This window comes from Centrocercus urophasianus, unplaced genomic scaffold (genome assembly GCF_019232065.1).
Source record: "Centrocercus urophasianus isolate 14NV4802_14NV808 unplaced genomic scaffold, USGS_Curo_1.0 seq_14, whole genome shotgun sequence".
In the NCBI taxonomy this organism is placed as follows: Eukaryota; Metazoa; Chordata; class Aves; order Galliformes; family Phasianidae; genus Centrocercus; species Centrocercus urophasianus.
This window is the reverse complement of record NW_024884586.1, coordinates 22610192-22678604: the sequence shown is the minus strand read 5'-3', so window position 1 is coordinate 22678604 and position 68413 is coordinate 22610192. Positions and strand designations below refer to the sequence as shown.

The window sequence follows — 68413 nt, the reverse complement described above, 5'->3', positions numbered from 1 at the left end:
TATAAATGTTACAGAGAACATAATTCTTTTAAGAGAAATCAAGATTTCAGGGACTTATGCGGGAGAATATGAATATTGACGTCAATGCACCCTGCCTGTCAATTTGTCGTCTGACTCCATACAGCTGCTAGAGCGCTGTGCATCATGTCAGGTGGAAGATAACTCAGTGCCAGAAATTACCATCCGCTATTTGTTCAGTTTCTGGTGGAAGCAGGTTTCTTTCCATTCAGACTCAGGACTTTCACCAGCAATCACCAATATGCACAATGAAGGAATTGCATCTCACGTATTTCAACACCGGTCCATCCTCACAGATGGCCAAAATTCACTTGTTGAGGACAATTTTTCTTTCCCAAACATTCTCTCTCCATAAATAGCAACGAGGGAGGAGGGCAAGGGGAAGCAGTAGACTGGATTGTTTCGAAATTACTCAGGTAAGAAAGTACCATCGGAAAGCTGGTTAGTAGAGCAGCTTCCAAGTTTGCATATACATTACAAAAAGTAAGGAGTGGCACATTTATTGCACCATAAAACAACAGTATGAGTACTTGAAAAATAGTCCCCAAACCAAGTGCTACAGTGGCTTCTAAACTTCAGCTGACAGAGTCATGAAAATGATGTGCTTTGTGCAGTAGCTTGCGCAACCAAAGGACTTTCTTGTCCTCAGAGTGCTTTATTATTTTTAACGAGGCAGGCTGAGCACTTCTTGATAAACATTTTTTCCTTGATGCAGTAATCCTACTTAAACTTTTTACCTTGTCCCTACAGCATACCATTAGGAAGTTCATAACAGAACTCCTTTTCTCTTAAAGTGCTAGTCATGCTAATGTGTAAAGCAATGGACACTGCGGTTACCATGGCTGGAAATAAATTGAAAAGGCTGTGTTAGTTTGAGGGCTTAAGGTTTTGAGAAGAAAACTTTTCTGAAGTACATTTCCTGTGATATCTTCTTTCTTTCAGGCTAGAATAATTGTATGTACTAACATTCATTGTGACAGGAATGTGACAGCCTGTAGTTTTTGGTCCTGATGCCTATCCCAAAGAAGTTTCCACGCAGTGATTCTGCTACACCATGGCTGGATGATGGGCAGCAGGTTTTGATTGATCTAAACTAAGCAGCCAAGACTGATCCAGATCCCTGAAGAGGGAAAGCAGTCCATACAACTGTGCACTTGCTTTTGTTTTGAGCAAGGTGCATTGCATCCCACTGCTTTGGCAAATCCCTCCGGGGTAGCATTACAGTAGTTCATTTGTAAAAGCTATTATTTTCTTTGATACAAGACTTAATAAATATTTTAAGAGTGAGACTTTAATTAATGGCAAGAATTTAATGAGAATCAGGAAAGTCAGAGCCAACACTCTCATCTAAGTCAATCTCATTTCTGTCCCCACGTATCAGTGTGTTACAACAGGCTCTTTCATAGTCACATGATACTGGCCAGGGGACACACTTTCAGCAGATCTAATATAATGAAAAGAAAAACTGTCTTTTTCCCCCTGTGGTCTTAGATGCACATGTGGCTTTTCATACCACACACATCATGTGTTCTCAGAATGAAAGACCCTTTTGTGGCAGGCACATACCAACAGAGGCAACTTAACATCGAGTAGGATTGTTAATACAGTTTCCTAAAGCCTCCCAATGAACACTATACAAACAACATCACATTGGTGGAGGCATGTGGTTGAAAGAATATGATCAGCGATATTATAAACAATTTGCAAGATATGCCTCTCCATTTCTGCTCTACCAAGATTAACCGCCGTTACTTAATGGACATAAGTTTCTCTTTCCATGGAGGAATGTAGTAAAACTTTAGGAGAGGCCTGATGATTACTAAAACATATCTTGCTGTCACTTGTAATGGTCGAGTCATGCTCATTTTTGTGTTTGAAGAGCGTCACTACAAGTCCCCTGAAAGTTGCAGCAACCTTTGTCCACTGCCTTCATGCCAGAAGACCAGCAAGAATGGTACCTCTCTCAATTAGTGCCCTTGGCCTGACTCTGAATGTACTTGCCTAGGCAAAAAGGAAGCAGCCATCAGTCAAAGGGTACATTTTACAGATTTGGCATGCTATGTATGTCTTAAGAGAAACATATTCTCAGGTTTCTGATTTGAAGCAGCAAGTTAATAGTGCAGCTCCAATTTAACTGCACAGCTCCACCAGCAGCAGCTCTCTGCCCATTCATGGGAATGTTTGTCCTTGAAAGAACATTTCATAACTTGAATTGTGCTTGAGGATTGAAGTCCAGCCTGGAAGTGAAATCTTGCCTTTGCTGTAGGGCTTGGTTCTAGGTTATACATAAAGGGATCTACCAGGTATTTTCAAAGTTGAACAACCGAAGCTGTACCACCAATTTAAGTAACTCCAGAACTGGCCAGCTGTAGAAACACCCTCCATCCCTTAAAAAATAAAACAACGAACATAGATAAAGAATTTAACAATTTTATTAAAAATTGTACCAGTTATTAGAAAAAAACAATCCAAGTATTAAAGTATTAAAAAGCACCAAAGAAAGAAAGCACAAAGCAAATATACTGCACAGATTGGGAAAAAAAAAAAAAAACAACAACAAAAGGAGCACTGCCCAGTCACCTTTGGTACAGGCAGGAGTCCTGGAGGCACACAACCAGGATAAACAAAATGCTACATTCTCACTGGGTCTCAGTCCATGGCAAAGAAGGTGTGTGCACTTCAGGACTAATCCAGACAGAAATCTCACAGGAGAGCATCAGAATTACTTCTGCAGCAGGACAGTATAATATTCTGGTGAACATTAGAAATCGTGGGGAAACCCTCCACTGTGGTCATGGGAAGTTTATCAAGTACATTGTAAATTCTAGCTCACTTTACCGTTTTGGTTTTCCAGATGAAGGACTCTGAAGTTTTAATTGTATCCCACAAAAATAGAAAAGTCATGCAAGAGGGGAATGGAGAAAACGTGAAGCCACATTTCACAGTATTCTCATCAGAGAATTTTACCAAGAAACGTGAGAGAGTGTACTCCATACCACCGAAAAGAACAGAAGAAAAGATGCACGATTGATTTCACAAAAAAAGGAATCCCAACAGTCTAGACACCCAAACTCAAATTTAGTGGCAGGATTTCCAAATGCATCCAGTGGAAACAGACATTCAAATCCCTTGAGTGTTTTGAAATTTCCTTATTTGAAGCCTACTTTCTGACTTTTATTTAAAAAGATACTGACAACGTTATCTTTACATCACACCAAGTCTCTCCCCTTTTGTCATCAATTTTTCCTTTCATAATATTCTGATAAAAACTGGAGCTGAGGAATCTGTGATGATGCTCTCCTGGAGCTATGTCCACAAATCAGGGAGACTCCTTTAGATTTAAGAATGACTTTATACATGCAACATTTTCATAATAGATTTTAAAAACAGTTTAAGAATCTACTCTTCCCACCCCTCCATTCCCCAAAGGCAGCTAGGAGTCTGAAGACAGAACTGAAAACATGGCTTTAAAAAACAGCCCACAGAACATTAGGTTCCGCTTCCCAGAAACCAACTTCCAGCATAGGATTCACAGGAAGAGACCCTCCTTTCTGTGGCTAAGGAGGAAGGTGAGGCACATGGAAGAAAGAAGGGGTAGGGGATGTCAGACTGCATTCAGTTTAAGAACACACACACGCACCCACGCACACCCACACACACAATTACATTCCAGTGCATTTGATGTGTTTGGTCTTTTCTGCTTTTCCTGGTGGAGAAGAACTGAGCTGTGTAACACCTGTGTGAACACATGCAGACCAAAGAAACAGAGACCACTGAAGTCTTTAGGAACTGTAAAAGATTGTTCTGTGATCTTTTATCAATTCCTTGAGGTATTTCTTCTTGCTAAAACAATCAAAGGCAATAGGTAGGCATTTTTGCAAATGAGCACAAATGCCAGTTTGAAAAACAGACTCTTGAATGATATAAATCTTTGTTGTCAAATTATGCTAATACTCCATAGTGCTTGGTCCATGTGCAGAGCTCCCATTAACACGAATGAACAACCCATGGTCCTTTTACTTATATTCCTGCAGTAAATATAGCTGGTAAAATAAGGCAAGGCCTCCACATTTCCGCATTCTCATTTGGCTTATAGCACGTAAATTATGTGCTGCCTGTATTTTTCCCTTTAAAAATACCCAATAACACACCATCCAGCGTGTCACAGTCTCACCATTCCTACAACTTCGGCAAAGATATTGGTCGGGACCAGTAGCAGAAGGATGAAACTAATTTTGCAGAGTTGAGGGGATCACACTGCAACAACTGCCTCAAGTAATATTCCTTTTTCTTAAAAAAGGAAAATCTTCTCCCGAGTCTACTAATGGGCAGAATACGTAGTTTCCCAGATGAGTGCCAAGGCCCATATAGAATGAATTTCAACCTTGGCTATAGCTCCAGTGACTGCTACAGGACAAGTTGGGCTGTATTAACTTCACATGCACACATCTCATATACCTTTAATTCCGGTTTGAAGGGACAAAGCAAACAGCCAATAGAAAGAAAGAGAGAAGTCTTCACAATCACCCTTTCTATATTAAGGACTGGGTTCCTCTACTCTAGTCCCTTGCTGATACACATCTCCAAAGCAAAGGCTGATAGGGAAGTTTCTTTCAGGATTCTTCTGCAGAGAGTTTAGCCAACAAACATCTAACCCACTAGGCTATTTAAACTGAGATATGTGATCAGTTATGCAGGAATTCAGTGCTACCAGAGATTATCAGCACCTTGGGAGAAGTCTGCAGCCTTGCACACAAATCCAAAGGCAATCCTTTCTATGCAAATTCATTTATCTTCTGCCTTTTTTGTATCCTATTAATGGCAGTTTGCAGCTATCCCTGGGCAGTCACTTTGCAATTACTGGCTCAGCTTTCAAGAACTGCAGGAAACAAAAGTGAAATTAACTATTCCCTACTAGCACCAGGTTTACTGGATCCAGGGATGGCCAAGGTTACAAGATGCCCAAAAGGGTGAGAAGTTGAGAAGGGACACCAGGCTATCTCTCAAGGAGAGAGAGCTGAGGTCTGAACCCATTTTGGAGATCTGGGAAAAGCAAGGAGGATACTTTAACACTGCTGTTGTCAGCAGCTCAAGTTGTTGGATTTTTTTTTTTTTTTCTGTTTGTTTTTTAAAAACTGACTGTTAAAATTAGGTATTTGTAGGTATTTGTAGGTAGAAGGAAGATCCCATTGTTTTCTCCAATTGCTAGGTTGTAGATTTACGACACAGAAAAACAATATCCATTCTTTCATGAAGACAACTTAGTATGAAAAAAAAATTGATCATATTCCCTCACCAACAGAACTTAATCCATGCTCCTTGGACGTGTTTCCCCGAACAATTGGCCTGTGTCTGTGGTCACATTGTAAGAGGTTTTCTGAGATCTCAATGCATGCTGAACGGTCCTTACAAACACAGGATGGGTGTCAAACAAAAGGATGATCACATGAGTGATGCACATTTGTGCATTTGTTAGTAAACATGTGAAATCTTTTCACCCTCCAGAGAAGACAGAATCATCTGACCAGGCCAGAAGGAAAAAATAAATAACAAGTACCCATTATTTCTTCAAGTAGGTGAGACTGTAAGCATGAAACAGCCCCTTTTCCTCAAGTGAAAAACCAGACTGCCCCATAATGTCTACAAGGAGCAAAATAAGAATTTCGGGTTGACAGAGCGTATTTCCTTGCTCCAAGATATGCAGATACGGAATATAATTCAAATATATTATCAGTGGTTGCAAATCTCTGGCAACATTAACCACCATGCGTATTGCAGGAAGTCAGCCTTTGTCTAGGAGTAGCTCTATGTCTCCAATGAAGTATTGTTGTTTGAGGAGATTTTAACTAAAGACCTTGGCATGACCAATTTTGATAAGTTTGTTGTTACAATGGGAAATACGGACTGGCAAAGTTGTGTCTTTCCCTGAGCCAAGTGATTCTATTCAGGCAGTCAGCCTGACTGCTGAACAATTTCAGGTATTTGTTTCTCCACGTTAAGAACAGTTATGTCCTAGAATAACCGGTAGGGTTGCAATATCAGAAAGTGCCAATACCAGACCTACTTTCCAGCTTATGTATTCAGAGCAGGTACTGGTATTATTGGCCTGTTTCGCAGTCAAGACAAAGCAGCGGGGAAGCAGGAACCTCACGACGTTTTTTAGGCGTCAGATGCACTTGTTGAGTCCTTCATAGTTTGTGGGGTTGTTATGACGAAGCTTTGACCTACTGGTCTGTGACTGTGCCCGATAAAGGAGCCATGGCACCCAGTGGGAAAATGCAAGCATCAAGTCCTGGAGCATGCTGGCAGGCAACACAGCTGCATTGCTCCCTGAGCCTCAGCACACTCACTCCAGCCTCTTTAAGATTTCCTATTTTAAGAGTCTTGCCCTTAGCATCCAGTTTCTTAGGGGCCCCCACCTCAGTCTGTTCTCACACTACCCCTCAGGCTTTCACCCCCACTAAAGTCCTTGTTCTCCAATAAACAGCATTTACTCCAAGCAGACTGCACAAAGCAAGGTATGGAAAACCTCATCTCTGTAAAACATGGGTAGAGATTGGCTTCTCATACTGCTGCAACATAGTTGGCAACAGATAGCACTTGTATCCCTCTGGGTAACTCTGTAGTGCACATGCTTAAAGAAACAATTTAAAAACCAAAACAACGCCCTCCCCCCAAAAACCTCCCCCCATCCTAAAACCCACCCCCTAAAATATTACTTGAGATTCATTTGCATGAATTATTAATCATCCTGGACAAACATATTACTCTAGCCCTAGCTAGAAAAAAATAACGTAAAAGGAGAAAAAAAGCTTTTCTCACAAACTCTCATTATGTTGCAAGAGAGCAATTGTGAATATATGAAAGTGAAAAAGGCTTTGAGACCTCTTTCGGGGAGCTGAAGCACATTTTGCCACAGTAAAGCAGGATGCAGATAAAGAAAATGCGGCTGGAAAAGAGGGAGAAAGTCCACATTTAAATGTGTTCAGCAAATTGTTACCATACACTATAGTGCATTGATGACATCATACAAAATACCAGAGAAAGCATGAATTATAAAAGGATATGCAGAGAGGAATGGAGGAGAAAGTGTATGTGCAAGTAAACTACTCTTCTCTTACAGCAATGCCTATTTTTCAGGGTCAACCAATAGCAGGAAAATTTCTCAACAGCTGAAGTTAACATTTGTAATGGGGTTAAAGAGCAAATCTCTGGAAAGATCTTCCTTAAGCTAGTTTTGTAATTTGAGATCTGCAACAAGGTGCAGTGGAGATATGGAAGTGGTCTGAAAAATGAAGTCTGTATTGTTTTTTCTGTTAATATTTTACCTTAGTTACCACTGGGTTTGTGAACTAATGATATTTAAGGCTGCACAGAGGAAGCCTTAGATCTTTAAGGCTGCATCGTTTTGGTAGGGTTATTTTCCTCTGCTGGTCCAATAGTGTCAATCACGTGGACAAATTTCTGAGTGCATATGAAATAGGAACCACTAGAAGGTCTCTCATGAAGTAATATTATTGCTGCTGGTCAGTGTTTCCCTCCAAACACTACTTAGTGGAGTAGTGGACAAATTGCTTGTACAGTGTATGTGTCAAACCAGCTGCTAGTTAACGTTCACGTCAAATCCTAAAGCAATTCTAATCAGACGCCTGGGACCTAAGCCTTCCCAACCAACCACATTATGGTGACAAGAGGGAGAAACAAACAAACAAAACCACTCATCATAAAACTAATAAAAGCATTTACAATAGCATTGTAGAAAAAATGACATGTGTCATATTCCATGATTTTAGTTTCACGCTGGCTTATGGGTACTGTGAGTACTCCATTGGAAGTGAAGAGGGACGGAAGTTAATAGTCACCAATAACTCCAGGAATGTTTTCAAGAACATTCTACTGAAACAGTTTGGTGTATTGGCAGCAATGACAAAGAATAACTTCACATGAGAGAGCTGCAACTGGTGGCTAATGGAAAGATTGAGGAGATTGTATTTCTTTGTGATTTTCTCTCACTTAAGATGCAAAGAAATAAATCCATTCAGAAAACAAGTAACCTGCTGAATATAAGCTACTGAAATGTTTTCGTTGTTAAAAAGAACTTTCATCATGGAAGAATCATCTCTGCTTGTGAAGATTCCCAAAGTACATTTGATGTTCAAAGTCATCAGTCCTCAGACATCCTTTTTAACTAGCAGTCAAAATGACTCTCCTGCACTCTATCACTGAGTGACACACAGGGCAGAGGAAACTGTTAGCCTAATACCTGCCTCTCCTGCACAGAGGTTATCGGTGCGGGGAACCAGCAGCAAGCTTTACCAAACACATCCACATTCTGGCTTTCCTTCAACAGTGTTGGACAAGAGCTCCCCACCTCACAAGGCAGGGAGCAGCAAAGAAGAGTCCATAAAACCCCAAACTTGAAGACGAGTATAAGAATTTCAGAGTCCTCACATCCGGCCGGCGGTGTGCATGTCTCTCCCCCGAACCAGTGTTTGTTCAGTGCTCCCTGCAGACTGGATGTGGCCTGAAACAGGTGGGTGAAGCTCACCTCTGCCCAGTGCGGTTCCTGTTCGCCTCCACATTTAAGGCCAAGTTGTGTAGAAAGAGAAAAAGCTGCCACCACACTTGATTTCTGTTCTGCTGATGCTGTAGAGAACAGTTGAAACAAAGTTATTTATATTTCTAGAATTGCAACATACCACTTCTCTTTTCCAATAACAACTCAGTTACACTTTTCAAGAGCAGACACTTTAATCCCATCAGCATAACAAGGGGGTGCAGCAAGGGATGAGAGGAGAGAGGGAAATGATAAGTTCTCCAGAAATAATTGTAGCTCTAACATTACAAAAAGAAAAGAGCAGATCCTTTATGCATTGTGCACAAGAGGATTAAACTTTTTTTTTGCTTGTAGGATTTTGCAGAGTTTAGCCAAGTGCTGTTTTTAATCAGATTGGCTTCTGAGCCTTTCAAAAGCCCCAGCTGCATGAACAAACAACCTTTTTTTTTTTTTTTTTTTTTTTAAAAAAAAGCCCCCCTTCACCCCAAAAGTAAAAAAAAGTAAAAATATAACTGGTGATCCATCTGTAAGTGATTTGACACCGTGAAGGTCAAAGGGTTAATCTTCAATTTAAACCACACTGCTGAGACAGCAAAACTCTGATTTCATCTAGTACAAGAAAACACATTCGTGCACACACACACTCCCCCACCCTCCCCCCACCACATTTTCCTTCCCAGCATCTCCAAGATAATACTGCCCTTTTTATAGCCACTTTTGACAGTAAGCCATAAATAATCAGCCTTGGAGCCCTTTCCTACTGACTGGAGCCAATTAAACCTTAAGCAAGAACATACTTGAAAACACACAAAAAACCAAAACCAAGAGGTTATTTCAGGTCCCATTGTCAGGGAAGAAACATGGGAGTTGAGTTTCAGGGGGACACAGCACTCTATAATGCAGCTCTGGGGCAGGGACACTGTCCCTTCTTTTGTTATGTGTAATCACCTTGCAAAAGTGGCTCACATTATACCCCCACCTTCCCTCACTTTAATGACATCTCACACAAACAGGTGGGTTTCTCTTTACATCGCTCAGCCTGGGATACTATTTCACCTCAATAACCAGCTCTCCATTAGAAGTCAGGCTTTGTTTTCTCATCCAGAATTCCATATTTGTTAAGCAGGACTGATCATTTCTGGAAAACAAAACAAAGCAGTCCCGATTCCCCCCTCCCCCAATCCCCAGCAGACAAGGAATCAGAAGACTGACTTCCAACAACTTTGCTTCAGTACACAGGAGTTCATAAAAGAGCACTGAAGCACATTATATGAACAAGATGTTTCAACTTAGATTAGCTCAACAGGGCAGAACAACGTGGTTGTAAGGCATTCTTTATGTAATCACAAATAGGGGAGAGCTGCAACTGGAGTTAGTGTATTAGAGATGAGCTCTCCAAAGCCATCCCAAATATTAAGTTATATTCATATTTAGGCACAAATAGGTCTGTGCCATTTGTATCACAGCTATGTACTGAAACGGCTTCAGAAAACCTGTGCTCATCTTGCATCTTAGCAGTGGTTCGTTCTCCGCCTCAAGACTTACCTATTTGTCTCCTGGTTTTAGAAGAGTTCACACAGATCTAATCACACATTTTATCACTATCATGCTTGGTGCATGCGCCACAGATGGCAACTCAAGAGCTTGGTATCATCCAATTCTAAGGAACCACTCCAAAGGGTTCAGTCCATACAGACTGCCAAAACATGGCTAAGTTTACATAAAAAGGTCTTTATACACTATCCTCTAGGGCTGGGTTACAAACATCTAAATTGTCCTCAGAAAGTAAGATGCTCTCTGTTTTGCTGCTTGCTTCTCAGTTTGACCAGGCTTGTCCTTCCTTGTCAAACTCCAGAGACCTTTTTCACCCTCCTCCACACTTTCAAACCTGCTCAAGCATACACTTGGACCAAAATGTTCTGACGGCATCTAGATATCATGCATTTATCAAGTCATTATGGCTTATGCTGAATGCTCCTTTAGATCTTCATGGTAACATGTCAATGAAGCAGCATGCAAACACAAGACCTTCGTCTGCAGTTACTGCAAACACTGAACTATACTTGGAGAGCAGAGTGGACAAACATACTACGGGTGCTCCAAAAGGAATCTGGTTACTTTGGCAAATTATCTCATTTCACTGGCAGACAAAAAAGAAGATAAGTGTATTACAGTGAACTGGTAATAGAGATTCAAAATCATGATTAAAGATGCTAAACTTGAAATACATCTCAGCTGATTTGGTATCTGCAATTTCTACTACACCACCCTGTCAGGAGGACAACTATGTGGAAAAATCCTGGTATTTAATGTCCCAGTTCATGTAGGAGACTGCTTTTCACAAACCACAGCAGATTTCTGAATATTCTGTCTCCTGCAGTTTTAAATGGCATCTCAGAAAAAACAGCTGTTATTTGCTATGATAGGTAAAGAAGGGGAAAACAGAGGAAGGACAGAGCTTCTCCTCCTGTTTTTTGTTAGATCTCTATTTTCAGAATACTTACAGATCTGCAGGACAGCAAATGGGATGTGGCATCACAAGCACTAATTCTAACATTAAAAAGTAATTCTGAAGTTAAAAAGCACTAATGCTAAAATGCTAAACTTTTCAAAACTTCACATTCTACTGTGTTAATTTCACTGCCTACTTGAGCTACTTTTTTGGTAAAGCATTTTCTTCTTTCTCCAGTTTAAAGTGTTTCTCATTATTTGCAGGAGACACTCATTGAGATTTTCATACAAAGAAGAACTCAGTAAGAACCATTTCGACCTGCTTCCCCCTGCTTATGAAAACTAAGATCTCAAACAACTTTATGAAGGATATTGACATCATTCATTCTGTTTTGAAGTGAAAAAAACTGAGCATGAGATAACTCACTGCCTACAACCTTCCAGCAGGCCAAGGACAACTTTCTAGGTTTTATGCTTTGACCACAGGCCTTCTGGGTCCATATTTAGCCAGCATTTCCTTCCATGGAGTCGTAGCTCACACACACTTTCACTGGCTTGCAGACTGAAGTGGTCTGCTTGCATTGTCCTCACTCGCGTTGCTACTGGAAAGGAAAACAGAGCAGGAAAATGATCAAGGCCAGAACTGATCTGTCAAAAAAAGCTACTTTTACTATTGATCAAGCCATCCTAACTCATCTGATCCACGCCATCACATAGTCAAATTGCTGCTTGTGCCAGCACAATGGCAAGGTGGCCTCAGGAGAAGAGCAAGATGGACTGCTTCCATCAGGGGCAAGCCTAGCTAACAGGGCTTTCATAATTATGGTTTCATTTCAGGGCTGATCTGCTCTCTGTGGCACCAATTCAGTGTGGGATAAGAGCCACAGAATGGAAATGGTAGATATAATTTGCAACAGAGATAGATAAACCAATTTATGGAAAGAACTTCTGAGCCTAAAAAAAGTACTTTTCACAAGTTTCAGGAGCTTTTCCCTAGAAATGCCTTTGCCAAAACCAAAATACATCTCAGAACTGGTGGTTTTCCCTTTGGTGGGGTTTTTGGGGAGACAAGTTTATAGATTTGTTTTTGGTGTTTGTGGTATAACTCAGCTGCCAGGAAGGGCAGAAAAACCAGGAGAATTACTCCATGAATTCTGCATCTAATTTTTTTCAGATGTGGTATGTTTCAAGTAAATAAGTAAATCCTTACAGTCTCCTCAGACTCAGGACCATTGCAGTGCAAGACAATATTTTTCCTAAACCTAGCTATAGTGATTTAACCCTCATCAGATCATTTCAACACTCAGACTCACTGCTACAGCACAGTATCAGAGATGAACACTTTGCTACTTGCATACAGCAGAAGCACAACAAACATTTTGAACTTTCTTCCCTCAGACCAAAAGAAGCTCTTTCTGCCCTCTACATTAACCAAGACTAGAGTTGTGAAAACAGTAAGTCAACACAAAGCTGGAAACACATAAAAACACTTCCTACTGCAGCTGCTTTTTAAAGGGATATCCTTAAGAGACTGTCTGTCTGAGATGTTAGCATGAATGCTTCAATGAGTCACAAGGAAAGAGCATTTTACAGGAAAAGCGTCCCGTGCAGCACCAACAGCACACTAGCAAAGCCTACACCATGAGCTGCACTGACAAAAGCCAGAAAACTGGTAAACAAAAAAGTGACAACAATTTTCCTGGAAGCAAATTAAAGGGAGCACAACTGACCTGACATTTATTCCCTCTTCAGAGTTAATACTCCTAATGTTTTATGCCATCAGTATACAGACATCCATCTGTCGAACAGCACTCCAGATATCAAAAGTTTTTTACTCCTTCCAAGCCCTTGAACATGGTGCTCAAAGGAAAATCAGTACAGGTAATACAACTTAAAGAAAACTTTGTCCCTCTGCCAGCTCCTTGAGTCCTTGGGCATAAACGTTTAAAAGATTAACTCTATATCATCTGACAAAAGAGCCATTACTATCCTTGAAAAATAAAGAATATGTTCATCATATATGCACATACTATACGTGGATATAGCACACTCCTATCATATATAAAGAACTGTGCACCTGCCTGCCCTCTTCAGCTTATGGGCAACTTTTGACTTTACTTCACAGTTTAGAGATCGTTAAGGGTCAAATTTTGATCCTATCTTAACTAGAAGGATTAAAATACTAACATAAATAGCAACATTTTACCAAAAGAATACTGGCATATATGCACATAAAAACATCATTCTTTCTTTAATGACTAATACAAGTACCAGCAGTAAGTTGTTGAGTTTTTATTTGTTCACTGAAAACAAGAATACTTGCACACTGGGAACAGCTGCTGACTCATCTCTGAGGGCTGTTTTGGCTGCCAGGTGGCTGGAGGCACATTGTGCTACCACAAAATGTGCTTCAGCTCACCGAGACTAGAAAGTCACAGTCCCCACAGCAACAGAGGTTACAGAAGGTGTCCCCGCAGTTGGAGAGAGAAATGGAAATCAAGTTCAGGTCTTTCCAGCTGTGATTGCTAATGACCAAAGAATAATGCATGTACTTCAAAAAAAAAAAAAAAAAAAAGACAGTAACAGAGAACAGAAAGAAGAGCATGGCAGCACAGAGGGAGAACAGGGAATGTCCTGACTCGCATAGCCCGTGGTTCTGCTGAACGGGGCAATATTTGAAGCTGAGGGAGGCATTCTCCTGAGCAAGGCTCCCTCAGCCAGAGTTCCAGCAGACTTTGCAAAGCAAGACAAGCAATGTGCGTGCTTCTGTAGAGAAAGGGTTCTCCTCCTTGCACAAGAGCAGGAAAACGTGGCAGGGAGGGACATGGTGTGGGGCAGGAGGATCACCGAAGATGAGCGCTGGCCTGCTCAGCAGGCCTCAGGCACAGACCTGCTTTGGGTGCAGGTGAGCCCTTCCGGGACTGTCTTGTAGCTCACAAACAAGCAGGCAGCTGCTGGCCTGTGCCTTCCTCTTGGGCTGAGCCTGCAGGAAGTGGAAGCAGACAGGCGCCATGGCAACAGCCAGCTGACTGTGAGTTGGGAAGGGCAGCCACCGGCCAGCGCGTTCCCAGGCCCACAGCACCAGCCCAGGGCACGGAGAGTTATTTTCCACCACAGAGGCGGGAAGGAGAAGGTAAATAAGGGTCCTATATTTCCACAGGCTGCACCTGGTGCTGCCTTGCCCTCAGAGCTGTGCCTGGGCAGGGCTAGCTCCCCACCATTCTGGGATCCAAGGTGTGGCACGGATATCCAGGCCACCCCTCCACTGGTGTGCAGGCTGAGCCCAGGAGCAGAGCACCTGGCAGCCAGGCAGTGGAGACGGATCTGTTTTCTTAGCATTTAAACTCACTTTGAGACACTGTGCAGTGCACGGGAAACACCCCCTAGTGATTACAGCACACCTCAGGCTTCCAGCAAAGTAAAGCTCTGCAAGTTTTGCAGGACAACAGTCCAGCGGGATGAGCGCAGCGGCGCTGCCCCGCGCCAGGGGGAGCAGGGGGCAGGCAGGTGCAGAGCCGCAGCCTGCGGGCACAGCCGCCTCTCGTCAGCAGCTCGGATGACTCACAGGCTAAATTTAGAGAGCGATATAAACACGGCAGCCGCAGCACAAATACTGCCCGGCAGATCCATTCTCACGCACTGCGCCCTCGCCTCCTCTCTCACTGGGGTCAGCACAGCCATCAGGGGGTCGCTGCTGCTCCGGGGCCTCTCGGAGATAGCTGCAGCTCTCCATCGCCAGCCTCGGGTAACAGGTTACATCATAAAGACTAATGTGGGGTAACAGAAGTTGCCTCACGGCTTTATTTTTAGATTGCTATTCTTTTGGCTGTGGCGTGGTCCTCAGAAAGATTACTCTGCCACTGGCAATGGTAGCTACCAAGAAAAAAAAAAAAGACAGCAAAACAAAACAGACTATAAAAGGCTAGTGGGACATTCCCCTTCAGTGGCTTGAAACAAAGGACACCTCTGCAGTTGGACCCTCACTTCCCCATCTTTCTACCATAAAATTTAATTGTGTAATATGCAAACGTGCACACTCCTACCATAAATAATCACTGCAAGCATCTCATCATCCCCCTAAGAAACAACAGTATCTTAATAAGATCAACCAATCTACACAATTCGACTGCAGGCCCAATCGCCGGGCTCCCATCTGTGATCACTGCATGATCTCAGACAAGTTTTAACCTGTGTTTTCTACTCTCTCACACTAACAAATAAGTGCAATACTAAGTGCAACTGTTCCTAAATTGAAAAATGATTTCTCAGCTGTTGCACTGTTATGAGTAGAAAGAACATTATCACTGCCACAGGTCACATGGCACTGTGAGAGTTGAAGAAATGCAGCACATCCTGCAAAAAAACACTGCAATTTCACAGAACAAGAAGCACCGTACACTACTTAAACCACACAAAAATGCATCAGGTGATGCTAGAAATACTGTAGAATAGCTCACTGTATATCACTTGTACTGTCCCCAAAAATACTTTGCATTTTTTTAATGGAGGGCAATTTTGATATTTTGAGACTGTAGCTCTAGTGCCAGAAAGTACCTCAGGTGAAGGAGGGATTCCCAGCAGCCTGTTATGCAGTCCTCACTTCTTTCCTGTCACCAGGCTCCCTTATCCTCTGCCCAGTTCCTCTACTAGAAGCAGGCAAGAAGTTTTGCTTTTTTAACATTAACCACTTTTTCAAGCAGGAGAAAAACAAACATAATATACTTAAATCTTTTGTCAGATGAAAGTGTAGAGAAAAAAAGAATAGATTATGCTGACACCGAAGTTTTGTTTCTTTATAAAATTAATGTGTAACAGTTGCATGCAACTGCTGCATTGAGTTCATACAGCTTAGTCTCCAAGAGCAGCCTTGTGTGGCTGCCTGAGGAAAAGCAGAAGGCAAGTACATGCAATAGCTCCCCCTAATACTCTTTCAGCATCTAACTATTTTGAGCTTACGACTTCCTGAGTCAGATCTGGTTTCTGTTTACCTAGTGACCCTTTCAGTAGCCATAAACTTGTTCCAGTTACTCCTGAGCCCAGGTAAAGCACCGGGATGCACAGTCTTTTTTTGACAAGGAGTCCAAGAGCTATCTATTGCACAAAAAACCCTACCTAATTTACTTTGAGCTGTCTCTTTGACTTGATTTTACCTTGTTCTTGTACTGGGAGTATCAAGTTTATCTGCAACTTCATGTCACTTCTGATTTCAAATTAATATTGCTGCTTTGTCTTGTATATTTCTTAGGCTTATCAGTCCTAGCCCATTTTCTTTTCTCATAGAGAGATTCTAATATCTTTCTTTGCCTTTGAACCCTTTGCAGTTCTGTTGTTTCATTTTTAGAAGAAAGTAAATCAGAACTATATGCAAAATTCAAAATATAGGAGAAACATGGATCTATACAGCGGCATAATTGTGTTCTTGCTCTTCGTTTTCACTTTCAGTGCAACAAAGTATTTTATTTCAAGACAGAACTAAAAGGGTCAAGCAAGTTTCTGTTAACCTAAGGTCAAATAATCAGCTTCACAGGCAGCAGGATTTAGGAAGCATCAGAACAGGTGCTAGGCAACAGGTTGCCATGCCATGCCATTTGCATGCGTAAGGGAAGGTGCATTTCCACGCTCACCTCTTTTTTACCGTTTTGGCAAATGATATTGAAGAAATCTAATAAAATCAGGCCAAAAAAATATCTGCCTCCACTTCCCCATATCAAGATCCTGATTCCATCAATTGCATGAACTCCTCTCCCAGCATTCTCCTTTCCTCAGACTTACTATTCCAGTTGCATAGCTTTGCCTCTCAATTTTATCCATTTCATATTCTGCCTCTCTCCTGTCCTCTACACTGGGCTCACCCACTTCCAGAATTCTTAGCCTGGTAATCTCCCATGCTGTGCTCCTGCACACTTGACCAGACACTCAAGCCCTGCACCAATGTGAATCCCACAGTCAGCAAAGCTGAACTGAAGATCAGTGCTTTGGACAGCAGCAGCAGAGATCAGCCCACAGTAGCCAGAAGCAGAGATCTTGAGATGTACAAACCTATTCAGGAAATAAATGAAAGCACTTACCCCGAGTCTCAGAGAGACTGCAGGTACAAGTAAAGAGTTGTTGATGCTACAGGCTCAGCTGCAGGCCAGTTTTGGAATTTCTACATTATTTAAAGTCTTTAAAGTCTTTTCTGACTTTTTTTAAAATGTAAAGTCATGTAAAGATGAACTTACCAAAAAAAAAAAAAAAAAAAAAAAGTTAAAAAATTAAGTTACAAATTCCCTGAATGTCCCCAGTAAACTATGAGAGAAAAATGGAGAAAGCCTGCTGAAGTTCTGGATAACAATTGCACAGGTAGTGCTGTGTACCCATTATGCTGAACTAAGAAGCTTCTGACAAGATACCCAGGCTCCCTTTTGCGTAAGCAAAGGTGTCTCAGGAGGCCTCAACAATTCTCGTGAGACACAGAGGGGAAAAAATATGCAAAAATGTAACAAGTTTCACTTTCAAAGGAAAACAACATTTCCTCCCATACATTTTCAGTATCATTAAATTGAGACAACTGGTACAAGTCTGGTAGCATGTCCACAATTGAGGGATACAGGCATCCAGACTCCACATATTGCTTGGGCCCACTGCACAGCGACAGCAAGAGTTATCTGCTGAATCAAGTTGGGAACTGTCAGAAGCAAAATTTTCTATAGCTAAATTCATGGGAGGTTTTTTGAGCGTGGTCAGCATATCTTAATCAACTGCAGGACTCCTAATGTGTTGGAAAGGGGCTTTGTTGTTGTTTGTAATGCACTTATTTACTCAAGAAAGCTCAGCTCTGATTCAGCATCTGGTTCTCATTGAGGGTCAGCTTTTTTTAAACCAAGCTTTCCAGATGGGTTGACTGAAGCACAACGAGGTCAAGAGACTTGTCTGAGGTCATACAGCAAGTCAGTGGCTCTGCTTGGACTGGAGCCCAGAACGGTTCAAGGCTACTACTCCTTGACTCCTAAAGACACAACTTCATTCCCCCATGAAGTGATCACTACGAAGAAGACACAGTCCTCTCAAAAAAAAAAAAAAAACCAGTCCCCTCAAAGCTGCAGCTTGATGTGATAGTTATTTGTTAAAACCTGTAGTGTTCAATGTCTGAATGGATACAGGTCAAACTAGAGGGATGTAATACTGATATACAGTGTCATCCACCTCAGTCTTACATAATATACATTCTCCTATAGGGCAGCTCTGCACTGCTGCTGCAGTCCGTAGTTTTCTATTCACATTCCACCCAGCAGCACAGCAGATCATTAAATTTACTGTCGGGCAAAGCTGAAACCTCTCCTCAAAGCAAGAGAGGTCAATTGAACTCAAGACCTGTGGAAGAGCCTGAGCACTTGTTGCTATGGGCAAGGAAGCCTGGCACAGGCAACACATCCCTGCTGACTGACCGACAGGGACTCTAAGCCCAGTTCTACTCCTCATAACCACCAAATGCACCCTTCAATCTATGCCACAGGCTGGACAACAGTCAGCAACTCAGACAGAAGGCACACAGATCCCACAGCAAATGCATGCTTGCTCCAAATGAAGAGGAATGCAACTGCTGTTTGATTCTCCCATAAAAAGCATGACTCAGCTCTGCACTGTTTTCAAAGGGGCAGAGCAAGAAATGTGGAATGGAGGAAACACTGCCAGAGGCTACACAGCCTCAGACAGGTAAGGGCTACCTCTAAAGAGCTTTAGAAAACATAGATGGTCTTGCATGTCATTCTAAAGAGCCCTTCTGAAACTGGATTAACCTCTAGCAGGGCTCTGATGCTCACAAACATTGAGCTTTGCTCAAGTCTTTCCTATAATAAATTCACCACCCTAACAAGATTAAAGCCACAGAGTGCTAGGGAATGTTGTGTTACTGCTCTAGCACTGTTCTAAGGATTAAAAAGTCAGGTTTTAAACCACTGTATTCTGTTTAATACATTATTAGCAAATAAAACCCTGAAAATGGTGTACATGCCAAAAGCAAGCATAGGTGCAGCCAACTTTCTTATTCTTACAAGATGCATACCCAAAAATCTTTTGCATAGCCAAGAACCACAAAACAAACACCACATAGCCAGTGAGCACAGGGAAGAGATAACAGTGATTCTCTAGGGTTCCCAGTGTGGGATGGGGTTAGATTGTGCATGCAGATGAGTCCAATGACAACTCAGTGACGTCAACCTCAGCAGCAATTGCCTGTTCAGCTTCCTCTCACAGCCAGAGAACAACCAGCAGTCCTTGTGTCAACACAGCCCTGCTGCTGCAGGAGCAAAATGAGAGCCATACCTGAACTGCTGGATTGTCTCACAGAACTGAAGAGCCAAGTGAGGGCAAATCTTGAGCTGGCCACGTGACTTACTCCAACACTGAAAGTCTTTCCTAACTCCTGCTGAATGAGAGCATACCTTTTCTTTTCACAAGTTCACAGATAAGATGCTTTGTAGTCTCCAAGAAGAGGCACAGCTTGTTGAAAACCAGACTTGCTCTCTCTCAGGACTTCACAAGACCGTACTGGTGTGACTAACCTTGTGGTTTTCTAAATCTGATTCTTTAGATCTGATCTGATTCTTTGGGATCTGATCACTTTGGAAAGTTGGTTTTGACCAGCTGTTCGAGACAGGTTGGAATGGGGCATCCAAATCTGTGTTCAGTTTTACAGCAAGCTAGATGACAGCCTGGTTTTCTGTGTCTCAGACTGCCCCACAGCACACTGTAAGCCACTCCATGCCTCTCCAGAGGCAGACTGCTCGCTTCTTCAGTGCCAGGCTGGAAAAAGTCACTGCACACAGGACATAGGGGCTGCATGCAAACCAAAACCAAAAGCCATAGGAAATCCTCCATGCAGGACTTGGAGGGGACTGGACATTTCAACAAAAAACTCCATGGGGAACAGCGCCTCAGACACTAGTATGTGGTTCAGTACTTAGTTTCCCTGACAAACAAGAAAGAATCCCCCAAGCAGTTGCAAATGCCAAGGCCTATCCCAGGGTCGGGCTGTGGAGAACCACTGGCTGAACTATTCCATCCTCGGCTACGTTTCTGGATTTCTTCGGTTTTGTTTTCAAATGTAAATGGCTGAACAGCTCCCCCCCTTTACAACTTGCTGCTCTTCCAGTCCAAACAAAGGCAGCAGAGCTCCTCCTCCGCTGGCTGCAGGATTGGGTAGTGCAGGCGGACGCCTTTGTTTACTAACTCTCCCACATGCTTGGCCGGCACGCACTGGGCTGGCCGGGCAGCCCTCGCCGCAGCCCTGCGTGCAGCGCAGGAGGCTGGCAGCTACCCGCAGCCCAAGAGCAGCAAAAGCCAGACCAGGGGCAGCTTCACAGGGCCGCTTTGGATGGGCATTCTTGGATGCGTTTCCAAGGCATAGATATGAGGTAGGTTCGCTCCCCGAGATGCAAGGGGTCAAGTTACAACCAGTTCCACCACTTCACTCCAGGGCTCCTCCGCTCTGGAGACATTAGCCTTCCCTTCACGGAGACAATCTGGCTGTAGATAGCTATTGTGATGAAAAGGTGGCGCTGGGGAAAACCCCGTTTCAACCAACACCACATGCTAAAAAGCTTGTGGTTGCTCATCGTTTTCTGTAATTTGCAAAATGACATTCATAGCCCAATCCACCTTTCTACAGGTTAATCTTCCTGTTACAGCTTTAACCTTCCTTTAAGAACAGTCCTGTTTCTCCTTTCTCTTTCTTATCACAGAGACAACTAAAACTTTGCCCTGCCACAATCCACGTCCTCTGATCAGGGCAGAGCTCCTCACTTACCTTTGAGAAGAATTAAACGGACTCCAAGTTAACAACACCAACACATTTGGAATGAGATAAGCTTCTTGTCACTCTATGAAGTCAGCAAGTGTCAACTTCTTCATATGCACATTTGGATACACACTGCAACACCTTGCTGGACTTGCATACAAGTAGGGAAGTGCTGCCAAACTCTTGTCACCAAACTCTGCACAGCTGGAACTTCTATTTGTTTACCATTCAGTAGAGAAGGGAGGGAGAACGGAGAAAGAATCTAGATTTTTAAGGGATTTGCTTTTATTTCCTTTCTTTAAAAAACAGCAGAGCTCTTTTTTTTTTTTTTTTTTTTTTTTTCTTTTTTTCTTTTTAAAGCAAAGTAAAACAAGATTCTGTTTTTCAGACCTGATGGCATTTTACAGCTGTCTTTTGTTGTGAGGAAGTTGGTCACAAGTCTGAGATACTAGCTAGGACTGTCTCACAGAGGAGTTGCTATCAGGTCTAGCATGATCATAATACACTCTAATATTTGAGACAGCTATCCCTAGACAACAAAAGTGCCAAAACAGACTCTAGGCTTGCTGTCATCTCCAAGATGAGGAACTTACACAAGTCACAGCCAACCAACTGTATCACAGAAAACATGATGCTGGTGGTAAGGATAGCAGAGAAGAAAAGCAAAATGCTAGGAAAAGCATCCGTGGCCCTTTTGCTGATGAACCAGGAGAGCTGGAATAGCAGACAACAGCAGCTACCTTCCCAGTCAATAACTGCAGTTCTATACATGCTCTTCCTTCTACCTATCAATCTTTCAAAGAGAGCCATCAATCTAGCATGAGCAAAATACATAAGTATACCATGCTGTTTTGTCACTGCTGGCAGCCTATGGCTGCCTTAGGCCACAGCTTGCTTAGCCAAAGCCTGGAGCCAGTCTTCTGGAGCACCACTCTCAGATAAGAAATACCCCACCTTCCCCTGAGGAAACACCCTACCCGCTGTATGTGGAGCCGGTGGAACTGGTCCGCAATGCACTGCAACTTCCGTGCAATCTGCACCTCAGTACGCGCCTCCCGCTGACCTTCCTGAGGCTCTTCTTGGAGATTTGGATCCAATGCAAAGCCAACTGGGGGGACATGTAAGCGGTAACCAGCATTCCCTACAAAACAGAGACCAGAAGAGTCATTCTTCTAGCATAAAGAATAGTTATTTTATTCAGTATTACACTTCAGGCATACAGAAAGAGTTGCACATAATCCTATTTTTTTTTTTAACTCATTTTAAAGTCCAGTTTCTGAAGCCAAACAATGTCTGCATATACCATAAGCATGCAGTACGAATTTAATTTGCTCGGCTTTTAATTAGTTTTATAACAATTAAGCATAACACTGTGTTATCAGTGTTATCAAATGACTGGTAGGATCTTCCACTTGGCTCTTTTTGCTTGTTTGTGGTTCAGACAAGTGCAGAGGTATTCTTTTTTCTTTAATGACAATTTTACATTTCTTCCAACATCTTTGCCTTAAGTTGTCCCCCTTTAAGGGTTACTGTATGTTTTCCTTCAGATTTTTCTCAGTCATTTTCTCTAGTGTTCAGTGGGACTGATTTGAATTAAAGCTGGATTGGATACACAGTACTGAGTGGTGCCCCATCAGTTATCAGTAAAGTGCTACTTATTCAACAAGTTTAATTCCAGTAAAGAGCTTGAAGTCTGCACCATTAAGTGGGAATTTTTGCATTTTCTTCTCTTCATTGCAAACCTTCAGGAGTCTTTCTTATGTGGATGAGTAGCACAAGAGGTTTAAAAAAAAAAAAAAAGTAGGTAATTGGTAGGATATGACAGATGGTGAACATTTTAATGCCTGGCAGCAAAATAAACTGACAGAATAAAGTGCAAAAGAAAAAAAGTGGAAGTATCAAGTACAGCAGAAGCAATCAGCAAGTGCCTAGTTCTTGCAGTGACAAGCAAGGGTAAGAAAATACAAGTTGCCACTCTTTAGGGAATAGGACAAAAGCAAAATAATTTAAGTCTTTTAATTTAAAGCTCTAATGAAAGAAATTGCCTGGCTGGGGAAGTGCTGAAGGGACAGTTTCCTTGCTGAAAAGCTGGTGACATTGGAGTGCTCTTACCATAGAAGAGTCTCCGGGGCTCTTCAGTGACTCCACAAGGCAACATAACATCCTGACTGGAAGAGGACGGGCTGAGTGTTTGAGTTGCCTTGTCCTGCTGCTCAGGATGCCTGACACCGGGACCACAGCAGTGTGTGAGGGGAAATAGTTGAAACCTCCCCAGAAGGCAGCTGTAGGACTGGTTCTGTGTGAAAATGCCAGTTGCAGTCATCTCACCAGGCTGACCTGCAAGTCCAAAGTCATCAGAGTGAAACACGTCATCGTCCAGCCCATCCAGGCTAGAATAGTCCTCTTCCAGGTAGCTGGGGCGATCCATTGCTCCTGCAATAAAGAGACATTCGAGGAAACAGCTAAGACACAAGAATCACATCCAGGAGACAATGCCTTCTGCTCCGACAGTAAAACACAGCTCTTGCTTCCACATCTGCTTCCCCCTCCCTCCCAGTGCAGTCCATCTGGGTGGGCATGAGAGGTGAGAGACTCAGTGGTAAAGACTGGGGCTTTGCAGAAAGTCTCTGTGTGGTTGGCCAGAGAGAGCCAAATTTCACATGTCTGAGATTCCACCCAGGGCTCCAATCCCACAGCTGGTCACAGGGCAGGAGCCAACCCCCAACTTCAGCACATAGAAGCTGAAGACACTTGATTGTAAAAACAACCCCAATCCCTCAAACAGTCTTGTGCCAGTCAGCTTCTTTGGGGTTTGCTCTGCTTTGGCATGCTCTACTTGAACTGTATGTTTGGCCCCATTCACTTTTTCCCCCCATCTGCTGAAGTAGAGTTCATAATCACAAGGATGCCAAGTTTTTAAGAAAACCCGGTGGCTGCAAAGCTCACAAGATCTGGCAAAGCTGTTCCTGTGAAGTTCTCCACAGCTTCTCCCAGTATAAATCAACCTTCCCTTCAGCTTCCCACTTCTTCCCTTGGCTTAACTCAAGACATGTCCCAGACTTGGCAACACAGCCACTTCACTACCCCTCTTACCCTCAAGCCTACATGCACTGTCAGTGTGTCATTTTGCCCTACTACTAAAGAAAAGAAAGAAAACAAACAAACAAACAACAACAACAAAAAAAAACACATTTGCCAGTGTCAGGCTTTAAAGCAGGACTTCTGTAACCACCATAGCAAATGCTCCTGAGCTCTGCTGCAGCACAAAATGGGACAAAGATGGTGGAAGAAAGAACTCAAACCCTAAATCACTGTTTCAGAGCTCTTTGCAAACATACAGTAATTAGAAGCAGATTTTCCAGAAAGCCACAAGTCCCTTTACTGTTACCTGTGCATCTAACCCCATTGGAAGACAGTCTCCTAAGAGATCCATCTCCAGGATTTCCACCCAGTTCCAAACAAGGCAGTGAAATTCAACTCTTCACGTCTCTTCCTTTGCTCTGGTTTGCGAAGCATTTAACAGAATGGAAGACTAGCAAGAGGAATTTCAAGCCTGAAGGAGACATTAATAATAATTTTATAAGAATGCGTTCAGTGCTCCCCTTGGATCTCCCATCTCCCCCCAGGTGAGCTGCACTGACACACCAGCGTGTGAGAAGAGACAAAGGGCCTGACCAGGGCATGAGCTGTGTACACAGGGCCTCAGCTGATGGGCATATATTTGGGTTACTGCACCCCAGCAGCTCACATGGCCCTCCACCAGTGCCAAAGGAAGCTTGCAGAATGGACAGCAGCACCATGGATGGATGACAGCCACGCTGCCTTCGTGTAACATTCACAACAACTTCATCAACAGCTTAAGGGCAGAGCACCAAAGGGAGTCACAGGTCCTGAGACGGCGGCACAGATCTTCTGCCAGCTCTGCCATGGGAGCACATCTCCTGACAGAGAGGCAAAAATGACCGCATATTTCATCTTCACAGCAAGGTTTGCCAAGTGTAATCCGTCATGGCCCCACTGGGACACACGCGATCATCACAATAAAGTGCAACAAAGGCACAAAAGGAGGTTACAAAGAGCAAGGTTTACTGGTCCTCCCACAGCTGAGGAAGACTTCAGATCACTTCGGAAATGCTGCAGACAGAGCGCCAAAGCAGCGTAGAGGACAACTTACCCTAGAGCTCACTTCAGTTCTTCCCAAGAGCCCAGAGCACAGCTCAGCGAGCAGCGGCCGCCGAAGCCGAGAACCACCCGGGGCAGCGGCGGACGCACCGCCCGGCCGCGCTCCCCCAGCGGCGCGTCAATGGGATTCCTCCGTGCGGCGGTCACATGCCGGCGCTGACACCGCGCGGCAGAGCCGGGGGAGGGCTCAGCACACGTGCGTGCCAGCGTCCAAAACAAAGCCGGCGGCTCTCGCTCGGGCAGCGACAGCGCCTTAACTCCTCCCTCCCCATGACACTGGAGCTCTCCCCCCCGAGCGACGATCCCGGCTCCGGCGGCCGGGGCTCCCCACGGCACCCCGCAGCCCGAGGGGCTCCGAGCCGCCCCAGTCTCCCTCGGTCCCGCGCCCCTCCCCAGTCCCACTCACGCCGCTATCCTACAAGGAAGCGAGCCCCGGGCGGCCGAGAATCGCGCGCGGTGCCCACGCAGGGGCAGCGGGGCGCGATCGGCAGCCCCGGGTGCACACGCACGTAACCCGCCGCACCCGCTTTGCCTTGCACCGCCCGTGCCGCCCAGAGGCGTACCCACACCCCGGCGGCACTGTCACGCCGGCTCCAGCGCGTTACCGCCCGCGGGCCCGGCGGCGAGGAGGCTCCCCAGGCACTCACCGCCAAGCGGGCCGGGCCGGGCGTCCCGCGGGGACGGGGGCGCCCCAGCAGCTGAACCGTCACCGCGCCTCCCCGCCGCCAAACTGCCACCGCCGCCGCCGGGCGAACCGCGAACAGCTGACGGCGGCTCCGCCCATGCCGCGCGCGCCCCGCCCAGCGGCCAATGGGCAGCGGGGGGGCCGAGCGGCACCCGCCGCCGCGCGCGAGGGGGCGGCCCAGGAACGGCTGAGGAGAGGGGCGGGAGAGAGGGGAGAGCCGGGCCGATGCAGGGTCGGCCTCCGGGGGCGCGGCCGGGCCCCGCGCTGCTGGAAGTGGTGCCGTTCATCTTCTGCCCTTCGGCCTCTCTAAGCGTGGGGTTGGCGTGTTCTTAGGTGAACGGCGTCACTGGACGCGCGCCACCCGTCGTCGGGGGAGAAAACGATAATTTCAGTGGCCCCGGAACACGGGGATAGCCTGCACGGGAGCGGGAGCACCCGCCTCGGGGAGCAGCTGGGGCCCGAGCGGGAATGACGTTGGATCCGTGGCTGGGCGAGGAGCGCCTCGCGGGGCCTGGCTGTCCTGGAGCGGTGCTGCGGAGCCGCTCGGCTGTACGGGCTCCGGGAACACCGCAGCGCTTGGGCGGGGGCCCCAGGTCGTAGCAGTGCCGCACAGCCCGGCCGGGGGAGCGCTGCGGGGAAACCCTGCGCGTTCGTCTACCTTTCCTATCATCGGTTTCTCATCGATTCGTTCAAAGCGTGGAAAGGAGGCAGGAGGCTGCAGAGGCAGAACAGGGGGCTCAGCCAGCCCAGCTGCACTTGCAGTGAGGCTGTGGCATGCAGATCAGAGACGGGACAGGTTAAAAAGGAGAACACTCCACATGTAAAACTGCTTTTTCTCATGCTCTATCTGAGGTGGGAATGAGGAGGGAATAAAAGCTTACATCTGTTATCGTTCAGTGGGACTCGCTGTGCAAGCGACTGTTGTGTTTAGAACCCTGTGAAGCTGCTCTCAGCCTGAGCCTAGTGCCACAAAAGTGATCCCAAGCCATCCAAGAGCAGAGCCGTTGGCACGGATGGGCTGGGAAGCCATTGGCTAGGTTTGAAATTGATGAGAGTTTGACTCCAGCAACAGCTAGTTATTTTCAAACAAAACTTGTATTTCTTGGCTCTATATGACTTAGAAAATTCTCCTTCACTTTTAAAGAATGAATGTTGAGGGTTTTAGGCTCAGGGAATACTCTAGCACATTTGGTGGTTATTCCTGCATATGTGCAGTACACAGAGCTAAACACCTAAGCTAATAAGGATAAATTCTTAACAGTGCCTCCTCACTGAGGCACTTAACAGGAGCCCCCTCAATAAGAACATTAAGAAAAAGATGAAAGCAGAGACTTGGTGTGCCAAACAACAGCTTGCTGTTGTTCTGCTTACTCCGCCATTGTCTGTAGCCATAGTTTCCCCTGAGTGCAATAGCAAAATCTCCCCGAAATCAGAGGTGCATCATGAAGCTCCTCAATTCAAAACAGGGCCTTGTCAGGTTGCCTTTAAAACCTACATAAGGAGATCACTTGGAAGGGAGATTCTAAAACCCAGCTGGCAGCTGAGAAATGTTAATTGCTGTCAAGTCTGCCACACAGTTATTGAGATAACTTAAATTCAGGGGACGGCTTTGATTGGAAACTGATTGGTAGCAAGGTGAGGTGAATTACCCTGTGTTCCTCATATAACACCCTCCTGAAAGGGTTCTGTGAGCCTCTCTGGTTGAACACTTCAGTCACTGTGATTTTGGGTGAGGTAGTTAAAATTGCCATTAATAGGTCAGCAAGCTAATAACATGCTCCCTCTCCAAGATACCTGCTTATTTATAGTTCTTGTTCATTAGTTCATTTTTACTCTTACCTTTGCCAGAAGGACCGAGCTTCTTCTTCATTATCAGAGGGTCACTGCATATCTGACTTGTATATCACCGTCAAGAGAGAAAGAAAAATGGCTAATTTCTTTCATTTTCATAAGTCTGAATCGTAAGTTAACAAAGCTTAGCTGCCCACTTTTGGCAGTCTAGGGAATTAGGAGTGGTAGAGGAAGGGGAATGCTATCAATAAAAGCGACAAAAAGCACTCTATATCTTCAAGATGTTCAAATTTTGTCACAGTGATGGTCAGGCACTGGCAAAATGCCAGGCGCTGGAGGGCAACTTCTACTTGTAATTTGAATGTGCATTGCTATAAATAAAAAATGAATGCACTGCAATTCCAACAGCTTATGTCTTGCAGACTGAGTTATAACTGCCTGCTGGTTAGGCTCATTAACAGTAAAAACAGTACCTGATCGGCTTTGTTTTCATCTTGGTAAGCTGTAGTTGGGGCCACAATTTCAATCCCCAGAGGCTGCATTTTGGGAACTCCTACTGTGTTGAAAATGTATGGAGACTGAAATCTATGTATATAATCAGGCTGGATGGTAAGAGAGCTCAGGAAGGATATTTGTGCCTTTCAATGATTAAAAAAAAGATATGGCAGCATTTCTAAGAGAGGGGACTCAGAGGGATTCCTTGAGGAAATTAGACATTGTTAAGAAATGGCTCCGAGTAAATAGACCGAAACCAAGACAGAGACAGTGAGTCTGAAATGGAAAATTGTGAACTGAGGGCAAGTTATACCACCAAGTTGGCTGCATTCTGTAAAGAGAATTTCTACAATAGCATGGAGACGAGTGTCTTACCTTGGAACTGGAGCCGCAGGGACAGATACTCTGCCAGATTTTTGTGCTCATTAATGTACGTGGCGGTAAGTTCATTCAAGAAATTAATCTAAAATCATGTGGAGTAGTGCTCCATTAACATCTGTGGAGGGAAATATCATGCCAGCCTATAACCTTTTGATTAGCCCACTGTTGTGCTCAGAAGACTACTGAACAGCATTGCTTCTTTTATTTAGTTACTCCATTACATATCCCCTATGTGTCTTCAGAACTGTTTCTCCTTATTTTAGTGACAAAATGCTATTGTCAGCATTGTTCTGTAATTGCAGAATGCATTGTAATTTTAGGCACGGGTCTTGCAAGCTGCTCTGCCTGGGTGGGCTCCTGAAATCCACACAGGGCCAACTTGACATTGGTGGGGGTAGTCTTTGCTGAAGCCCCACCTTTGGAAACCAAAAGCCTGTATCATCTCAGTTTTCATTTCTATTTATCTAGCTCCTGTGGTTGCAATAGGGAAATTAAGAGTAGCCCAATGGATCATAAAGCTAAGCATGAACAGAAAAAATGCTTGGGGTTGATGATTTTGTTATCTTAAGGACATGGGGTCAATCTGATGATTTTTCAGGGGGCTTTGTGTGCTTAGAACTGGAAAACTTAATTCTGCCCTGACACATACCAACAGGCCTACTAGCTGTGTTCTACTACTGCAGAAACATTTTACTGTCATTGTATGACGCAGAAAAGCCCAGCTTGAATTTCAGGTTATGACTGTCCTTGCACATTCCTCACACAAGCTAACCTTGTGGAGAAAGCTGGCCTTTCTGTGACCGAAAGGCTCACTGGGTTCCATGCACAGTGCTGATAGGCACAAGTGCTGTATGACTGAAAAGGTGTATTAGAGAGCAGAATCATTTTCTAACTAAATAATACAGACAAGATATTGCTGCTGGGGTTTTCTTCTGCAGAGCCTTTTAAGAAGGCTCACTGGAGCCTTTTAATTTCTCTCAGAGCAAACCTGAAACACTCTTTTCTACCAAGATATTGGCAGTATCTTGGGAAAACGCTTTACCTTTTCTCAGGCTTGTGCCCGATTCTTACTGCAAGGACCAAAGAAAGGAGTTTGCATTTTGCAGTCAGTGGCGCCTATTGTCAGCTCTGCCTTACAGGCAACAAAATCAAGGGAAACACCAACAACTGAGATGTTGCTGACATGCACCTCTGTCTGTTCATCACTGAACATTCTCTTGTGTGCTGGAATCATACAGAGCTTTTCCTCCCTGTCTTTTCTTTCCTTCTTTCTTTCTTTCTTTCTTTCCTCTCTCTTCACAAAGACTTGCTGTAGAATTTCACTTTCTCTAAGGAATTGTCCAAATCTCCAGAGGCTTTGTACAGAACAGGATTTCTACAGAATACTAATGACATATGGGAAAGATCCCATGTAGATTTATCTTCCTTTCCATTAAAACAAACAAACAAACAAACAAAGCATTTATTGATTTGACTTTGACTGTTAAATTTGAATTTGACTGTTAAATGTTAAATTTGCCCAGGTGGCCAAGAGGGCCAACGGCATCCTGGCCTGCATTAGAAATAGTGTGGCCAGCAGGAGCAGGGAGGTGATCATCCCCCTGTACTCAGCACTGGTGAGGCCGCACCTCAAGTATTGCATTCAGTTTTGGGCCCATCATACAAGAAAGACATTGAGGCCCTGGAACGTGTCCAGAGAAGGGCAATGAAACTGGTGAGGGGTCTGGAGCACAAATCTTATGAGGAGTGGCTGAGGGAGCTGGGATTGTTCAGTCTGCAGAAGAGGAGGCTCACGGGAGACCTCACTGCACTCTACAACTTCCTGAAGGGAGGCTGTGGTGAAGAGGGGTTTGGCCTCTTCTCCTAGGCAACAAACAGGACCCGGGGAAATGGCCGCAAGTTGTACCAGAGGAGGTTTAGGTTGGACATAAGGAAAAACTTTTTCTCTCAGAGAGCGGTCAGGCACTGGAATGGCTGCCCAGGGAGGTGGTGGAGTCGCCGTCCCTGGCAGTGTTCAAGAGGCGCCTGGATGAGGAGCTGTGAGATATGGGTTAGTGCTTGTGGTAGCAGTGGTAATGAGAAGATGGTTGGACTAGATGATCTTACAGGTCGTTTCCAACTTTGTGATTCCATGATTCTACTTGTTGCTTAAATTCTCATCTTTGGGTTTCTTCTACTGCCTGCCTTTTCCCTCTGGTTCTGCACTGCTATCCACTTTCTTCTGCCTTTTCCTGCTACATTTTTATGTGTTTGCTTCTCCTTCCTCTGGCATTCTGGTTTTCCTCTTGCATTCTGTACCAACTCCTGCAGCATAAGCTCTCTCAGATGCTTGACTCTGCTACTGGGACTGCATGAGGGGACTGTTCTAGATATTAACATAAAGTAAGCATACAGTGTTTACAGAGTTGCAGCTTCATTCTATGAACGCCTGTGCCATTCCTCACCAAGGGAAAAGGAAAACTGTCTTCAGAGGGATATGATCTGGCTGAAATACTGAGCACTCTCTTGAGCACTGCTAGTAACAGACATAACAGACACTGGGAATACTCAGGAATCATCAGATACACTTGCTGCCTGGCAGAATTAGATCTCTCTATTGCTGCATGAAAAATGATGGTACTGTTAATTGTCACAGCTGCCTCATGTGTAACCTCTGGGGCTGGCTCCACACTCCTCACTTTGCCTTCAGGACTCTCTGCCTGTATAAGGTTGTTTGATTCCTGTGGCTAGAACCCTGCTGTAATCTACTCAGGTGGAAAAATCTGATTTTGAAATAAGTTAAAAACATCAAAGTGGTACATGTAATCACATTTTTAAAAAATTTCCCAGTCTACTTTCCCATTGGTTTTTGAATGAGTGGCAGTAATAAGCTCTATCCTGGGACATTTGCACATATTTCAAATTCCTCGATTTTTTATTATTCTCAGTGCTACTCACAGGATATAGATTAGAGAAGTCTTTGCAGAATCAGGTCCTAACAAAGTACACTGCGGGTGGTCCCAGAAGAATTAGAACACAGACTTGTCATTCCATCTTATGGAAGAGGAATATCACCTGAAGGTCGTGTGTTCTGTCAGAGCTGTCGGTGTATGCACACTGGGCTAAGTGGGCCTTTGGCTGCAACCAGCACACTGTACTCCATTTATTTTGGGAAATGCTCAGTGTTACTTCTTGAGGTTTGACCTCAAAAGCATTTGGATGGAAAAGGGTGGAAAAGTAGTTTGACTCTCCTGAATGTGAAGATAAAGCAGAGAAACTTGACCCCTAGCATGGAGGGTTTATGTTTTCTATTACATTATAGGACCATTGCGGGTGTTCAGCACAGTGGAGCATTTAAGTCCTGAATGCAATAAAGTTTAAACTGAAGCAAAAAAATAAAATTGGAAATAAAACCAGAATTGCCTAATTCAGCCAGTAATTCAAGTGATATATCTACTGTTAGAACCTGCCAACTGCTTGACGTTTTTATCTATTAAAAAAAAAAAAAGGAAAAAAAAAAGATATATAAGTATGAAGAAAGTAGAACAGAAAATTATAAAGAACTTTCACTTTGCTTCTACAGTAGAGGTTTTCCTGTCAGTTTCATAAAGAGTTTACAGGATGTTGAATATTCAGTCAGCTCAGAGTACCTTTCAGCAGAGTCTTTGGAACTGGAGACACGGTTGTTTGTGACTTCAGATCCCTTGTTTTCATATGCAAATCTATATTCTTTGTTTCACCCCCCATAGAATATTCTTTCTGATGTTTTTTATTGTCTTCAGCTAACGATGTTAATAAACTCTCCACCTGCTAGAAGTTCTTTTGTGTGTAAAACACAGAAGTTAATGATAGCTATGAAGGCAGAAAAAAAATCCACTTTTCAATGGCAGAGGTAGATAAATCTCCTGCTTCTTTAATTCTTTATTTTCACAGTGTTCACTGTAAATGTTGCTTTTTTTTTTAATGTATACCCAATAGGACTAATAGAAAAAACTGACAACCTGATTCTTACCTAGCAAATCCAGTGGTAAATCACCTCCAAATTCCAGTAAGAGCAAATGGGTTAGTCTTAACAGTTTTGGTAGGAAACAAGCAAACAAACTACCTTCTGAAAAATATCCAAACTTGGAAAATAAATCTAAAGGCTATTTGGTAGAACAGGATGTCTTACATTTTTTCCTGAAGGACTCTCTGCAACTGATGGTCCCTGAGTCCCTCACAGAACTTCTACTGCTCCTGAAAATCCATTTCCCACATCAGCTTGGGCATCAGTTTTGGGAAGAGGTTTTCTTTGGACTTGAGATCTAAATGTGCATCTTGGCAATCGAGGTAGAGAGCAGCTCAGAGGAAACTCAGCGTTTTCTGTGTGATATGTATAAAGCATCATAGCTCACCTGTTCTCCTTTGAGTAGCTGGGTACAGCTGTCCTGGTCCCAAGATCACAGAAAAACTTCATCTGAAAGGGCCCTTTGGTTTGGCTCCTTTTTTCTTCTCCCCTTTTTAACAGCTGGTGCTTCCAAGAACAGACTTGAAAGGCTGAGATAGATTTTCATTTTTAATAACTGAGCTTCAAGTTCCCCGGAGAAAAACATCCTCCACTGGAGACAAGAAGGTCCTGTGTCACCCAAATTCTTTATTTATTAAACAGATAGATGAGATCCTCTTACAAAACTACAGTAATGTCTCTCCTTAAATCTGGAGAGGTGCTCATTGTTTCTTACCATATTTGTTTCATTTCTCTGCCCCCCTGCCCTCCCCCCCGGAAAGTCTGGCAGGTTGCCCGCAACTACCGGGACCAAGTTGCAGCAGGCAGGGACATCGGGGGAGACCTGTGGGGAGGGGTCCAGGCCTGTGACCTGGTCTAATGACGACACAGCACACCAGTGAGAGGCCACTTGACTACTGCATGCTTCAGGTGCTACAAATGAGTGATTATTTAATGGAAATTCTTTTAAGTGTGCTGACAGTTGGCACTGGCCATTCAGCAAGAGGGAGCTTACCTTCCCTTGAGCTCGCTCCAGCTCGCTGCCAGGTGCTGAGGGCGGACAGAGGCAGAGCAGATTAATGCATGTGGAAAACTCATAATAGAACATGAAACTCTCTGGACTGATTCTCATTATTTCCGTCCAATTTTTTCAAGTGATCTATTTTTGTAAAAATAAAAATTTGGGGGTTGCTTGCTGGAAATAGAGCAGTCTGGAACGACAGAAAAAAAAGCAAAATACTAGGGTTGTCTCCTCTTTAAAAGGAGACATAAACATAACAGTTTCAGAAAATTCCATGGGAAAAGCAAGTTTTCAATTGGATAAATAGCATGCTTCATTTTGAAGAGCTGCTTTATTGGGAAGTACCATACCCCAATGGCTGTATTTTCAAGTGTCTGTGTGTGTACTGGGTACTGAAATCACACTGGGGCATAGACGCATATTTCAAAATTCTGCCCAGAATTTTTGGTGCGAGGGAAAGTTGGTGGGAAAGCAAAACTCTCTCTTTATTGATATAAAGACTGCAACAATAAAATGGGAAGGCTGAAAGCTGATCAGGCACCAATGAACCTCGGGGCAATGTAAACTTTTGCCAGGGTTTCAGGTAGGCAGCAGGCCAGTTTCAAGGGAATCACTGGAGAAGGTGGAGGAGAAGGGATAATGGTGCCAACAGAGGTTGTGGCTGGTCAGGAGGGTCAGGTCCCACCTCTGGATGGTTAGCAAGGGTGAGAGAGAGATGTGGGGTGATGGAAGCACAGCAATCTCTCTCTCTGTGCATGATGCAAGCCCGTTTGTTCCCCTGGAAAAGCGCTGTGCTGACTCACTGCTGTCTGCCCTGGGACTAACACTGAGGACCACTGCTGGCTAAGCTAGCTTTCATGTTCTTTTCCCCTTCTCTTTCCTTTCAGTTATCTGCTATTTCTTCTTGTAATTCTGCTGTTTCCCAACTCCCTCCCTCTTTGTGTCTTCTCCCCTTGTTGCTCTGCCAGTCCTCTTTACTTCCATCACCTGGCCTCATTTTTCTGCTGGCTTTCCTTTGTTCCCTCCTGCCACAGTAGGGGACTGGGCACACCAGCCTGGCTTGCACCGCGAGCAGTACTGGTTGCAATTGGTGCTTTCTGTTGCCCGAGCACTTTCACAAATAGCATAGTAACTGAAAGGCCTAGAGGTGTGATTGATCCTCTTTGTTGTCAAGCAGACCCAGAGAGCTGCCTCATTTCTGTGCTGATTTTGCCAGCCAGCCTGAGATGCTCCTAAAATAACTGGGCAGGTTGGACAACTATGGCATTTCCATGTATGTTTTCCTGAAACATTTCTTTTTCAGTATCTAGCAGTAGCTGATGTGTCTGCCTAGGACACCTGGAATGCAAGTGGAGTGTCTGAATCCCTTTGTCTGGCCTCAGTGCCACAAGGCTGTGAGGTGCACAGTGCCGCTGGGTTATGGCAATGACACTTTCACGTGAGCTGGCCCTGGCCTGTAGTTCCAAACTGCTGAGTCATACTATTGTGTTTTGGGCTTTTTGTAAAGCACTGTACTATTTTGGAAGGAAAATCACAATGGAGGGATATGTGAGGGCCCCCTGGGAATGCTTGGTCCCTGCAGTACGGGGCTTTGCTTTGTGTTGGCGGGTCTTGAGGAAGCCCCCACAGCCACGGCCCAGAAGAATGAGCAGCCTGCTTCAGTATTTCCTTTCAATTCACTGCGGCTGGGGAGCAACAACTTAGGAAAGAGCTGGATTACAATACTGAAGAAAGGTTACATCTCATGCCTTTTTGTGTATTGGCTCAAAGCTGTGCTGTGACAGCAAGTTTTGAGAGGATATTTGCCTACACATTCACAGAGACTTTCTGTATATTAGATAATTCCCTCAAAGCTCCCAGTCCCCAAACTTGTGCTGTAACCTGTTGATTTCTGTGTGTACAGATTATGTGAGCTCCAGTCCTTATTCCTTTATAGTGTTACATTCATTGCAGATAGAATTTTGGAAGTTTTTCTGAAGAATTATCAGTAAATTCAGTGGTCAAGTGAAAGTACAATTACGTTTGTCATGAGCAGAAGGGAGAACATGGGAGCGAATAATGGCTCCTAACAAATCTTTAGGGGTTGTAGGCAGATCATACTGCCTGTCTCGGGATTTGGTGTCTCTATTGCAAAAATCAAGATGTAATTTTACACATCACTGTTACAGTGCATTGAGATCTGAAGAGAAAACATTAAAGAAGTGAAAAATGTTATTACTGTGTTATAGCTGAGGTAAATTTTCTTAAATTGCAATTGAGCTTTAAATTGTATGCTTCTTTATCTCAGTTTTATGCCCAGGTAGCACCACTGACTTAACTGAATTTAAGTTACGCTTACTCAAGAACTCTGGCCGTGAAGTCATGTTTTATCAGTAAAGCCCATGCCATAATAATGTCCGTGGTCTCAGTTTATTCAGTGCACAGAACACTACCTCTCCTCAACCTGTAAAGTCTTCAAGTAGGAATGTTACCTAAATTCCAGCAGAAATAATTCAGCCTTCAGAACCAAGCATGTCTACCTACATGTTAAACAAAAAGAAAAGGAGGAAACTGAGAAGAAGATGCCACTGGAAAAATTCAACTAAAAATCAGTTGTGACCACTGTCAGGTTACATTCTATACAAAGGACCAAGGCTAATTATCCTTGCATTAATCTGTGACAAACTCCTCTGCCATTTTGCACTCTCAGGGTGCAGGCAGGGTGGTCACCAGCATACCTGCCAAGAGGGATTTGTGATGTCTGAAGAGCAAGCACCCTCCAGCAGGGACTGGGGGCTTGAAGGACCCCGAGGGATGCTGAAGAAACAGACATCCCAGCTAATGGCTTGGAGGTGGATTGGCATGTGCTTGGTAGAAGTCCTAACTATGAGGAATATGCTTACACGAAGGATAAGCAGGATTTGTAAAAACAAACATAGCTACAGACAGACACATTAAGCCAAATTCATTCCTAGTAAAACTTGCCTGGCTTTCACTGCAGGGGCGAATTTGGCTCAGTGTGTGCCCTTATCTAAGACTAGAGCTGTGACATCTAATATGTACAGATATTAACACTGTATATACTTGGAGTCTTTCATTTATAAATGGATTTGCAGATAAATTCTGTCTGGCATATCAAAATCGGGATCCTCTGAAACCGTGTGCATGTGTACGTGCCACATGGCACAACCTATACTCTCTGTGCCTATATATAGAATGTAAATATAGGCGATCGAGGGGGGGGCAGGGGAGGGCAGGGGAGGCCTTGGCCCTGATCCATTACACCTGGCCTTTCGAGCACACCATTAAAATTTCATGTTGTTTTCCTCCGGTGTCTCCTGCAGTCTTTGTTCCTCTCAGGCCACTGCTGACCAGCATGCCTCCTGGCCCAGCTGACAGAAAGCCACGGGCTCCAGTTTGTGTTTTGCTGCTCTTGCAACTTCTAATGAGCTGTCAATCAATGGCCTTGTTTCTTCGAAGCTTATCTTGTGACTGCTGAGAGGGGCCAGGAGTGGGGGTATGTGCAAGTGAGAGGCAGAGACAGCAACAGCGTATTTAAAGTGCTCTCTAGTTTTACAACCAGCATTTCTGTCCAGATTATTGTCATGTTCAGGCTTTCACCATTAAAAAAAAAAAAAAAAAAAGTCACTCCGGATTACAGCACATAAACAAACTGTTGCTTTATTTTGAAGGAAGAACACTAATCTGTGTGCCTTATAAAAGTCATCATATAAACAGAACAAATTACCTTGCATCAGACTGTCTTGCAGGTCATCTTTTTAGGCAGAAAGAAAGGAAGTTCATTTCTAGAGATGAGTCAAAAGTGGAACTGTATTGCTAACCCACAACAGTGTTGGGGAGAAAACACAAACTAGTTCTGCTTTGGGTCATTTCTGTTGTGCTTGTTGCTCAGCTTCAGCACAGACCAGTAGGGAAAAGTGGAAGGGGCTGAAAGCAGCTGTAGGGAGCATGCAGGCAGCCCTCTGCCATCACTCTAATGGGTGAGCAGCCTTCTCTGCCTCTGCTTGGGCATACCCTCTCCAGTTTCCATTTGCAGAGTAGAACCCTGACAACATCTGAGTGTTCTTTTCCTCAAGGACACTGAGCAGACTGTTTGAAGGCATCACTGAACTTAGTCACACCTGAACTTAGGTTGCACCAAAGATATTTCATTTGATGGGGTCGTCCTACCAATTCATTCAATTTGATAAATTCTGAAACTGCATCTCTCCTGCTTGGCAATACCTGATCATGTTTTCACTGATGGTCCCTGAGGGAGTGGGGAGTGAAAGCTAAACTGAAGGTCCACAAATTCATGTTAACCAAGCAGCTTTGTTTCATATCTGGTTGAAGATGCACGTGAAATGATAACTTTGGTATAAAATAAGACAACAACACTCACATTTCAGTATAGCTGAAGAAGAAAGATGAGTGAGGCTTTTGTACATAATTGAGTTGTAAGCTTCTTCTTAGAGAATGAGACATTTTACTTAGTGCCTTAGTTTCTTCGAACAGATTGAACATAAGTAATTTTTATTTCTGATTCCAGGGCAATCCTAATTCCACATTACTTCAGTGAGGTAGAACAAATCTCAGAAGCCTTGCTGCTCACACCCACCTCCCTAACACCACCTCTATCTTCACTACACCTCTGCACAGTGAGAAGATGCCTCCACCTTTTACAGTGGCCAGAAACTGGTGTCCAGGGAAGCCAAGAGATTTGCACAGGACTACATGGATAGCTGGTGGCAGGGGAGTACCATCCAAGCAGCTGGTACCACACATCCTTTTCTGCTTTGTTCAATTTTAAAATGTCAGCTAGCATTCTACTCTGATTCCAGATTGTTTTGTGTGCTAGGTTTAAATACCAGACAGTCTTATAAACAGCTGAGCAGCATTGTCAACTCATACAATGAATCCTACACTTTTACTATTTTTAAAAAACATGCATCTTTGAACAAACTTTTGCCTTTTTGTGGTTTGATTCATGATTGCTGGATATTTGGTGCTGCTAATACTGATATTCCCTCATACCTCTGTGGTGAAAATATCCAGTTAGCAGGATAAACAGGTGCTGTAGTTAAACTAGAACACCTGGAAATAGCCTAGCAGTGGTACAGCTGCTGCCTTTTTATCTTGTAAAGCTCTGTAGGATTTGAACATGGCTAAAGGCTGAGTGATGTACCATGCTGTTGACCCCACCTGCTCTAGCACAGAACAAGCTGCGTGCCTCCTCGATACTGACCATGGATACCATAGGCATGGGGGATGAGGCTCTTCCAGAGGCACTGTCGCCCTCTGCTCACAACCTGCCTTGCAGCTCACAGGGATGTGGCAGTGGCAGATCCTGACTCCTTATAATTGGTTGTGTACAGGCACCATAGGGGTCATTCAGCTGTTGGGCCGTGTGTGCACTCCTGACAGCTGTTCTCCATTTCCAGCAGAGCAGAGGAATTTTCTGTGGGCAAAGCTTGGCCCTTGGGCTGCCAGTTTCACCCTTTATAGGTGAAATCTGAGACTTTCTGGGACTACAATGAAAAATCCCTTTCTAAATGTCATCTTTAATTATTCTATCACATAATTCTTAGTAGTCCAGAAAGACTGTCTGACTGCTTGCATGGTTGGAAACTCGGGGTGCTGTCTGCCAACTGAGCTGCACAGAGCTGACTGCTGCTCTTTGGGTTGCAGGAAGGGATCTGCTCTGAGGTGTGCAAAGCAATGTGCTTTTGGTGGCTCACAAACACCCCTAAGAACAGGATTTGAGCAGTGTGTTTTGTATCCAGTGGGTGAAGGAGAGTGAATCTTTCAGCACAAAAAGCAACTTCACAGATACGGAGGTTTGTTTTTTTATTATTGAAAAGCCTACACAGCATTGTTGCATTGCAGCTCGTGTGTGGACTCCAACGTCCCCAAAGCTTAAGGGACAGACACCTGGAGATTTTCTCTTCTTTACTGGACAAAGTAGTTCAAATGATGCAAGTTGTTCCTAATAAGCTTAACCAGAACTGTCACTGGGCTTGCCACTGATACTGACAGATTTTATGTTCAAAAGAGTAAGATTGAGAAGCCCATTTAGAGTAAATACATATCAGCTCTGAGACCTTTCTCTGTGGTTGGAGGAGAGCATGCCTTATTTAAAGGAAAAGTGAGAGAGTGTGGCTGTCTGCATGGCAGGTAGCACGCTGTGGCCCCTGTGAATTATTGAAGTGGAATCTGGAATACACACCGCCATGCCGGGACTTCTGCAGACCATGTCTCGTCGGAAGAACTGACTCTCGCCAGAGAGGTAATGGAGAAGGTGCTGGCCCAAATCTCCATAGTCACGGCCTAGACGCTAGGTCAGGAGGGGCACTCCTCATCGCATGAAGTATGTGGGATCTGAAAACTGGGCACTGCTCCAAGGCCTAAACACCAGCTGACAGAGATCGTTCAGTGATGCCGAGAGCATCCAGAAGCTTCCCCCTGGAGGAAAGGATTTATGAAACCATTCTATGACAGATGAGAGACTCTAGAAATCTCTTCTTACCCACTTCAGCATGGACAGTCCCATAGCAGAGCTGGCTGACGTGGGCATTACAAATACTTGTTGGCACTGCAGCTCTAAGTAGTACAGACAGCAATACAGCCCCACCAGCCTCATGGTGGAGAGACAAATGGCTACAGTGGATGACAGCTTCTTCAAGTAATTAATGGCATTGCAGCTGGACTGGCTCAGTGTGGGCAACACTTCTATGATAACTTCTGACAAAGCCTGTCTGGAAGCTGGAAAGGCTTTTCTAACTACTGAAAAAAACTAAATGGCAAATATTACCACTGAGTTAGGGGCTTAAATCCCAGCAGAGTGGCACTCTTATGAGCTAATTAATGCTAATGTCTTCTGACTGCTTGTGTTCCATAGAATCCCTTCACTGAGATAACACGTGTCAAATCCTTTCCAGGGAAGCAGGTTCAACCTGTTAGCAAGAACATACTTCGTAAACTTCCTAGCTCTCTAATTCAACATTATGTGAAACAGCATAATCATTCCTGAATTTTAAAAAGGAGTGGGATTTTTGCATATTAATTTTCAAAGTTTCACATGTGAAAGCTTGTTTATTGCTTCCTAGTCTTCTTGAACTTAAACCCAGCAGCCATGGTGGGCATTTAGAAACGACTGAAATCATATACCTACAGAGCCCCAGATTGCTGCCTCTTGGGGACAGAGAAGAGTTTAATGGGATGGGGGAACATGTCTGCATGGCTGCAAGTGTAGGGGGAGAAAATGGTTTATTTAGTTGCTTCTCAATGTCATATCTTTCTTAAGTGTTTCTAGGATGCCCATCTCATTAGTATCTGAGCTCCATCTCAACTGTCTGGAAGGTAGTAACAGAAGACTGCTATTTGATCTCACTCCTTCTTATCTAATCTCATCTATCAAGAGTATGCTCAGCAGCTTGGTATCTGAGCACCTCAGAGAAATTACATGAAGTCAACAACCTTCTTTGGCATCTCCATTTTGTATTGGAAAAAAACCAAGTGCTTTAGAGGAAGGAAATCCAGATCAGTACTGCGTGATTCAGCTGTGTGCACCCGCAGGGAGCTTGCAGAGGATGAATGGGACAGCACAGCTCCTATGGTTGGAAGAAGCTCCTTTTTTGTGGAAGTCTTCCAACAGCCACATCATAAACGCTCATTAATTATACAGATACAGAACTCGGCAGGTTTGATGTTCAGTGCAAATGTCTTAAGATGTCTAACAGATGGTGAAAAGTGAACTGCAGGTAAAATGTTGGTCCCAGGCTGCTCAGATAGCAGCAAAGCCAGAGCTGCAGTCCTTGGGCCTGGATCCAGGACAATAAATTATTTGTGCCAGACTTGATGTAGCCTGGCAAGGCAGCTTTATAGCTCAGGGGGCTGGTGGCCCACGCTGCCCGGTGGCCCTGGTTCATCTCAAGGCATCTCAAGGAAGGAGCAGCTCTACTGGCACAGTTCAAGGAGAAGCCCGGGGATAAGAACAAGAACATCCACCAGAAGGAACATTTGTGAAATTTTGCCATAGTTCAGTGCTTGAATTTAAGCCCATTGATGAGACTGCTCATCTCAGCTTCTGTTGCTGTAACTTCTGTTACATCTACATTCATGACTTGTTAACAAGAAGTCATTTGCTTCATAAATTCTCGTAATTTCTATCCTTCAAATTCATTTTAGGATCTGCTGTGGTAGATGTTGGCCTTCTGAGAAATAATATAAACCTTGATTTCTATTTCCTTACAATTACCTCTGTTTAGTACTCACAGCATTTTAAAAAAGATTTTAGAGTGGCCAAAGGCTATTCTGTGCACCTTTGGGTCCACAGTTCAAATGCCACATCAAGTTTAATTGCTTTCCTGATAGCGGCCGATCAGCCCCACTCTCTGCAGCAGGGACCTCACTTCCCCGTGTGCTTTCAAGTGCCAGCTGAGACGGCCTGGAGCCTGTGCCATGTTATCTCAAGTCAGGCTGAGCTAGCGGTGCCTGGAATTAATAAGGGATCATGTGCTTGAGCTCTATAAATAAATGAAAGGGACAGAGTCACCCTAGGAGCCTCGTCACCTTTTAGGCACTCATGCATACTGTAAGTGTACTGGGCCAGCACAACAGCGCAGGAACAAAATGAGCAATTAATTAAACAAATGTACAGTAACAGAGGTAACAGAGTCACTATCTGTGGAGTGGGAAAGCTTCCCAGAGCCGTGTCACCTGACCAGAGTCTGGGTTAGGAGAGCAGGGTGGAAAGGAAATGAGTAAAGATGAACGAGTGGGATTTAAGCAGATGAAAGGCCATGGCTGAAGCCCGGGAATGCCTCAGTGTGTCCTCGGGGTGCAGACACATTAAGTCATCAAGAGCTGCTCCTCAGAGATGTCTGTGCACACTATTCTACATGAACATGAAGTGACCTGAGGTTGCCTGGCCCTCGAGGCAAGGACAGTCATGCCCTGCTCTCGCTGGGCAGTGCAGGGTAGTGGCCTACCGTGTTGGCACCACTCGGCTGGCACTGCCAGCCTTCGGTCCATAGCCAAGCACACCGTGTTGTGAACCCGTGTTGTGATGTGTGCGCATCCTCATCCTTGCTTACGCCAATAAACTGTCTGGGGCTTAAGGCAGTCACAGTTAATTTTCTGCTAAAAGAGTATGGTCACATTGACGATCTTTGTTCTGTACCGGAGATGCAGTATCTCCTGACAAACAAGGCCTGCAGCAAAGCACGGTGCCCCTGAGCAGAAGTCAGACTGGGTGCTGGCGATGTCCTAGTGAAGTAGCAGGAGGTCCCACTGTATGACTGAGAGAGATCTTTCCATCTTTAAAGCAAAGGCATCTGGGTGTCGTTCACTGAGAGTCAGTCCTACTAGCTCCAGACAAGCACTGCAAGTCTTAGAGTCCAACATGAGGTGAGAGAAACACCCACTCTGTCTCTCAGCCCAAGATGAACAACAGCATTGATTTGGGAAAAAATGTTCCAGCACTGGTGTCAGCAGAGATTAAACCATCCGACACTTGGTTTGGCAGAAGAAAAGATCAGTCTCTGACACTGGCTATGGGCAATACGATAGAGCAGTCCAGAAGTGATGAATGCACACTGGGTAAGTGTTCCTTAAAAGTTAATGATAATTATGTTGAAACACTGATTCTGGAAAACAGTGATTTTAAGCAACTGCTTTACACACAGGCACTGCCCAGCAACTCCAGTGTAAAGGTGTTGCCCAAAATGATATATGGAATTCACTGATTTCCTAGCGTAGATATGAGTGCAACACACATAGATGTTTCTGTGCGTTTCTGTACGTAACTTTGAGGTTACTCAAAGAGATATGCAAAACTTCAGAAATGTGTGATGAAACAATAGTTCCTAACATTATCTGGTAGGAGTGAGAATTCAATACCTGTTCTAATAGTCAGCTTTCTAATACTCTCAGACTGCTCACCTAACAGTAGGTGGATTAACGGTCAGTCTGAATGGAAACGCCAAGCTCCTCACAGGGAGCAGAAATGAGAGCCAGAATAAGGCCAAAAGTTTTGTTCTACTCTCCTGACACTGTAATTCCACAGTGATACTCTTGACATTTTTGGAATAGATCAGGATTCACAGTGCTGTGACTCACTGGAATGGCAGTCCCTAGGCATGACATTAATAAAGGCGCTTTTTCTTTGATCCAGTAACAAAGCTGATCTCTGTACAGGAGCTGTAGAAACTGATTGCTCTGTATCTCCCACGATGCGATGTCCCTTGCAATGCAACTGATGCACATTTCCCTCTCCAGTACAGGAGATAGGACAGATTAAAACAGAAACACACAGAAACTACAATGATGGAGCTTCAAAATAAAATACTGTGTTTCAGATTTCCAAGAAAATAGAGTTGCCTGGAAGAAACTCTCTCTACGTTGTCTGCCTCACACATTTTCTCACTGATGAACAAAAAAGAAACAAGGCTCTTTTCATTATGGTAGTATTAAGAATTTTTAAAAGTTTCTGTGGCATTCATACCTTCAGTAAGAGCTAATGGTTCATCAGATATTGCATATTTTGGATGACACATCTGTGTGTGGAGGCTGTCACTGGGGTTCTGCCTGGGGTTGCTGGGGTGTGCTGTACTGTTCACTCAGCTGCCTCCTGCACTGGTAGAAGAAACTAAGGAACATACAGAACAGAGGAAGCTTGCTGATGCTGGGATCTTCTCCACAGTTAATGACGTACTGAATAATCCTGGTGAATTCACAGCATACTGAATTGCTGCTGCCCTTTATCTATGGGTTATAAAGGGAACATGTGGCTCTGATTTACCTTTCCCCACACAAATTACTGCATGGGGGAGTAGCAAGGGAAATAGAAGGCTAGACATAAAAATTACCAAGCAGTCTTTGCTATGTCTAAAGAAGCCCTCTAAGGGAAAAATTATAAGAAAGGCAAAAAAATTGAGCAAGAAGGTTGCAGTGTTATGTTCTGTATATGCAAAAGCAAGAAAACTTTAGGGCAGGCCCTTGGCTGCTGTAAGCAACAATAGCTTCATTGCATAAATGGAACTGGGTTGATTTGTACTATAGGTGAACTGTTATAGTGTTCAGAACCATTATAATTTCTAATGAGTGGTTTTCACTATTATTAATTCAGCTGGTATTACTAATATTGCTTTTGCACTGGCCAGAATAAGCTATTTTTGTCATTAAGAACAAGATTCCCTATTATTATCTGAAGTTGTCTTTTGAGCCTCTGAAAGGTGCTTTTGAGGACTACCCTTGTACAATGCCTCCAGGCAGATCTGAATGTCTGCTCGAAATCCCTGTCTAGACTGGGAAAATGAGCAGCCCTTACAATGTGCTAATGGGTACACATAGGTTGGTACATTTTAAAACACAGGAGAAAAGGAAGATGGTTGCTCAGGGTGTAGTTCCTTGTACAGCTGAGCCATGTTAATGCCTTACCACTGACAAGGGGGAGAAATCCTATCCCTCTCCCTTTACCCCTGCTCCACAGTGCTCAGCTGCCTTGCTCACTGCTTTAAAGCCAATGCTTTCTGGCCACTTTCTATGAAGCCAGTAGAAAACTGATGATAAAAAAGAAGTGGATACAGCTGAGGTGGTGGAGTGAGCTGGCTCTGCTGGTGACGGTGTGGACATGTGCTTGGGCCAAGTACATGGCAGGGAGGTGCAGTAGGGCAGGGAAGGAAGGAGCTCAAAGTCCCCATCCCTCAGCCATGGCTGTCAGGTGAGTTGCTCTGTTCTGCCCCTGGCATCTGCACTGAGTCTGGCATGCAGGAGCAGGGATGAGTAGGTAGCTATAGAGTCTTCTGGGCTTCACATGAACCACTGAGGCATGTGTGCAGACATCAGTTGCCTGCTTTAGAAATTGTAATCTGGAAATGAAGCTGTAGCATCCATCTTAATTCGCCATTCTGCTGAACAGTTTTCAGATACTTAGGCAGAAGACAGTCTTTGCTCTTGAACGTGGCTTTTCACATTTGGCTTCAGCCACTGCTGTGGACTGTTCATGTGGCTCTGTGTGTGGGGTATGCTCTTGACTCCACACAGCCCATTTCTTCCATGTAGGCCTCTGTAATTGGCTCAGCCATGTCCCTGCTTCTTCAACCGCCTCCTGTCCTGCTCCCTTCCGCCCTTCCAGCCATATTTCTTCCCTTTTGACCTACCCCAAATCAGCACCTCCTGCATCGGGCACCTTGAGAGCTTAATGCCTTTCTCCTCTATCTGCTGGGCTCAATGTTCACCCTCTGTACCAAAGCTTGTTCAGTTTGGGCCATGTTCACTACTCCAATCCCTGTCCCCTGACTCCAAGAGCTCAGGTTAACTCAGCCCCTGGCTCGCAGGCTGTTGACACAGCTGTCTGCCTTAGTGTCTTTCTTTCAGATGGATAAAAACTGATCAAGGTTTGGCTCTTGGTGAATTTTTGTAAGGCATGTGGCCTATTTTTCGTTATAGGATCTTGCTTACTGGGATGCACAGTGCCCCTCTTCGCCTTGGCCTGGCTATCTGCATTCAAGGCTTTTTTGCAATAGTCATAAAAGGAGGGGTATAAACACCTCGCCTGGGGCACAAGCTGTTAGTTCAATATAAAGAGATTTAAGTAGGAGCAATGGGAGAAGGAAACAGGCTGAATATCAGGAAAAGCTCCTGCCAGTGAGACGTGTTTGGCTGTGAAATCTTCTCCCAGGGGAAAGAGGTCAAAGCCTCATTGTTTGGAAGCAGAGCTGGTCAGCCCTGCAAAGCAGCAGTGGGAGCGGTGGGGTGCAGGGAAGGGCAGCAGCTGTGCGTGGTGGGGCAGATAGTGTGGGGGAAGCACTGGATGCAGCGGGGACAAGCCAGGGGCAGCGGGCAGCAGGAGACACAAGGGGACAACAAAGAGAGTAATGGGGCACGGGAAGGAGGGGGGACAAAGGCTGGAGAGAACAGGGAAAGCTGGGAGAAAAAGAGGCAGGAGCTGCAGGCACACAGGATGGAAGAGGCTAGTGAAAAAGGCAGAGTAATACTGAGAGAAAGTGGGCAGCGATGAGCACTAACAGCAAGGTCTCCTGGCTTTGTTGTGAACCTGGTGGCCTTGGTTGAGCACAGCTAGGAGATGAAAGGGACAGAGACAAAGAGATCACATTTTCTCGTGTCATTTTTTGAGCATATCCTTGTCCTAGGATATTTTTAGCAGTTTTCTTCTCCTGCATCTAGATGAAACTAAGACATTCGAATGCGTTTCCTGGCAAACCAGGGACAGACAGAATAGGAAAGCTATGAGAACACAGTTTTACAGCATTAGCTTAGAACATGAAGGATAGGCACAGGATCTCACCTTCGTTTATTGGCTGCTGACTATTTTTGTTCTGAAATTCCACATGTTCAGTGACATTTCATTTCTCCACTAGAGTGAACTCTCCACCATGCAAATCCTATTATGATATAAATTGCCTGAGGCTCTTTAGCCATCCCCACCACATACTCCATTAAAACTCATCGATAGTGACATGGCATTTGATGATCTCTTTGAAGCTTTTCAGTATCACAAAAAAAAAAAAAAAAAAAAAAAAAAAGAAAAAAAAAGAAACTCCCAGCTCAGTTTCTTTCACCATTCTGTTATTAGTTTCCTTCTCTCTAAACTGGGCTACTCTGTTAATTTTGCTGAGGTCTGCTGCATAGTTTCTAAATAGATCTACAACTCAAAACAACTCATAAGCTCCAGTTCGGCTGGTCTGCCAAAAACTCACGTGCTTAACTTTTGCCTGAGAGATCAGGAGAAGGGTGAAGAGATGCAGGACCTGCCCAGGACCCAGAGACACAGTGCAGGGCTTGAGCTGCCATCGAGTCCTGATGGAATGTATCCACGGTCCAAATCCAGGCCACACTCCTACAGCCCTACTCTAAACACTTATTTTTAATTCTTACAAATCTTCTCAAATGTCAATGCACAATGAATATTGTACACTGAATGCAAGACTTGCCAACTTAATTTGAAGAAATTGCTGATAATGACAACATTAATTGCCTTCTCATTCTGCTTTTTATCTTCTTTGTTAATCCTTGCTCAGAAGAAAAATCCTACTTGGATTACCAATGACAGTTTCTTTGTTCTCCTTATTTTTTTGTTTTTCTTAATTGCCCTGAGAGGACTGTTTAAAAAGAATATTCATGGCAGAAGTACAAGCTGGCAGAAATGTCACATAAAGGAAAAGCCTTCTGTAATCTTATCTCTGGCGCAGTCACCCGGACCTTCAGAGCAATGCAGCTAAACTGCCAGTTTCAAGGCTCAAATGGTTTTGTGATGGTTCAGCACAAATGGAACCAATCTGACATAAATCCATTGCAGTTACTGCTGCTTTTTTTTTACCCCACGTTTACAGCAACGGGGATCAGGATCTGATGTTTGTTGGCCTCTTTCACGGATGGAACTTGAAACAAGAGATAAATCAGTTTTGTTAAAGGTAAAATTTGGGGTCATTTTGAGAAATGAGTCAGTGGAGGCCTGGAGGTGGGATGTTGCCTCTGCTTTAACTCACATCGGGTGAAACGTATCAAGCAGTTGCTGCCTGAGTGTGAAAGGTATCCCTCTCTCAGTCCCAGCGGGTGAATCTCCCAGCAACTCGCAGCTGACAGTAAGAGGCTATCTCAGCAAAAGCACCAAGCACTGGCAGCACCGGCTGTGCTGCTCTCTCCCACCGCCCATGGTGGGGCCGGGCCGGGCATCCCGGCTTCGGGCGGCCGCTGGATTCAGGCAGCCTGTGTTCGTGCGGCCGCGGGGCAGCAGCGCCGCTCGGTGGCACATGCCCGGGTTAGCAGCTGTTGGAGAAATACCGACATCGTTCGGGACGCGCCGATGGAGAGCATTTGCGTTCAGGAAAAACTGAAAGGAAATGTTAAAGCAGGGTTGTGTCTGTGCATGCTCTCGCTTTCACCCCGTCCATCCTTCCACCAGTACTCCATGCCTTTGGTTTCATCCTTCCACCAGTATTCCATCCCTTTGGTTTTCTGCACAAGACTGAAAAGTTGGTAATGGAATACTGCTTTATTGATATGTCTAGTGTAAAAAACCCTTTGTCTTTGATAAGACAGAAATTATAAACTTGTCTTTCTCCTTTCTTTAGCGTTCATTAATTAGGAAGTTAGTAGGTTACAGAATCACAGAATCACAGAATTGTAGGGGTTGGAAGGGGCCTCCAGAGATCATCGAGTCCAACCCCCTGCCAAAGCAGGTTCCCTACAGCAGGTCGCACAGGGAGGCATCCAGGCAGGTCTTGAACATCTCCAGAGAAGGAGACTCCACCACCTCCCTGGGCAGCCTGTTCCAGTGCTCCGTCACCTCACTGTAAAGAAGTTCTTGTGCACATTTGTGCAGAACTTCCTATGCTGCAGTTTCCAGCCGTTTCCCTTTGTCCTGTCTCCACTCACCACTGAAAAGAGTCTGGCCTCGCCATTCTGCCCCCCACACCTTAGATATTTATAGACCTGGATCAGGTCCCCTCTCAGTCTTCTTTTCTCAAGGCTGAACAGACTCAGTTCACTCAGCCTTTCTTCATAGGAGAGATGCTCCAGGCCCTTCACCATCTTCGTGGCCCTCCGCTGGACTCTTTCCAAGAGATCCCTGTCTTTTTTGTACTGGGGAGCCCAGAACTGGACGCAGTGCTCCAGATGAGGCCTCACCAGGGCAGAGTAGAGGGGGAGGATCACCTCCCTCGACCTGCTGGCCACGCTCTTTTTAATGCATCCCAGGATGCCATTGGCCCTCTTGGCCACGAGGGCACACTGCTGGCTCATGGCCAACCTGTCGTCCACCAGGACACCCAGGTCCCTCTCCGCAGAGCTCCCCTCCAGCAGCTCATCCCCCAACCTCTACTGGTGCAAGCAATTATTCCTCCCCAGATTCAAGACTCTACACTTGCTTTTGTTAAACCTCATCCAGTTTTTTTTTTTGCCCAGCTCTCCAGCCTGTCCAGGCTCATTAGCACTTTCTCACAAGGCTGCAGTGGACAGCAGAAAACTGAGAAAATAGTCACAGTGTGTTGTTACCATACTACAGTGTTTTCTTAAAGAGGACTCAAGTAGGAGTTGTGAGGTATTTTGTTTATAAACATCACTTCTGGTCTAGACCCATAGGAACCCGGCTCTGTGACTGGAGCTGCATTTCTAGAGGAGAGGGTAATGCAGGAGCAGTGATACAGTGAAAACACAAACTCTCCCTCAATCTCAGCAGGCAAACCTGACTTCCAGGAACATTTGGCACAACCTCCCTCTGCTCCTTGAAGGTCAGAGCTCTCATTTAGATTATCAGAACCCTTGTTCCCATCACTGACTGCTGTTAATATTAAAGATGATTTCATACTATCTCTTGGCCATAATAAAGGTAAAGAAGCTCATCTCTTCTGATTCAGGATTTTGCATTCAGGAATGCCACAGATTGCAACTGAATTTCTCCTTATTTGTATTACAAGGCCCCATGGGTACAAGGAGATTTGTCAGTTCATCTAGCAACAGGAATTACATTAGCATCACTCTAAGCTCAAAGTTAAAGGAACTAAATTCAATGCTCCCATCAGAAGTGGCCTTAGTTCTTCCCTTTACATCCCAGTTATCTCTGTTTTATTTTTCCTCCTGAGTCAAAACATCCAGATGGGTTTTGTTTAATGTTTACCTGCTTTGCTGTATTAGTTCTTTCACCCTAACACTACTGATCATAGCCAGGCCTTCTGTGAGGAGGTGTCAGGGCTGCAGGTTTGTGTGAGATCCCTTAAGCCCCAGAGATGGGAAACTTCTGTCTGTTGCTGAGACTACAGTGGCAGCATATTCCTATGTATGTTCCTAAAATAAATGCCAGATGTAGGAAAAACATTTTAAGTATCCTTGTGTGTGCCACTCGTAAGCCACACAGCCTGCTAGACTCACATGTATTTACTGGAAAAAGAAACAACAGAGAGTTAGGACCACAGCAAGCCAAGTCAGGCACTGCTCATGTACAATGTGAGAAATGCAACTATACTGACCTTCCAACAGAGTCCTCTCCATGCACTTCATTTTCTGTAACAATATTCTGTTAAACAACTGGTAACTGTTGTTGACAAAGGACACTTGTGTATAAGTCTTGAATAAATATAGTTGTGGAATATGCCTGTGGGTGTATTTGCATGTATGCATACTGACACATTTAACAGGACATGAGATTTTTAAGTTGTGTGGCGTACATTTTTGTCTTTTTAAAAGTATGATAAAAAACTAGCTTTGTTTACACAGACAGTAATGATTCAGAATGCTGTAAGAGAGGGAACGAAAGCAAAGAGAACATTTACTAAGGTAAATCACCATTTCCATAGACGATTTCTATCAGCTATGTGAATATTTAGTTTGTCTAATCTGTGATATGAGACAATCACAAAAGTTTTGTCTCAGCCACAGTCCGATATTGGCATAACAAACATACAAATACAGGATATATAACAAAGCCACCATGTAAGATGAAGTTCAACTTGAATCTACATTCATATTAAAATGCTTGCTTTAGAGGATCTCAATTTCTACCTCAGCATTGTTCTTTTAAAAGTCAGTAGGTATTATTTCCAACCTTTGATTCAATATTGAGGAAACCTACCCTTAAAAGAGCTCTGGGCCTCAGTCCCAGGGCTGGGAATCTAGCTAAAATCAGGAGTAACACTACTGACTGCTGCTGAACTAAAAAACAGCCCTGCTTCTGGCAGTGAAGATGGCCACTATAATGGGAACATAGTCTTTGTATGTGGTGCTGTTCAAGAGAAAAAGGATGACTGCTTGATTAAACTCTAGAGAAATGGATGTTCTAAATACACAGCGAGATGGTCGCCCCCAATTAATTTTGAGGGATGAGAACGCTAAGTCTTATTTCCCATTAGGCTGGCTGGACAGCTTTCTGCTGTTTGTTCATTTCTTTAGTGAATTCTTCTGTAATTGTATCATAGCCTGGGTGTTCAATACAAGGTGAAGTGTTACTAATCAACAACCAAATCCTGACAAAATTGCACTTGCAGCAACAAAGGGCTTGTGGCTGCAAGGTAAGGAGGTGCTTGGGGTGCCCCACAGACATGATCCCTGTGCTTTGGTCCAGTGGCAATTCCATGCTGAGAGAAGACCAAACAACACATCCTTGTTCTAGGTGTCTGGGGCTACTCTGAAAAGAAAAATGTAATTGTAGATGAGAAGGACACTGGTTTTCACCTCCAGTGGTGACAACAGGGAAACCACAGCTGCATGCACTTGAACCACAATCCAACCTCTTCTTATGTCTTCTTACATTGCCTAACACTGAGATCAGACCACAGATTTTGGGAAGAAATTCCATAAACATGATCAATCATTCCCTTTCTCTTGAAACAGCACCAAACTCCTCATGGATAAGACATCCAGACTGTTGGAGTGCATGATAAAGCACGGCAGTATCTAAGACAGGCCCGGTTTCAATGAAGGTCATACACAGAAAGCTTGAATAAACATCAGATGTTAATCTCTAATAACAAACTTATAAAATGAAAAAAAAACCAGATGTACTGTGATGCAAGAGTGCATAAAAATTTTAATCACTCCTTTGTCAACAGAGTAACTGTTTCCCAGAAATCTATAGATATAATTTATGACAGAATTTTATGTAATGTTATCTATAACTTCTTGTTTAAATTGTATGTGTAATTGTGTTTTTGTTTGTTTGGCTGGCTTGTTTTGTAAAAGCTTTAGGCACATTGTAAAATGTTTATGTCAGCTACTTCTATCAAACTCACTCTGACTTGATAAACATCCTCACAAGACCTCCTCATCAAACAGCGGAGCGGCAGAAGATGTGGCTGAACACACACCAGCTGTGTTTATATTAGGCTCTGATCCACAAGTTGATAAAGAACCAAAATATTCATTAAATTCAATGAGCACTTCCCGTCTTTAGAAGTGCATAATCAAAGCTGTATGAACTACAGCCCAGATTTTTCTGAGCAGTTTTATATTAAAAAAAATATTACTGGAAGATAGGTATATCTAAGTCCATGTATGCAAATAGTTTTGGATGATTTGAAACGCTAAACAGCTGTATTTTACCTGAGAAAAGATCAATAGTATTAGAACTATAGTACAAACACTCAGAAAGTATGGTTAGCCAACCACGGAGATCAGGCTGTTCTACAGTTCTGCTGATAAACTAATGGAAAATGTGGTATTTGATTCAACAGATGGTTGGAATTATGATGATTTTTCTATTTTTGCATCTAACTTCTGAAATTATTGCTGTTCTCTCTTGTCCTGTAAAGGCAAACAAAAAAAACAACAAGCCACCACAGCTGGTGTAAGGAGCTATGGAATTGCTTTGGGGACATTTTTGGGAGCACTGAAATGGAACAACAGCTGTATTGAACAATTCTCTCCTGCCCTTCATGCTGCTGGCATAGAAGGTGACTGGAGGTCAGCAAATGGAGACAGGATTCCCTGAACTCCAGTGTCACCAGCTATTGCCAGAGCAGACTGGTACCAACGGCAGTGTGTGCACATATGGTGAGCATATGGACAGAGCTGAGCTCGGAGGAACAAACCTGCCTGATGGAAACACATTTATGAGAAAACAGAAAAGGCCTCAGTGAGGCTTTTATTGAAGTAACCCCAGTGCATCCAGACAGCTAGGCCATTGCCCTTTGCTGTGGCTAGGAAATTTCCAATCTGCAGTAATTTTGAATGATTAGATATAAACTCATATGGAGACTGGATGTGGGGTAACACAATGAACTGAAACACGTACCTGGAAGTTTAAACCCAGCTAGGAAAAAGCACACTAACAAAAAAAAAATGGCATTGTGCAGTGGTGGCTTTTACACTGAGTGAATCTTTCTTCCGTTAAACATTCTGTACGCTTCACATGCATGCAGTGTTATTCTTGATATCTGTAAATATAGAAATTAAAAATGTTATGACATTTTTATGGGATTAAAATATATTCTAACCTGTAACAGGAGATGTAATGCTGCATTTTGCATCAGCCAGCATGCTAGCAGTAAGAGCAGTCAGGGGCTTCGGTGCTGACAGAAATTGCAATGACTCAAGGATGCAGTGCCTAGATCAAATTGAATATAAATGTAGGAGGCTGGTTCATTTTATACAGAGAAATTTAGATTCAGTCTCTAAAATCAATGCACTTTACACTCAACTCCCCCAAAACCAGAATTGCATATTCCTGATAAAATCAGAGTACTGTAACTAGAAAACAAGTGTACCTTTCTATTTTCAGTATGAATCCCATTTTTAAATTATTATTATTATTAGACAGGAAGTAAAATGATTTGAAAACATTTGCACAATCAAAACCAAAAATCAACTTTTTTTTCTTCTATTGAAATAAATTAGCTACTAACACTCCTTAACTCACATTTCTCCTCTCGCAACATGGTGTTGGAAAGCAAACTCCTTTAGGTCTCTGATCCATCCTTTAAAATCAGACTTACGACACTGAAACACTGGAACTTTAGTCAAGAGCACACAAATCACAGCGGTTAACTAGTTAAGAGCATCGCCATTAACGAGAAGTGATTGCACTGATGGCAGTGTGACCGCCAGAGGGCATTTTCCCAGTTGGGTAATGCCTGGTAATAACGTTCCACGCTGCTAAGCTCCTTCATAGAAGAATTATTTTTTTGTTTACTGTCTTTTCCTGTCAGTGAGAATATCTCATCCTTGTTTGCCAATTACATTTTGAAATTCTGTACCCAGGTTCTTATATCTCCAATAATTACTATCTCAAAGCAGATGAACTGAAGGGTGGAAAGTAGAAATGATCACCAGGCTGTCAAGTCTGTTTCAGTGTAGCAAAGGGAGCAGGGGATGAGAGGCAAACAGATAAGGGGGATAGAAGATACTTGTGGAATAAATAGGAGTCAGAAAATTAACTGAATAACAACAACAAAGGCTTGGAAAAGAAGGAAAAAAAATATCTAAAATTCTGTTCTGAAAAAAATGTCAAATATCATAAAAATGGGAACTCATGAGCTTCTGAAATGTTATTAAAATTCTGAAAAGCACTACTTAGAGGATGAAACACATGAAAAAAGGTGAATGTATGAGGGTGGCTTTGCCTTTCCTTACCTACTGTGCATGTTTTTGGACTGTCTGGGACCATAACAGTGAAACTGAAGAGATGCAGCTGGGTGTCAGCTTCAGGACACCATAAAACCTCTCACCAGCCCCTCCCAATATCCTCAGATGGTGGCTTAGAAGCTGTGCTAGCCGTGAAGATGTGCTGACCTGGCCAATGAAACTGTGGAACATTTTATCTACCCTGATGAGTTTATTCCCTCTTCTCCTTACATTCCTCTCTTTTTGGCAAAAGCATGTTACTTAAATTGCTGGATGATCTATTATTATTTTAACTGTGTATAAACTATCCTGATGAGATCCCTTGTGAGAGAGTTAGAGAAGATGGCTTTTGTTGCTTTAGAAATGAAGTAACTGCTACTATTGCTGACATCAATAGGAGGTACAATTTTGCAAGCAAGGAACAGTATATAGCATTACATGCAGAAGCAAAATCGGGCCAGCTAGTCAGCATGCTTATAATCTCATTTAATATGAAATTTACACTCTGTCAAAGAATTCTTCTCTGTCTCCTTATGTACAGGATGGCAGGCCTTACAATTCTTAGGCTGGTTACTGAAGCTTAGTTAATTGGTTCTTGTTAAGGATTTCATCTGAATTTCCCTCTCAAAGCAGGGCCAGAATCTAGAGGGTAATGGTTCTTTTACCTCGTATTAGGGTTGTCACAGTTTGCAGTTGCAAATTGCTGTGTGCTCCCATCTCACTCAGAATCAGAGAGAAGCAAAAATAGATTCCCCTTTCCTACAATAATATGGCCTTTCATCAGTATTTTTTACATAAACATAATGTTTCTCAGCATCATTCAGGAGGAAAACAAGAGGCAAGGGTTCTGAGAAATGCTCACCACGTCTGGTAACTGTGCACTATCACACTGGTGTAACAGCACATAAGCAAAAATACTAAATCAGACTTGCACATGCAGCTTGAATTTGAAAACTTCCTAAGATTTGAGATCCTGGCTTTCAGACTGTAAGGTTATTTTGATGTGCTCTTTTTAATCAATATTGAAGAGTCATACATGTAGGTAGATGGACATCTACAGTTAAACTCTAATTAACGAAAGGAGATTCCCAGTTTCAGTTCCTATTTGATTCAGTTTACAGCTCTGGGAAGAGAACACTGGCATTTCACAGTGAATTTCTATTTAAGAGATTCTTTTTCCAGTGGCTGGGAGTAAAAATGTGGACTATTTAAGCATTCCAAGTGTGTAGTATCCAGCCTGTGAGCTTTCAATCACTTGATATTCTCTAACTCAGATCATTAATTCTAGGCGCAAGCCTGCATGTCTAAAAAGAGGATATCTGCCCTTGACTCAGGTTTTTTTGAGCTACCACTGTAAAAAGAGAAACTTATTTGTCTGTGCAAGCCTGTTCTGCATCCTTCCTTCTTTAGTATTTCTTTTATTTGGAGAAATTCTCACCTGCCTACTAAATCTGAAATGCAGCATTTCAAGCTTCCATCCCAGTGCACAGCTCACTCAGCTAACTTTAGAGACAGAGCCAAGGAAGCACTGTTCGGGATGGATCCCTCCTGCTGAGACAGCAGCAGGGCAGTTCTGCCAGGCAACATTGTGAAGGGGCAATCAGTGAGCAGCCTTTGCTTCCTTGCAGCCCAGGTTCCCACACTTCAGATGAAGGCAATTCATCAAAAACCAATTCACTTCCTAGCAATCACTGCCTGAAATCAAGCTGGTGACTTAGCAGCATCTGACATTCCTTGCTACATCCAAGAAACTGAAGTTTATCTTGCTTGCCAATTCCTCTCAACTGTCTTAGTAAGTCTTAGTTGGTACAGCAGTTTCTTGCAATCTTTTTATCTCCTTTGCAAGCAAAATGCTGGAGGAGACAGTTCCAGATGTTGCCGCTTTCTCTGAAGATGAAGATGTAGATGTAGCCATGAGCATTTATACACTCAATTTTTCAAGATCCTTTCGTGACTGTCTCAAATTTGTCCATTTAATATTAGCCCCCAGCTATCTTACTAGACATAATGCCTTGCAAGCACAGAGTAGGTTCAACTTCGGCTTCAATAATCTTTCTCAGTAAAATAAATGAACAAGTAGGAGTGTAAATTTCCTACAAACTTTTAGAGTACTTTCCACATTGTTTTTAACTGCACAAGACACACAGTTGCAATTGGTCAAGGTGCAAATGCCATAGCACTATACTACATCATTCCTCCTTGGACACTTGGTAATACAGCAACTGCAGTTTCAAGGACTAAAGGTTCACCAACTGCTGGTATCTGTAAATCCCATCACCCTGTAAATTGCTGATTTTCTTACTCAGCATGCAGGTCTTACAGAAGGACTACTGAGTACATTGTCTGAATAATACAGGATGTGCTCAGTGGTGTAAATGGTTCCAGTGAAGATAAAAAATGAGAAATTTCTAATACCTTTCCTGCTTACAGCCAGTAGAGCATTCATGCAGATAAAATGGTAGAAATTCTTGTATACAGGTATATCAGATATTTTCTGTAGCATTCTTACTTCAAGCTGCCAACCATTTTTTTTTCTGCAGAAGCTTCCAAACAGTTTATTAGAATTTCTGTACATGCATAGATCTATCTCTCTCCTGCTACAGTGATCTCTCTCTAAATTTAAATATGAAATTGATCCTTCTAAGGATTATCAGCATTGTATCTATCCATGTTATATGGAATAATAGTATTATTGGTCTACATTATAACTATGCATACGTATATATATATTTTTTTTCTTTAACAATCAGATGTATCTAGGTAAATATACATGCTACTGCAAACTCCCTTAGGAGTACCAGGGCACACAGGGTACATTTCAAGGCAAGTTTCAAAGAGTAGCAGCATTTCAGCAATGAAGAGCATTTTGTTTATTTTTCTGGTAAAGACTTTATTAACCCACTACATCACACAGAACTACAATTCCTTTTCCAAATGTCAATTATCATTTAATTCCAAGTAACTTAAGACTAAACAGGTAAAACAGGTTACAGATAAGTCTCTGAACTCTTTTCAAGCTCCTTCAAATATTTTGTCATTGAACAGTTCTATGCAGGGTGCTGCACAGGCTCCAAAATATGCCCTTTTGAGTTGGATGACTTCTGAAAGATCTGAAGAATCTGATAGCGCAGAGGCAACTAACAGCCTGTCTGTCATATCTCAGGACTAAGGTGCTTATCTTCAGATGCCCACTTTTTTTCTCCCACTGCACTCAGTATTTTCTGCAGCTGTGACAGATTGCAATCTAGAACAAGGAGACAGGTATATGAAGACCACAGCCATCAGAAGAAAAGGAAATATAGATATATTCAGCTTTCAAATATTGCATGCATTTCTTATTCTTATTCTTCCCCACTTGTGAAGTTCAGCTCACCCTTAACATCCAAAAGGGTTTTTACGTAGGGACCCCTCAAAAATATTAATTGCATCTAAGCTGTGATCAGTGTGCACACACAGCATCAACTCCCTTCAGACCCAGATACACTCTTTTCTCCCTTACCAGAAAGCTGACACTTGGCTTTATCAGAGCTATCAGTAGGTCAGCAAGCTTTGATTGCCCTCATCAGCCTCACATGGGCCTTCACTCATGCACCTCCACCTGTTGGCCTTGAAGCTGCATTTAAGCAGCTGGGGAGAAAGCTCTTGCTAGAAGGCTCTATTTGCAGGCAGTGCTTGAGCTGGTGAGTGCCTGTCTTTATGTTGTCTTTAGAGCCTGCCTTGATAATATAGCTGTTTCTGCTGCTGGCTGGACTGTGGCTGGCCCTGGTTACTATGGCTCTCCTTGTTTGGGTGCTATGGGGTAGTACTTTTTGTGGTAAGGGGGGTAGTTGCCTTGTTTACTTAGTTCTGGTTTGCACTGCTATTAACAAAGGACTAGTGTGGTGAGCCCTGTACCAAAATAAGCTAATGGAACTACTGTGTGGAAGAAATGCTGGCTTTTATGTCATTGCGGGTCTTCTTTCCTTTGCTGACAGACTGTTTTGTGCTGGTATCTATATAGGTTATAAGTAAACAATGCTGTATGAAGTCTGGAAACGAATGCTGAACTTTCAATGCTAGGGCAAAGAATCAGAGAATTGTTTGGGTTGGAAAGGATTCCTAAAGGTCATTTAGCCCAATTCCCCTGTAATGTGATCCGGGACAGCCGCAGTGAGAGCTTGCTGCTTTAGAGTCCTGTCAGCCTGACCTTGAGTGTCTGAGGAGTGGGGCACCTACCACCTCTTTAGGCAGCATGTTTCAGTGCCTCACTATCATTACTAAAAAAAAAAAAAAAAAAAAACCCTTTTTTCTAAGTCACCCCCCCTCATAGTTTGAAATTGTTTCACCTTGTCCTGTTACAGCTGCAAAAGAGTCCTTTCTTTCTTCTGTTTTCTCTTTAGATACTAGAAAGCCACTATTGGGTCTCTCCAGAGCCTTCTCTTCCCTAGGCTGAACAGCCCCAACTCTGTCAGCCTGTCCTTGCAGGAGAAGTGCTCCATCCCTTGGATTGCTTTTGTGGTCCTCCTCTGGATGTGCTCCAGATGTTCCATGTCTCTCCTATACTGAGGACTCGACATCTGGACACAGTACTCCAGGTGAGAGAGGAAGCTGCCTTTGAGTGGATGTAGTGGCTCACTTAGTGCTGATTTCTAGTTGCTGGTTAGAATACGTAAGGCTGTTTTCTGTACAGACATTGAGCATGTATACTGACAACCAAATACTTATTTTGTGTTTTATTTGTGTGTTTTGCTTCAGTGGCTAGTTTTAGTCACACCATTGCAATGAAGGTAGTTGTAGTATAATGTAGTGAATAATGTATTAACTTATTCAGTGTACTTTGTTCTGTTTTGGAAACATATCTCCTGTGTGCTTATTGTATATGTATGCACTGCATAAATGATGTCCCACATGCTGTGGCTCTTAAAGATGTTCAGATGAATAGAGGTGGCCTGTGGCTCTGCATTTAAGGCAAAAACAAAAAAACCCAAAGAAACAACAACCAAAAAAAAAAACAACCTAGCAGTGCTACTAAGCCACAAAAGCTGATGCATCGTTTTAGACAGACTTGCAATTTCATAGAATTGCATTGATAGGAATCATACTATAATTTCCACAATGTAGCTTCCTGAATCTTTTTGGTTCTTCTGAACAACATATTGCTTCTAACAGAACTTAGCATTTCTTCCATAAAGACACCAGATGGAGTCTAACTTCTTTGTAACAGCTTTTGTTTTTCAAGTTTAGAGACCTCTTATCCTAACCACTATCTTTCATGCTGTCATTTTCTTCTGATGTTTGTGGTAGCAATAGCGCAACCGTGATGTTGGGTAAATCAGCACTGAAGTATGCCATGGTTAATTCCAGCCTCTTTTGGACTGTGCGGTACAGCACTGAACATGTTGGGTGCTCCTCACTTTAGTAGCATGTCCTGTGTTTTTTGAGTTTGTAATGGACTGTCTTCTGTTTAACTGCATTGAATTTTGAGTATAAAAAGATGTAATTTACTGGCAATTTCAGAAACTGAAGTTCTGTCCTTTGTAACACTTCATAACAATGACTTTTATATTCTATGAACAGCATAGCTAAAAGGGGAGTAGCTTCCTCATGGTAGTACAAGGTAATTCAAGTACTTACAAGTGCAAGTGTTGTACTACTGGCATCAAACCCAGTACGGGTTTGATTTTTGTGGCTGCAATCTCTCTAGCTGTTATTCTTGTTACAGGGACGTTTTGCTAGGCAGGAAATGTTTGTGTCAACACTGTAAATCTCCAGCTGCTGCCTGGTAGCTCAGCACTTATGCAAGTAAGTGTCATCTAGTGTGTATGAAATAGGGTGACTGGTTCATTCAGTCCTATAGGAATCTTACTGTCTCTCCCCTATGTTCTTAATCAATGTGATATTGCTTCTCATAGGATACTTCTGCTGAATCCTCCAAACTGACCTCAGAGTCCTGTATTTCCTAGTGTCGGCTTTCAGATTTCATCCTACAGTCCTTCTCCCTAGAAGTAGAATTTGTAATTCCTATTATAAGGCAAGTTTCTTTATTAAAAGCTCAGCTGATAAGATATGACTTCAAAATTAAATACATGTAGGCATTTTGTTTTCAAATTTATTTGTGATGCTGGCTTTTAACGAATATGTATTCATGGCAACATTTGATGTCAGGGTGGAAAAGTACTACCCATGGTAATTATTGTGAGAACTCAGAGCTGCAGTTCAATGTGAGGATCAAAAGTAATTTAGGCATCAGAAGGTGAAAAGGAGTTCAACTGCAGGACAAAGTCCACCTGTACATGGAGCAAGTCATAAGACTCAGTGCCTTTTTCTGGTGAGAAATTATAAAATAGCACTTGCATGCTAAGCTGGTCCATTGGCAGGTGGGCAGCAACATGCAGCCTGTGCTATGAGTGTGAGGGTCTTGTACAAGCTACTAGTACCCAGGCCCAGATAGGGGTATAAGGGGGAAAGGAAAGTGAATGGTGGCAAGTCTTAAAGGACATCAATTTCACTTTCAGACTGGCATCCCCATGCTGCTTAGAAGATACTGACCTTAGCAGAAAGGCAGCAAAATAGACTGGCAAGAAGTTATTAGAGGCACTATTTGAGAATTCCTGTAGATAAACTATGCTTGGGGTCCTTAAAATAATAACTGAGATTATGTAACTGTATTTAGTTTCTTACTAATCTGTAGTAACATTGCTGCCTAGTGATAGCATTTCTATAGAATGGAAGTGCAACTGTAATTTCCTTGAACAGCTTTCCTTTAGTTGTATCTAATGATACTTAATTTTTTCCAACTGAAGTTTTCTGTTATTGCTTACAGCAGCTCACCTCAGAGGGGAGTGAGCATTACTGTAAACAGTGCTCCAGGCAGCAACTAACATTTAAAGCAATCCAGCTCAAACTAGGGCTCTGTGACCTCCTATGTAAAACACCAGCAGCTGTCAGCACCCTGTTTACTCCAGCACTTCTGCTGCTGCTTCTGACTGAACTACTGCTTTGGTTTGTACTTAAAATAATCAGAACAGGCATTAGGGAATAACTGTTACAGCATAAGCCCAGAGCTATTACAAGCCTAGATTCTCACCAAGAGTCATTTTAGAATGTACAAGTGTAGTAAATTTCCACTTGTATGCAAGCTTGTGGTATGGGTAGGTAGCTCAAGCAAAAGCTTCCTGATGTAGACAGGCTCTGCAGCATTCTTGTTGCTTGGAATCAACTCACTTGGGAAAATTTCCTTAAATAATGATGAATACTGACAACCTACTACTGAGAAGAACAGAAGCTGAAGTAACAAGGAACTTCTACGTATTTATTGACTGTACATTTGTGTGTCCTGATTGCAATCTGCATATGATTGTCTGGTTTTGAAGCAGGCCGTTGATATGAGGCTCGGATTGTGGAAGAATAAGTGAAATAATGTGATACTGAACCAGTAGACCTGATGAGGGTGTCAGAAGTGACAGGCAGTGTTTGTAAATGAGGTGTCCCAGAAGTTGGTTATTACAGGGGAAGCAAAGTCTCTGTTCTGAACCCCGTGTTTGGGGGTAGAATTGAGGAACTGCCTTATTGGCAGTTGCTGTGTCTGTATTAACCTTATCTGTTAAAACCTGTGAAGGGTAATACACAAAACAGCTTTTTCTCAGTTTTTATTCTGTTTTAAATGGGCTTTTTAGGATAATACAAATAATTGTGATATCTACCAATTTATTCATGTTTTTTCTTGGGCACTTGGGACAACTTGCTGTCTGATGGGTGTGGTATAATACATCAGTTATGTGTGAGATGCTGGTAAGTACTGGACCGTGGAGACCTGTGCCTGAATGCTGTCTTCCAGATGTTTCTTCAGTGGAAGGACTTGAAGCTTTTGTGTAAAATATGTGGACAAAATAGAACAAACATTAGTGTGTCTAGTACACCTGGGCAATGCCAAGGGATGCTGGGATTTTTCCTTTCTTGTAGGTGTAAAAAGGTTGGGAAAAAAAGTAACTTAGTTTGGATCAAGTTGAATGATGTGGTGGTGAGGGAACGAATACTTGCTGGAAAACTGTGCAGCCAAAGGTAGGACCTGCAGATATGGAAGAGTACTGGGTGCTAATTTGTCTGAGGGTCTTAATCAGTTGTAAGGCAAGTAAAAAAAATTAGGCAAGCTTGTCTGAAAATGAAGGGAGTGCATGGGACATGTGTCTGTAGGTGATCAGAGCCTGGGAGAGTCAGTGAGGGAAGAAACACAGAAACAAGGAAAGAGGGTGTTTTTGTTGGTGTTCACCATGGCATGGCCTCCCATACAGTGGGACTGTAGCACTTGCAATTTCTCCTTGACAGAACTGGCTATCCTCTGCTCCACTCCATGGTTCTTCAGCCATGCACTTGTGCCTGTGTTGCCACATCCTCTTTCTCCTGCTTAGAGAAATGGTTTGTGTCAGACATACTGCAGCCACTCCATGACCACCAGTTTTTTCAGTAACTCTTGGACTAATCTAGTATTAATATCACTTTAGCATGCTGAATGCTTTTCCTTAGAAATAATTCTCACACTTTTTCTTGAACTGCTCGCTTACTTACATGCATTCATCTCCTCTTGAGAGAAGATGGCATACCATCTATGTTCTTCAGTTTTTCTATGAAGTATTTAGAAATTCTAGCAGCAGTGATGCAAGGGATGTACTTAGATCTGGAAGAGTTGTTGTTCCACTGTGGCTCAGACAAACCTCACTCCCTGAGAGTTGACAAGTAATTCCAAAACACAAGTAGGATCTCAATCAGATTTCCAACTGGAAAATGCTTGACTTCAGAATTTAAGCCATTTGTTTCAATAAACGTGGGCTTATTTGCAACTGAAGCCTTAAGATTTCAAGTGTAGATCAGGCTGAGTCCAACAGTGGGACTTTGCTCTATACTTGGTGAGAAGCCATTTGCTCCTTCAGAAGGTTTTACTGTCCCCCAGACACAGTTTTCTTTAATGTTACTTGCAATTCTTGTAGCAAAACAGATGGTCTGTATTGCTTTTCTGTGTTTCTTGGCTTGGAAATGTTCACTGTAAACAACTTAAGGGATTCTTCCTTATTGCTAAAGCAGGTTGTACTTCAGCAGTAAGTTCAGTTTCTGGACTCAAATATAAATCTATGTATATTCTCTGCACCAAGCAAAACAAATTTGTAATAGGCACTTAAACCCCATGATTAGCCTTCAAAATCTCTTGCAAAACATGCTGCCTGAGTTAGTCATCCAGTGAAGCAACAGTAATTTGAGAGTGGAGAAGCTTATTTAAATACTCCGAAAATATCAGGTAAAAAAGCTGTGCCCTAAGGCATAGACCTGTTCTGCTTTATTTCTTGACTTCATCTGTGTGCTTTGCCTTTCAGGGCATTTTGGCTACCTTGCTGTGAGTGCCAATCAGAATAATATACATGCATAATCACAAATAACCACATCTATGTATATGCTGGTCTGTGAAATTTGACTGCAGAGTTCTTTGAGAAGCATCTCTTGAATCTTGCTGTGCATAATCACTCTTGCCCACACCGGCAGGTGGTTTCACAAGCATACTTTCAGATCTTTCAGTGCTACTAAGCATACTTGCTGAATTCTGTGTGTTTTTTTTTTTTTTTTTTTCCCCTCAAAATTAAGAGAAACCACTCGCTCAGGCTGTGGATGCTATTTCAGTTTGCTCTTATGACTGTTTGCATTAGGATTTTTAAAATTACTCTTGCTACTGAACTCACTTCCACAATGTAATAACCAGTGTGGAGCTGCCTGATCTAAGTAAGCTCCCTGCTTGTCCTTTCTATCCTTGCTGCTGAAACAGGTTTTACTTTTACTGGGACCCTTTTCCAGTTTTGGCAGCTGTCTGCCTTCTTGCTCACAGCAGTACTGCTTAGCAGGGAGTCCTGGATTTTGTCGTTCTTCAGTTCTAAATTTAGACTGGTGGTGCAGATAGTACATAGATTTGTCTGGAGGCTTCCTGTTTGAGTGTGCTACTAGTCCCATGCAAGTTTTCAAGACATGTTCTATTGTCTGATTTATTTATTTTTTTTCCCCCACTCATAAGTAGTAACAGTGCCATTCTCTAACTTTGAGAATGGAAATAACCTGGAAACTCTCTACACTTGATTCCCATAACATTTAGGCACCTGGACATCAGTTCTCTTTACTAATATTCACCTAGCTTGTCAGCTGGCTTACGCAGTTGAAAAAAGGAAAGGGAAGTGGTGGTGCTGCAGAGCCAGAGTAACAGCCTACCACTATGGGAGGTGAACTGGGGATTTGCTGCAGGGAAACAGATCTGTAGCTGGAATGAGCACACTTGCTTTGGTGATGGCTGCAGTTATTTTCAGTGATGTTGTTTCTCACATTATTTCTCCTTCACTGTTTAGCCATCAGGGGGTAGCAGCCTGTCAGTCAGTGTTCTCCTGGGTTGTTATGAAAACAGCAAATGCCATCGTTGGTTTTTCACTGGGGGGTGAATGAAGTGTTCAGTAAACAGAATGTTTCCACCTAAGGCAAATTATGTTGAGAGGTAACCCCCACTCCTTTGCTGCCTGTCATCAGTTCAATATATTAAACAGCAAATTTGGTAACAACTTTCATAGCACCTCTTATCTTGAAGAATCTCAAAGCTTTATGGGTGTTTTTTTTCCCCTGTGCTGTTTAAAGGCAAGCTTTAAGAGCATCCAGCAGCATGAATAGTATAAGGCAAGAAATGGAATGCAAATGTAAGCTGATAGATATTTGTTTGTTTAAGCACATCTTAGCAGTGGAAAAAGTGTACAGTCTCTGAATAGCCCAACAAATTTATCCTGTCATATGCTTCAAAATTGCCCTAAAATTTGGTCAAAAGTTCAGCTTTCACTGTCCATATTTTATTTAGACTATGAATAAACTATTTTATGTTGGGTTTGTATTATCTTTTTGATTTCCATTAGGAAACAGTGTAAACCCCAGAAACTGTGTTGAAGCAATTATTGTTGTTATGCTTGCTGTGTAAAGACTAAAATAAAAGGCTCCAGTCTCAGCCCTAAGTATGTTGTGATCTAAGTAAACACATAAAGGAACACTAGAGAAAGCAGTGACTCTCTATTACTGATAGCAAATGTAGAGAAGAACATCAAAGCTTACAGCCAGAATCTTGAGATACCAAGTAACTGTAATAAGGTCCTAATCCTTGTCTCAAACAGAGAGACTACATTAAAAGAAACTGTAAGGTTTCTTGGATAGGTTTATCTGTATAACATTTCATTTGCTTGTATGTCCAGATAATTTATATCTGAGTAAAACTGCGGAGATGGTGAGATAAATTTGCAGATGGATTCTTATTTACCCTATTTCATAGTGAGTTAAAAGGGTAAAGAGACAAAAGTGCAAGGAAGAGCCCTAAAATGTCAGATTAGGCCAATATAGGAGATGTAAAGGAAATATTACTTTATAGTCAACTAGATAAGCAATATCTTGTCAAGGATTTAAACCCTAATTTGAGTTGAAACCCAATTTTATTCTGTTTCCTGTTGCTCTACTGGCTCTCCTTCATTTGTAGCTGAATGAGAGTTAATAGTAACAGACAACAGTGAAAGCTGCCTGCAGCAGTTCAAGAGAGTGAAATGGTGGTTCCAAGGATGTGTTTTGAGCAGGCTAGTGGAGCTTGGAAGCCTGTGTGTTTGTATAACTGTCACTCACCCTTGGGTCACTTTTAACTGTTTTTCACATCGTGCCCTCCAGGTAAAAACTCTCAGTTGTCCTCTAGAACCAGTGCAGTAATCAGACTTCAGCAGACTTTTCAAGTTTGCACTGAGAAGCTGTCAGGATGAAGCTGAGGAGAATGTGGTAACATTTTAGATACAGTGTTCTTGAGTAACTGCTTTCTCTAGGGTAGTTCTTCACCTCAAATTCTTTGATCAGCTTTACCCAGATATGAGACAGGGTACCTAGCGCAGACCTTGCCAAAAAGGATGTCCTTGCGTGCCCAGCTGCTCCTCCTTTTGCTTCTGCTAACGTGGGGGGAAAGAGTATTGCTCTACTCAGGCCTCCTCCACAGCACTAATCCGTTATTAGTTGGATGCCTAGGCTGGGAACTGTTAACATTAATCTTATTTATTTTTTAAATAAAAATTCAGATCCTCTAGGATCTGTGTAGCGCAGAAAATTCTAGGTAGAGTTACAGCATTTCAGATCATACAAAAATGCTGTGAATAGAGGTATTTGATCTTTCTTGCATGTTCTGTTTCATACTGTCTTTAGACTAGCTGTTCAGCACTAAAAGGCTTGTAAGTAATCATTCACTTTCTGCTATAACTGAACTAGCTGTTGAAGTATTACTATGCTGTGCTCTTCCAAGCTAACAAAGTCAAGCCCTTCTGTGAGCCTGAAGAACTTATATTTTTGAAAATAATACTTGTGGCAGTGGAGATACAGTAAAATAAGGGAACTAGGAGGGATACCACAAGGCTCAGAAACATCTTTCTTCTATTTGGCAGATACTAAACTGCTTCTCTTCCAACAGAAAAAGGCATTAGTAACCAGCTGATTACTAGCATAACATGCCACTTCAGGGGACCCTGGCAATCTGCCGCATCTTCACTGTGAGAATCTGGTTTGGCTTCTGCTGTGTCCACTGCTGTGACACTGAAACTTAAAGTACTACTGCCATCTACAGGGGCTCCACTTGTTGTTTTCATGTTGTTTCTGATGAGCTCAGCAATAAAATATTCCCCCAGAATCTTTCCCACTCTTGTATCAGATACAATGGTTGCTTTTTTTTTTCTTTTTTGTACGTACCTCCTTTTCTCAGGCCTTAATGAACAAAAGACCGAAACTTCAGGCATGTTGCAGAGGGAATTGTCTGTGCTTAGAACAACACATGACAATTCAATTACTTTCCCCTTCTTAAAAGTTTAATCTTCCTTGTTTCTTTTACAATAAAATAAAATTCTCCTAGCCTGAGGTGAAATCTTTGCAAATCTAATTGAACATCAAACTTGATTTCACAGTGGGGTATGACTGTCTGCCTAACATGGAGCTGTACTTCTGGGGAGCCTGATAGTAGTCTTCTGTGTGCTCTTGTACTTGTAAATTTTAAAGAAAGGGTCTGATAAAGAATCAAGGTTCAGGGAAGGGGAAAAAGGGAGACTACACTAAAATGATATTTAGTGGGTATTTCTAGGCTAAATGAGCTAATCTAGGTCCAGCTTGACAGAATGTTTGGTGCTGGAGATGCACAGAACTAGGTGCAATATGTACTACTTACATCAAAAGCAATGGGAAAATGTTGGCGTGAGTTGCTGGTTGTATTAAGGCAGCTGGTGACAGATCAGTGTTCTTTACAGAGAGTGTGGTGAGGTGCTGGAACAGGCTGCCCAGAGAGGTTGTGATGGATGTGTGGATGCCCCATCCCTGGAGGGGACAGATTGGATGGGCCCTGGGCAGCCTGGTCTAGTATTACATGTGGAGGTTGATGGCCCTGCATGTGGCAGGGGGTTGGAGATTCATGATACTTGAGGTCCTTTCCAACCCTGGCCCTTCTGTCATTCTGTGATTGGGGAAGAAAGGACAGTACTGAGTATCTGCTGCTGTAATTGCATGTAAATTAGTAATGGTGTTGAGTGTAAACCTGTAGGGTACAGCTGAAAGGCTGATGGACCTGATATGGACTTCACATCATAACTCAGACCATAAGATGTAGTACAGGGTCAAATGTTAGGTGAGGAGTCATGACCTCCATCGAACTCTAAGATTACAGAGCTCAGCACAACTTGTTTTTATAGGTATTCATAATAGAAGTGAAAAAAAGTCATATTTGGAGAAGTAGGGGTTTCAGGAAAAACCCCATTATGTCTAAGGTCCAAAGACTGAAATAAATGAGAGTTTACACTCAGCGGCAATTAAGACTTGTAGCTGCTCTTATGCTGGGGAAAATACTGGTTGCTGATTTTCTTTTTTCCAATTGCGAAAAATCAAGCACAGAAGATAAATGAACTGCTGACTCCATCTAGTATTCTCTCTGGCATCTAACCAGATTGAGCTCTTCAAGTGAGGGGAAAAAAACCCAAAAAACAGTTTCAGGC

At 43.2% G+C, this 68413-nt stretch overlaps 2 protein-coding genes across 11 annotated transcripts in view; one reads left to right on the top strand and one right to left on the bottom strand.

Moving 5' to 3' along the window:
• Nucleotides 1–7742: 7742 nt before the first annotated feature.
• On the bottom strand, nt 7743–25708 carry BMF (Bcl2 modifying factor). 3 transcript variants are annotated; one of them, XM_042814522.1, is made up of 5 exons: nt 25634–25708; nt 24193–24357; nt 22917–23237; nt 21782–21945; nt 7743–8664 (listed from the first exon to the last, which is right to left on the bottom strand). In XM_042814522.1, the coding sequence occupies exons 3-5, from the start codon at nt 23230–23232 to the stop codon at nt 8563–8565; spliced, it is 582 nt and encodes a 193-aa protein (XP_042670456.1). In that variant the 5' UTR covers nt 23233–23237; nt 24193–24357; nt 25634–25708; the 3' UTR covers nt 7743–8562. The 3 variants fall into 3 exon arrangements, with proteins under 3 accessions (XP_042670456.1, XP_042670457.1, XP_042670458.1); XM_042814523.1 differs by lacking the exon at nt 25634–25708 and adding an exon at nt 24979–24996; XM_042814524.1 differs by lacking the exon at nt 24193–24357 and having other exon boundaries at nt 25634–25690.
• Nucleotides 25709–57992: 32284 nt separating this feature from the next.
• Nucleotides 57993–68413, top strand: part of GPHN (gephyrin) — a 308827-nt gene continuing 298406 nt past the window's right edge. For 2 of the 8 annotated variants that reach the window (XM_042814428.1, XM_042814422.1), the window contains exon 1: nt 58882–58951. In XM_042814428.1, the coding sequence (XP_042670362.1) occupies nt 58898–58951 (54 nt within the window). In that variant the 5' untranslated portion in view covers nt 58882–58897. Of the gene's footprint in view, nt 58058–58756; nt 58952–68413 lie in introns of those variants that run through there. The other 6 variants (XM_042814433.1, XM_042814435.1, XM_042814436.1 and 3 more) reach the window with 6 other exon arrangements.

What these genes read in the sequence shown, in the direction of transcription:
- BMF (XM_042814522.1), bottom strand. Translation starts at nt 23,232, where the DNA reads ATGGATCGCCCCAGCTACCTGGAAGAGGACTATTCTAGCCTGGATGGG. An exon ending in GCCCCGGAGACTCTTCTATG is followed by an intron (nt 21,946 to 22,916) that starts GTAAGAGCACTC and finishes TCTGTTTTGTAG; the next exon opens with GGAATGCTGGTTACCGCTTA. An exon ending in ACCGGCTCCACATACAGCGG is followed by an intron (nt 8,665 to 21,781) that starts GTAGGGTGTTTC and finishes TGTTCTCTACAG; the next exon opens with CATCAGCAGAACAGAAATCA.